Source organism: Lissotriton helveticus, chromosome 7, assembly GCF_964261635.1.
Source record: "Lissotriton helveticus chromosome 7, aLisHel1.1, whole genome shotgun sequence".
NCBI classification, from domain to species: Eukaryota; Metazoa; Chordata; class Amphibia; order Caudata; family Salamandridae; genus Lissotriton; species Lissotriton helveticus.
In genome coordinates, this window is record NC_136068.1 from 1445185550 (window position 1) to 1445257638 (window position 72089).

The following is a 72089-nucleotide window of genomic DNA, read 5'->3' on the forward strand; positions in this document are numbered from 1 at the left end:
TAGATGCAATTTCAAAAGTGATGGCCTCAAGCACATACATGCACCTTCAGTATAGAAGGCATACAAGCATACCTTCTATACCGAAGGTGACAGCGGCTTCCCAGTGGACAACATTCTTCAAACTCTGTGTACGTTGAATCCTGACCTCGAGGCACCAAAGACAAGAAGATTTGTACCCACCGTGGAGACAGGGTCTTTCAAGGCGCTAATAAGAGCATAAAATAATTGCTCTGGACAGGACTTCTTGAAATTGGAGAGAAGAGCCGGTCATTTATCTATCCTTTTATTTCTGTAGTCACTTAATCTGACTTCTCCCCACAAACCTCAGTGCAAACGTTCTCACTTCATAATATTTAAGGTTATCTGACTGTGGTAACCTCTCAATTTAATACATTTGATGAATTCATTCACTAATCCAATTTAAAATGTATAGATTTATTGTATAACTAAGGGCAAGTACATGGGCAATCAGTCCATTTGTAGAAACTCCAAAACAATATTAGTGGTCACTCCTTGTCTAAATGACAAAACAAATGTTTACTCTAAAACTAAGATAAACAATGAGGACTGGCCCACTGTGTTGGATTGGTGGAATCTAGTTAGTATTCCATGTCACCTGTGAACGTAGCTGTGTCAGCTGGGCACATGCAGTTTTTGTTTTAAAACCCCTCACACACCAACCTGGTTGGTGTCATGCTTCATCATCGGGGTCCAACCAGGCAGCCGAGTGCCGCCTGGTTGTGCTTCAACGCCTGACTACAGCGGAGCGGGTGTCGTGCGATAGTGTGAAGTAGATGAAGGTGAATGTTAAAATGCACCTCTGGGAATCCTTGCCTAGTAATTTATTCGTGGCGGCCCAGGGTGTAAAGATAAAACTATGTGTTGCAACTAGTAGTAAAAAAATTATGATTACTAAGTTGACTAGATGATGGTCTACATGTTTCAGTCCCTGTAGAGTCTAGGCGGGACTTTCTTCAGGACCAGGGTGAGTGAGTGGCAAAAGGAAAAGCCACGTGTTAAGGTCCTACACACGCGCTAAGGTGTGTGGAAAAAACGGTGGAAAGTGCGGATGCGGGTTGCAGGCACTTTCAAGCAGGCGAAAAAATCATCGCTACTTGGGAAGGTCCAGAGAATCGGGGCACAGGGGGGAGTCACTCCAGTCACTATTTGTGATGGTAGAATGCTCCGCTGGCAACCTATAGGATAGTCCTCCGTGGCCCGGCTGGTACTCTAAAACTAAATCATCTACTATACAACCTTTTTTTTAACAAAAAAGTAAATATTTTCTGCTTTTATCATTATAAAACCCATGCAATAAATTCATCAGAGATTTGTTTTAGACAGCCAAGTTTCCTCCCTAAAGAAAAACTATGTTAAAAAATGGAGACTACCACAATAGGAAAATACATTTACTAGAATCCAGTAGTTACTCCAAACGCTTAGGTGTGCACCCTTCTAATTAAAGTGAGTTTAACAAATTCTGCAAACATATAATTAAGCTACGTAGATGTGGCACTCAGCAATGCGTTAATCGTGGCCATGGTCTGGACACACTCCCTTGAAATATCAGGTTCAATGGTGCATTTTCTCGGATGCTCAATTGTCATGCAACTACATAGGAATTCATCTAGGTTTGCATGCATTCCATTGAGCAGCAGTATTAGAATCCAAACAATATTGCTGTTTTCTGATGTTGGGTTGTATGTATTAACAAAAACAACTTCCAGATATTGCTCAAATGGAAGATGGGAGTATGGCAATGGGACGTTCTAGGATGTGGCTATTGATATTGGACAGGATCGTTGGGAGACATGTCAGATGAGAAGGAGCACTAGTCTGACTTGTTGTCTGAGGTTGCTCAAGAAGGAAGTAAACAGGGATACAATGGTTCCTTTGCCACCTGTGTGACCTGGTCTTCCTCTTCCCTATGACTTCAGCCATTTTGCAATCTGATGTTACTGTAAAATTTGTATTCAGTATTCTGACACAACTTTAATTGTAAAATGCTTCTTTATTGATTCTCAAATATCCCTGATTTTCATTTCAATATGTTTCGTATTTGCTTAAAATGTCTGGAATTTTTATAATACTACTGCTAGTAAAACAATCGGTGCTATTTTCCTGAGCTGCTGCCTCACCTGCTTCCCTTTGATAAACAATTTTTTGATTTAAAAAAAGAATGTACTTGTTGATTTGCTACGCTGCTCTATGCCTGGAATTCCCAACAGTGTGAGTGTATTGGTGGAGTGCTTGTGGTTTGGGGTAAGAAATAGACTCTCCAACGACTTTTTGATTTCTTGGCAACATATTGCGAAACAAATGCTCTGAAGATTAATATCTCTAAAACCAAGGTGATGATAGCCTCGAGATGTCGAGCGAGACAGGGCCCCTATTACATCGCTGGGAAACCTATAGAGGTAGTTACCACATATAAATATCTTGAAGTCTGGATAGACCACAGAGGGAGCCCGGATCCGCAAATCACTGGAAAGCAAGCTGTGGATCACAGCCTGAAGGGGGCCTTCTTAAGAACCAAGAAAGTTCTCCAGACTTCACCCCGTTAGTCAGAGTGATAGATGCCAAATTATTATCCACTAAAGCCTTTGGCGCCACTACTTTTAAAGATAAAATGTTCACCTGGTTGGATAGAATGCAATCAGCCTGTTTTCGGAGGGTATTTCACCTACCCAACTCGACCTCTCACGCCCAAATTCATATGGAGTTCTGCTTGTTTTCCCAACATTGGATCATGAAAGCAAGATTCATTGCCTACTGTGCAAAAACCAAAATGGCACATGACTCCACACTAAAGAGTTGCATCTGGTCACTGTTAAACAACCCCAGCACTTCCTGGAATACATTTTTAACATTCTGCTTGGACGCACTAGAAGCTAATGATCTATGGGCGAGCCCGCTGCCCATAGGGGTGGCTGCCAAAGCTCTGACCAAACAAGCAAAGATCCTTTCAGTGGAATACAATGCATTATCCATGCAAAATCTATCCCATGGCAGCTGGGCATTAAAACTTTATGATCCATCGATGAAACACCAGTTAATGAGACTACGCTTTGGACTAATTCCCCTGATGGTGGACAAATATGGACGGAGGTACGAGGCAGATACACCCTCTCAGTGTCGTTTTTGCAACAACGGGGAGAAAACTTAATGCACGTTTTGTGCATCAGTAGAATTTTACTCTCCTTTCGAACTTTTTGGCTTTGGCCCATCTGGAGAATTCTCAATGTGCGGACATACCAAGAAGCATTAGAGGAGTGTATAAAGGGGGACTCAGCTCAGATGGCTGATTTGTAAAATTCATGATTAAGATTAACTCAGTTTTACCAGCAGATACCACCCTGATACCACCCATGAACCTCTGCTGTGTCAGCCATGAACCTCCTCTCCTTTTCCTTTAAAAAAAAAATGATTATCAAACGAGAGCGGAAAGTGCTTTTTATGTTCTTTTTGTTTGAATTGCAATGATTTTAATTAACTGTGCAAATAAATATATCTATCTCTAATGTAATGGACAGAGGCCCTGATTACGAGTGGCCCGGTAATTCTCCCAGTAACTCACCCACTGGAGTTACTGATACTGGAGGTACTGGATGGAGTCACTGGGGGATACAAGTGGAATACCGCAATGCCCTGTCGAAGTGAAACAGGTACATGCCTCAATGTAGGCGTTTGAAATTCATTAATTGGGATTATTAAGGAATCGCAATTAAGGAATTGCAAAAGCCTATGGATGTAGGAATCACTATAAAATTAGCGATTCTGAAACATTCCTTAATTGCAACACAATTAAGGAATGCCTTCCCATTCATTCCTATGGGCCTACAGTGTGTGCAATAGGTACTCTCAAATTGAGCATGCAATTTCAAGGATGTCAGAAGGACACCCTGTTGCACCCCTGAAAACTGCTCTGAGCACACATGTTTCGCACACACATGATTTATGCATGTGCCTGATAGTGCGCTTTAAAATTCCATGTTGTTCATTCAGTCAACAGGATGCCGTTGGAAATATGGAATTACCATGGAACCATTAATTTTGGATGCATATTCCTATTACCCGCCAACATCCCCCCCACCCCCCGAACGTTCTGTTGATCTGTTGATTTCAGCATTGGGAGTCCCTGGAGGATTATTTCTGGTTCACTCTTTTACAGCAATCCTGAGGAGACTGTTACGTTTTGTACCTAGGATTACGGACTGGTACAAAGGTGTGTCCTTTGCAGGGTATTCAAGGTAGATTTTAATCTTTCCCTTGATGGTCAGATCTGAGGCCGAAGGCGCCAGTGCTTGTTCAGATTCTGAGGCATTGTGAAGAGCTTCATGAGTTGGAGGGCTTCGGCATTTCTGCTTCAAAGAGGATGAACTTGGCACTTTCTTGGGGATTTTCACTGTGGCACAGAGGTTCACTAAAATGTATTTAATAGTTTGATATTGGTTTCAATAAACCATATAAGCAAAAAGTCAAATGCAGTGCAGAAAATAAGTAGACTGCTAAAGATTTGTCATTTAATTTTACAGCATTACATGGTATTGAAAGTACTGATTACCCATATATATATATATATATAATAAAATGGAATTTTTTATTAAAATAAATCTAAAAAACATATATCATCTTGATCCATGCCACGCCGTCCTCTTTCATGCGAGCGCCTGGTACAACACAGTCATGGAGAGAAAGTTCGAGGCTAGGACCTGATCAAATAACCGAGCATCTCTTGGAGAATTCATGTGGCACTCCTGCGGGAAACAAACTGGAGTTCATGTGTGTGGTTATACGTGTTGGTAGCAGTGCAGTGTGTACCTAGAAGTGGAACAACTACAAGATTGCTTTTAGAGTGTGACTTGGACATTCTGGTACATTTAGTAGAGAGATATCTCATGTTGTGTAATTCAATCCATAATCATTTAGCTATTTCCTTTTGAATGAATGAATAGTGTAATTGAAAAGTACGATTTTCGCCCCCAAAGGAGCATCTTGGCGCTTCGAGGGTAAGACCAGCGTTGGTGACACTCAGCAGGAAAGGGGGAATGCTTCATTTTACCGGATGAATGCATGGCACAATGAGTCATTTTGTATAATGGACTAGGGAGGTTGAAATCAAGTTGCAATGCTGGACCGAAGAAGGCTTTATTGGTAGAAGTTCCCTTCTTCGTCCTCCCACTCGCGCGAGCCGTACTTTTGGAGCCTGACGTTGTAGTCGGGGGTCAGGATCACAGACCGGTCGGAGGGGATGAAGAAGTTGTAGCAGATCATGTCCCCGTCATCTCCCCCGTCATCGTCGAAGAACACAGAGATGTACATGTCGCCGTCTCGCGGGATCTTGGCCAGATCACCTGCTGGCAGGGAGAAGCATTGCACCTGCGGGTTCCTGCGCAGACTGAACTTGGAGGTTCTTGCAGCACAGACGTAATCCTCCGTCTCCAGGGCGGACCCTCCATACCCCGTGTCCACGTCCGTGACCACCTCTTCGGTGACCATCTTATCGGTGCAGTAGAAGACACAGACGGTCCTCCCGGTGGAGTTAGCCACATGGGTACCAGCTCCGTTGCCCATACTGAGCGCTCTGATGCAGTCTCCCGCTTCCTTCAGATGTCCGACTGCTGCAGGAGAGAGATTACAGGCGTTAGTTGGGATGCACAGCACTGTTTACTCACCACATACGTTGTTTTCATTAGTCACCCTTAAGGGAAAAGGAGGCACGCGCATTTTAGTTCTATTTCACTGATATAAACAAATACCACAACATAAATACCCAACACACATAGTATACTAAAGGCCCCCAAAAATGTCAGTTGTAAAAAAAAAAATGTTGAAGCAACTGATATAACTTGCACTGGGTACACTACTGACAGTGGTTAATTTGAAAATATTAAGTGCTATGGCCCACAATATTTCTCAGGCGCCCACTGCAGTTTGCACCACCTGTGGTCCTTTCAGTCCTACAATGTGACAATTGTGACTACACTAGGTGACCCAAACCTGTAAGAAAGGCATGAACAGTCTGGTTACTACATGTGTATGTGTACATTGAACGGTTGAACACTTTGCTCAAGTGCTTACATTAAAATGGACTGACAGCGCTCCATGTGGTGTACTGTCATAAATGTGGGTCAACATTAAACAAGCATTGGAAATGCAATCGGTCTCACATTTGCTTGAATTAGAGCTTTGGAGTTTTAAAAGACAATCCGCTATATGTATCAACAAACCATTTTGCATTTCCTAAATAGCGAATTTTAAGGAATCGCTATTTAGGAAATGCAAAACGGTATGTATGTACAAAATCGCTTTCCAATAGCGATTCCTTAGCATTCCTAATTTGAGATTAGCAAATTGTCATTCGCAAATTACCCCTTCATTTCCATGGGCCAGGAGGCCCATAGGAATGAAAGTGCAATTTGCAATTAGCAATTTGCTGATCGCAAATTAGGGATTTTTCCAAGGGTGCAGGGGTGTCACAAGAACACCCTGCTGCACCCCTGAAAAAGACATTTGGGGGCATATGGCGCACATACATGCCCTAAGGGCATGTATGGGCGTCATATGGCACCTTTGGTTTTTTTCAAAAAAGCTTTTTGATAAGAATTCGCAAATTACCACCAACTAGAAGTTGGTGGTAATTTGCTAATCCTTAATGGCGTTTTTTCCATAATATTTGTTTGATACATTGCATTTAAGGAATCGCAAAATTTGCAATTCCTTAAGTGCAATCGCATAATAAGGATTAGCAAATTTTGCTAATCCTTATTTTGCATCAAACTTGTTTGATACATTCCATTTGTCTATTTAGCATTCGCAAAGGCCGAAATTCGCAGAATTTCGGCCTTTGCGAATGCTAAATAGCTTGATACATATAGCGGAATGTCTTTTCCCCATGTGTTATGTAGTGTATGTATGTGGTGTGTAGTGGAATGATGTGGGTTGGATTGGAATTGTTAGTTGTGGGATTGTGTGGTGTGAAGTGGATTCTTGAAAGTGGGATTGTGTGGCATGGTGTGAACTGGAATAATATGTATAGTATTTATGTGGTATTGAGACTCTATTTTGGCCATAATTTCTCAGGCCTGGATCATTGGTTTTATTTGATTTAAAGTGAATTAGACGTGTCACTGCTGTTTGTTCCACACAGACCAGAAAACAAGGACAATTTAATAGAAAAAAAACATGCTTCTTATACCTCCCATTACATTGCTGTTCCTGTTTGCCTGCACAGTGGAACTTTAGTTTGTAAAGCATTTTAAAGATATTGAAACGCATTTCCGTAAAATAAGTTACAGAATGCAAAGCGAATAAAAACGACAGGCTGAAATAAATTAGAAGAGGGCTAATGAGGAATATGTAAATTCATCTTGGTTTAGTAGGGCAACTACTCACTGTAAGGTGTTGTAACCTGCATATCAACATTTCAAATGCTAGCTCCGAGAACTCAGCTTTTCGTTTTTTTAGGTAAAAAAATGAGTACCATTAAATTGGGCAATAGCATCACTTTAAATTAACACATTACTTTTGGCATATTGGCATTTGCTAACCTTAACTTTTCATAAAAAAATCGACATACTTGTAGTGGATGAAATTCCACTGGAATTAATCAAATGTACACCGTTCGCATTACAAATGTAAATTAGAGAAATAAGAATATTTGACAGAATTTAAGAATTCTTGTAAACTGGCCCCTTCTGTTGAGATTATGCAGCAACACAGAATTCCAGCTGGACAGGGCCTACGGGTAGCAAACGAGTTAACAGGTGTTATTCCAAGGTGGAAAAATCGAAGAGTCTATTTATTCAATTCTCATCTTTGAGCAAATGAACGCATGCCATGGTGGATTATGTCAAGTAGTTAAATGTGCAAGTGAAACCTTTGCCTTTACAGCCGAATGCTGGCGCTATAATCTATGGAGAAAATTTGGGTATGAATATATTCCAGATTAGGTGGCCTGTGCAAGAGTTTACCACATATCCTTGGAACGCAGCCACTGACTTTGCCATATAAGGTACCATCGCAGAGACTAATTTCAGATGCAGTTTAGAAGTTAAGAAGAGCATTTGTATAAGGCTGAAATGTAAAGATCATGTTTAATATGCAGGCAGGCAAGCTGTCAATCTCTAGCTGTTATGCCACGTCATAAATTAATGGCATCTGGGAACGACTTCAGGTCAGTCGTCTGCCAGGCACACATTAAAACCAGCTCCCTGCTTTGGGATTGCACCCTCCAGCCTCTGGCTGCAATGACCGCTTCCAGTGGGGGCGAGGAGGTTGCACTGAGGAGACTCCTGCAACCATAAAAGGTTCAATGGCTAGGATATGAGCCATGTTGGGGTGAGTGGCAGGGTGTATACTCATTCACACCGGAGGGAGTTGGTAGGCATGGAGGATGGTAGTGCTGGGCACTGCTGGACAGGCAACCAGTAGGGCTACACCACTGAGGGTATGGTAGTCAGCATGTGTCATCTGCTGGGAGGAGGTGGGAGGACACCCAAGCAGCGCAGATGCGGATGTACGCAGGTTTTTTTTATTAATATTTTTTTATTATTTATGCGTTTTTATATAGCGCGGACTTTACCCGAAGGTGTCAGAGCGCTGCACAATAGGAACAGAACTGATACATGAGAACATTATAAGTGAGCAAAATACAAAAGCAAATGTTACATTAAATGACACAAAAATGACAATCGTGAGCCAACAAAATACAAGAGGTAGCAAACAGTGCATTACAAAAGTGACAATCGTGAGCCAACAAAATAAAAGAGGTAGCAAACGGTGCATTACAGGAGGAAAAAGTGACGTGTGCAGGTTACAAAAGCGTACAAAATAAACATAGAGGTATAATACTGTAATATATGGAGGACACTAAAGCATAAGAACAAACATTACGTAGGCACTGGTGGCACTTGAGCAGGTATCGAAAACAAACAAATTTAAGAGGTAGAAGACTGTGTGTTACAAGAGAAAGTGACGGGTGCATGTTAAACATGAGTCCCAAACACAGGTAGAAGGATAATACTGCAATAAATGGCAGACTCTCAAACCACAAGAACACACTGGGAAGACACTTCCATAGTCATGCAAAGTAGATTTTTCAATTATTAAAGGGCTTCCTTCAGATAATAGAGAGGGCATGGATTACATTTGGAAGTGTCTTTGAAGGAGGAGAACTTTGAGGTCAGTTTTGAAGGCCTGGGAGGAGGTGGTGGTCCTGAGCTGAGGCGGAAGTGAGTTCCAGATTCTCACTGCGCTGCCTGAAAAGGATTGGGCCATCGATCTTTCCTTCTTGAAAATGGGAGGTTCCAGCAGTAGATTTTCCGCATTTCGTGATGGTCTAGAGCCTCCAGAATGTTTCAGTTTATTCGCCAGGTAGCGCGGAGAGGAGGAGTGCAAGGCTTTGTGGGTGATGCAGGCAGTCTTGTAGATAGCTCTAGCCTCGATGGGAAGCCAGCGGAGGGTGGATAACAGGGGAGGGATGTGGTCTCTTCTTTTAGCCCCATAAATGAAACGAGCTGCTGAATGGAGAACAGACTTAAGGGGGGATGTACGTGGCTCCACAGGGGTGACCTGTGAAGGGGACACTCTTGTGGCTGGCTGGAGTGTAGCATTTTTTGACGAGGGCCTCGTGTGGTTGGTTGGGGCATAGCATGCTTGAAAGAAGGAGCCGGGCTGTGGGAAGGACACCCCGCTGAGGAGGAGGCACACCAGCCAGTGGGGTTCAGTGTGCACACCGCAGCCGTAGGGTAGGTGTATCAGTGGGTGAGTCCACCTCTGTGCAGCAAGCAATCCGCAGGCTGTCAGTATCTGAGAGGGCTGCCTAGACACCAACACACACAACAGCAAAGAGCTCTTTAACATCGTGAAGGAGCTCTCCAACCCCAGCTCCAACACCAGCGTCATCCCGCCTGCGCAAGACCTGTGCGACTCCCTCGCCACCTTCTTCCATCGTAAGATCGCAGACATCCACAACAGCTTCAACACCACGACAATCACCACGACCTCCGACCTCACAGCCACCATCCCCATTGATCCCCTGCTCACCTGGACCAACATAAACGACGACAACACCATCAAAATCATGAACACCATCCACTCCGGCTCTCTGTCAGACCCATGCCCACACAACATCTTCAACAAAGCCAGCTCCACCATCGCACTCCATCTCCGCAAGGCCATCAACATCTCCTTCAAGGCCGCGACCTTCCCGGAAAGCTGGAAGCATGCCGAGATCAATGTTGCTCCCATTCCCAGAGAAGGTCATTGAGAATACCGTCAACAGACAACTGACCCGCTACCTCGAGAAGAACAGCATCCTGGATCCGTCCCAGTCCGGGTTCTGCAGCAACCACAGCACCGAAACTGTCCTCATCGCTGCCACTGATGACATCAGGATCCTACTGGACAACGGCGAAACCGCGGCCCTCAACCTCGTGGACCTCTTAGCCGCCTTCGACACGGTCTGCCACCGCACCCTACGCACATGCCTCCACAACGCCGGGATCTGAGACAAAGCACTGGACTGGACCACCTCCTTTCTCTCCGGCAGAACCCAGAGCGTCTGCCTCCCACTTTCCGATCCGAAGCCATGGAGATCATCTGCGGCATACCCCAAGGATCATCCCTCAGACCGACATTGTTGTAATGTAATGTAATGTAATGTAATGTATGTATACTTGTAAAGCGCACTGTTACCTCGTTACGTGGCGTCCTGGCGCTGTATACCGCTGGGGAACCCGTCCTGGCTTTCCCTGTGAGAGGGCACTTCAAGGTGAAGCCAGGCATCCTTGGCATTGCTGGGGCCGTTGTGGAGATTAAGCAAGCTATTGCCCAGAGTTGCAGAGTGGGACCCATGGTTAGCGTAGGCACCTAAGCGAGAATTATCGAGTCCGCGGTATATTGACCCAAGACCCTGCCGCGTCGGGAATTGAACCCTGGTCCCGGGCCGACCTCTGCTTCAGGGTTTGCCGCTTCTAACCGGTGAGCCACACTTCTCCAACTTGTTCAACATGTACGTGGCTCCACTCGCTCACATCGCCCGACTGCACAACCTCAACATCATCTCTGATGCTGACGACACCCAGCTGATCCTCTCCCTCACCTAGGACCCCCTCACTGCCAAAACCAACCTCCACTAAGGAATGAAAGCCGTCGCCGAGTGGATTAAGATCAGCTGCCTGAAGCTGAACTCAGACAAGACGGAAGTCCTCATCCTCGGCTCCACTCCCTCGGCGTGGGCCGACTCCTGGTGGCCGACCTCATTGGGAGCTGCACCGACATACAGCGACCATGCACGCCACCTAGGGTTCATCCTCGACTCAACACTCTCCATGATCAAACAAGTCAACTTCGTCTCATCTTCCTGCTTCAACACCCTCCGCATGCTCCGCAAGAACTAGAGGTGGATCCCCACTGAAACAAGAAAAACAGTCACACAGGCCCTCGTCAGCAGCAGGCTAGACTACGGTAACGCCCTCTACGCAGGAGCCTCGGCCAAACTCCTGAAACGACTACAACACATACAGAACGCCTCCGCATGTCTGATCCTCAACATCCCTCGCCACAGAGGTGAGGGACAGAGTCTCTGAATTAAGCAGAATACTCTCACCCAGTCAAGAGATCAGGGCTAGATCCAACACCGTTTTTTAGCTCATTGCACCATCCCAGTTTCAGAACCTGGCTGTATGCAAATTAGTCTGTTCCTGTCCCAGTGCATGATGGGAACAGGGCAAACCAAACTACAAAAGCCAATTCTTACACTGGGAAGGAAACAAGCTTCCGGGGACCGGTTTCTGGCATTTCAGCCGTCTTCGGCCCGGCTTGCTTGAATCCTGATGGTGCAATGAGCAAGGGACTCACATCTGAGTATACCCTTCCACGCTTAGGGTGGACAAAATTATTAACAACAAGGGGTGGTGAGGGACAGAGTCTCTGAATTAAGCAGAATACTCTCACCCAGTCAAGAGATCAGGGCTAGATCCAACACCGTTTTTTAGCTCATTGCACCATCCCAGTTTCAGAACCTGGCTGTATGCAAATTAGTCTGTTCCTGTCCCAGTGCATGATGGGAACAGGGCAAACCAAACTACAAAAGCCAATTCTTACTCTGGGAAGGAAACAAGCTTCCGGGGACCGGTTTCTGGCATTACAGCCGTCTTCGGCCCGGCTTGCTTGAATCCTGATGGTGCAATGAGCAAGGGACTCACATCTGAGTATACCCTTTCACGCTTAGGGTGGACAAAATTATTAACAACAAGGGGTAAATAATTTTGTCCACCCTAAGCCTAAAGTATAAATTGTTATTGTAATTGGTTATCTATGATTGGCATATTTCTTTTACCAGTAGATCCCTAGTAAATTGCACTGAGTGTGCCAGGGCTGGTGATTCAAATGCTACTAGTGGGCCTGCAGCACTGGTTGTGCCACCCACATTAGCCCTAAAATGGTGTCTCAGGCCTGCCACCGCAGTGCCTGTGTGCAGTTGCTAACTGCCATACTGACCTGACCGATGTCCCCACTGGCCAGGCCTAAGCCTTGGAAGGCCCAAGGTACCCCAGAGAAAAAAGAGACAATAGGTATAAAAAGGGCTACCCAGATTTCAGACAATTAGATCATCTTGGAATCAAGAAGGAACCTCTGCCAAGGAGAAAAGCTGGAAGACTGAAGAGGAAGGACTGTCCTGCTGTGTGTTTGTGGGCTGACCTGCAGTTGCTATTCTGCATAGGAGAGGGGAAGGACTTTGCTGTTGCTGTGTCCCCTTGCTTGAAGAGATCTCCAAGGGCCTGAGAAGAGCTGGCCTCCTGTTAAGAAGTCCCAGGAACTAAAGGACTTCACCCCCAGTTTCCCCCCTGAACTCTGCTTTGTGAGTTCTGACCTGCCTAGAGTGCTTGATCCATTTGCGGGGCCTCTGGAGGTTGTTTCCTGATGTTTGGGGAGCTGAACAAGAAGAAAAGAAGAAGATCTACAATTTGCACTCATTGCTCGCTTGCGGAGCGTATCGTCGACAGTGCGAGAAATTTCCCGTCACTGCGAAGATCGTCGCAGTGCCTGTTGCCGCTGCAAGAACCGACACATCATTCGCTTGCGGAGCACATCCCCCCCGGTGCGGGAAGATTCCTGTTGCTGCAGTATCATTGCAGAGCCTGTCATCGCTGTGAGAAACCCAACACACCGTTTGCTTACGGCCCGCATCCCATCGCTGTGAACATCATCCAGAGTCAACACATCGAGGGGCTGCAACAGAAGAAGGTCAACTCTGTGGCGCGTATCGTTGCTGTACCAAAGATCGCCGCCGCCCCAAAGATCGTCGCATCGTGCCTGTACGAGATGCTTCTACCGGAGAAACCTGCACCCCGGAATCCATACAAGGTATCGTCTTGCTCCCCATACAGACCGGATTTGTCGCAACACGCCTGCTGCATGCAGCGGGGTTGTCGCATTGCCTCCCCAGGCTCTCAGGAGTGACGCATCGCTTGTTTTTCGATGCTGCAGTTGCCGCTAGGAACTTTTGTCGCATCTACAGGTACTTTGGGCTAAAAGTGATGCAACTGTGGATTATTTTGACGCAAACCCTAGAACTTTTTTAAAACCATATTCCTGAACTGTGGATGTTGGATTTTTGTCATTTTGGTCTTGTGTAGTTTAGATAAAGATACTTTATTTTTCTAAACTGGAGTGGAGTCCATTTGTGGTGTTTTCACTGTGTTACTGTGAGTGTTGGTACAAATACTTTACACATTGCCTTTGATAAGCCTGTCTGCTCGTGCCAAGCTACCAAGGGTGTGGGCAGGGGTTATCTAAAGAGTGTATCCCTCTTACCCGGACTAGAAGCGAGGGTCCCTATTTGGACATTGGTACCTACCTCTGCCAACTAGAGACCCCCAGATCTAACAGACAGAAACATCAGGAGTGGCCCTGGGCTTTCAATACTGGCCTCGAAGGACTGTAGCCCACCTGAATAATGTCCTGTAGAATAATAGGCGTGTCCGGCCCTGATGAACATGTCAGGGAAAAGTTCGCGAATGAGTGGAAAAACATACAGAAACTGGTGCATGAACAGCGGTTTCCATGGTTAATCATCATGCGGATACGGAACATTTCAGTTCTAAATACTATGGAAATTGAGACCTACAGGAAATAACAAACACCACAATATTGTTATTTTCTCACTGGGAAATTGACAGCTAGTCAGCCATCAGTGAGGGATCCGACCACATTATACAGAGAGGTAGTGTCCCACTTGCTGGGGACAAACCCTGCTGGTGTGCCAGAACCGGGGAACAACCTTTACAACGAAGGTTTTACAACGCGGTACTGTTACCACGCAACTTTTACAACGCACGTCGTTACAACGACTTGCGCTGGGGGGCGCTCCAGGATAGTAAATAGTTTAATTTACTATCAAACTCCTTCCCTACTATCCACGGGGACTGGAGTTGCAATAGTAAATTAAAATATTTACTATCCAGCGCCCCCCAACGCAAGTTGTTGTAACAACTTGCATTGTAAAAGTTGCGTAGTAACGGCACGCGTTGTAAAAGTATGCGTTGTAATGTTGTACATCCGCCAGAACCAGCCACGCTCCAGGAGCAGCATTACTCCTGGAGGTGCGTAACGGGTCAATGCATGGGGAAGATGGGCAGGTACCACAAAAGAAGGGGAGACCGCAGGCCATTTGTAAATATGGTCATAGTCACGCATTACTCTTCCCCTCCCTCACCTGGTATTAATTACTGGTGTATACAGTATTAGGGCTTTCTCTATAAATGTCCTATTTGTTTACAACTTGAGGCTCTGTGGCAAAACCTTTCTCTTTTTCCTTTTTCAACCACTGAGCACTATTCTGCTTAGCCCAGAGTAAGGGGGCTACCACTCTATACAACAAGGTGAAGGTGGTGGTTTGCAACTTATAGAGAGTAGGTAACTTACCTACCTTTTGCTTTACTTTTCTCCTGAGGGACCAGCGGGGAAGACTCCTGATTCCAGACCTGTAAAGAAAAGAGAGAAAGCGATTAGTCTTATGGACCTTACTTTCTACAAAGCCGTACCTCAAGTAGATCACAAGTTGCGCACCCGTTTCTACCACTCGTGGTAGTGGCATTTCTTTAGATCTAATGCTAGAGCATGCAGTGAGTGTTATCAGTACCGAGATTGAACTCACCGAAAGGAGGCTATCACAAGGTGTCGGCAAAGTTGTGGTCAAACTACTGCCTGCTGCATGTCCCTATGTGGCAGTGCTCATTTGGGTCCTGCCCCTTTGAAAGGAGCAGAATGAATCATTTAAGAACATTTTCAACAAAACCTTTGATTGGTTAGTACGGAATTGAGGATTCTCAATCTTTTATGTGAACGATATTTTAATGGTGGGAACATCGCAGTGTGGGAAGGCGAAGTTGTGTTGACTCATTGGCGGATCATAATATCTTAGGAGCTTTATTGCAGTGACCAGTAAGCAGGCTTCAACCCACTGATGATGTTATTCCCACCCATCACTCTACTGACAGTCTTAGGCTTATTTGGTGCCCATGACAAATTTACTGTTTTTAAATTTGACTTAACATCAGGAGCTATTTATAAAATGCCTAACAGAAGCATGGGGAACATCTTATCAGCCCATTACGATGCACTAACCCAGACTATCAAACAACACCTCCTTAGATCTGTGAAGGCAGATAAGAGGGGCTTAGGCTGGTTTGACAAGCATTGTTTGGTAGCAAACTAACGATTAAGTCTACATCCCCACGAGATCTGGCTGAAGTCCGGTTTGCATGTCAAGATTAAAAGCATGCCCTGAAAGTCAGGAGGGAGATTTTGCATAAGATCTATTGGGAAATCTTAAAACATGTTGCATTGAGTAACAGCAAATGTTTTTGGGATATAGTCAAAAGATTGAAATCCAGAAGCTCTCCTGAAAGCCCTGCATTGCAATGTAAAATCTTGGGCACTGATTGGGCAGCACATTCCTCCTCCATTCATCAACTTGAGGAAAATATTGAGTTGACCAACTCTCTATCTCTTAGGTTGCTCAACTCATCCCCAGTAGTAGTGAACCTAGCTGAAGTAAAACAGGCCATTTGACAGTGTGTTGGAGGCAAGACACCTGGCCCTGATGGGAACCCAATTGATCTCATTAGAGGCAATGTTACGCTTTGCGGTCCCTTGATCACTAAACGTTTTTAACCGTTCCTTAAATACGCACAATCCACATTCAAGGAAACTTTCAACCATTGTTCCCATCTTTAAAAAAGGCGACCGTCTGTCACCAAAGTGTTATAGGCCTATTTCCTTGTTAGATAGTTTAGTAAAGATCATTGGCAGAGTAACATACAATTGCCAAGTTGAGTGGGCGCAAGAGCGAGATATATTATCTCCCTTCCAGTTTCAATACTGCCAAGGGCTGGGTAACGTAGGCAGGGCCGGACTGGCTACCAGGCGTTTTGGCATGCTGCCGAGCAGGGTGCTGATGTCACTGCGGTGAGGGTTAATTTCATTGATGGAGACCTGCAGGTGCTTGGAAATAAACAAAGCAAAACGAGTTTCATTCAGCACACGCAGGTCCCCATCAACGAAATCAGCCCTCAGGTCGGCAGCATGCCAAAACGCCCGGTAGCCAGTCTGGCCCTGACGGTAGAGCAGTGCCTCAATTTGAGTCTCATCATCAACAAATACATCAATGCCAGATGCTACCTTCTGTACCTAGCCTTTATGGACATCTCTATTGCTTTTGATTCCATCTACAGGACCAAGCTGTGGCCCAGGCTGCTGGACATGGGGGTCGACATATTCCGGGTGAATTTCTTGCATAATTTTCACTCTGACTCAACAGCCAAGGTGCAGATGAGTTTGAATGGAGAAATGTCTTCAGAAGTCTGTATGAAGCGCAGAATGCACCAAGGCTACGTGTTGGCCCACTGCTTTTTATACTATATATCAATGACCTCTGCCCACACTTGGCACTAACCCCAGTAGACATGCATAGAGTTGCTGGTATCAAGGTTCTCGAATTGCTCTACGTGGATGATGCTGTTCTGCTGACACAGACACCGAATTCCCTGTGGGCATAGGTGGACCGTTTTGTCCATTTCATGAATAGTTTTGATTTTGCAGGCATGTTACCAAGGGCCAGTGACTGCATGACGTAAATAACTTTAGCTACCTGGAAGTTACTTTTAATACTTCGGGGTCCTGGCAGCCCCAACTGAACAGTTCATGTCTTAAGCTGAGTAGGTCAGCTGGGCCAATTTTCAACCTGCCATAAACAAGGGAAAAGAGAACCATCTGCCCACTGAGGAAATATACAGCACACAGTATGTCCCAGGTGCCACGTATGGGGCGGGGTTTTGTGGAGGCCTCAAAAGTGCCCTTCTCCAGCAAGAGGAAAATGGATGTATGATGTTACAACATGATCATTTTGATCGTGGTACATCACATCACTGTTTTTGCAACGCAAGTCGTTAAAACGACTTGCGCTGTAGGGAGCTGGACTTAGGAATAGTATGATTTACTATTCCAACTCCAGCCTACGTAGAGTAGGGAATGTGTTGGAATAGTAAATCACACTATACTTGTGATGTAAAAGCATCGATGTAAATATAATGCAGTGTTTTGACCGCGTTGTTAAAGTCGTTCCCCGAGGAAAATTGTATATGCCGGAGGATTTTAAACTTGCCACCCACAGCCTCCTGTCATATCATGCATCTGGAGCTAAACCAGCCGACAGGGTTCAGTTAGCCCCACTATTATTGTGGGTCAGCGTGGGGGCTAAGCCGCATGCTCAGTTCAGTAGAGACATCATCTTGGACTGTCTCAGTTTGGATAAATGGAGCACCATTCCCTGGTTAAATTACATCTTGCGCACATTTAAGGAGCTGGGTTGGCTTCTCTTTTTTTGCCTCGGAAGAGTATTTAAAAAGATGATAAATCATTGGTCAAGAGCCAGTTTTGGGATTTTTGTGAAACTAGAAGGCTGCAAAGTGGGTTAATGAATGACACAGTGTTGTTTTTTTACAGACACTTCTCTAGTGCAGAGCCTGTTTTTGATTTGACACTTTGCCTCACTCTATGGTAGAGGTCGCTCCTTCTCCGTTTTAGGGCTGGTACGGTTTGGAGACTCATGAGCGCAGGTAACCCAAATAATATGTTAGAGTGACATAATTTAACTTGTTCCTGCGATGGGGGTTTCGGAATAATCGCTATTACACTATATGTTTTTCTGCAACTCTTTTAGATACTATTGAAGACTTGTACTTAAACATCTTTTAAAACCATTGGGCCTTTGCAAATGTAGAGAGGCTTAGTTCAATTTGCTACTATTGAATACACCTGCTATTTGCTTCAGGATATACTCATATACCCGCCTGCTCCTCCTTAGCTGCTGCCTGAGCCTCGCACTGCACGTCGCCCCAGCCGCCGCAGGGCCGCCGCTGAGCCGCCCCAGCGCCGCCCCAGCCACCGCAGGGCCGCCGCCGAGCCCCCAGGCTTTTCCCGCCGGTTTCCCACGAGACCCCGCCCCCCCGCCCGCCGATTGGTTCCCGCGCTCCCCGCCTCCCCGCAGACCCTCCCTCCCGGCTCCCCTCTTAAGGGGACCCACAGCGCTGCCCAGGAGCGACCACTGCGCCCTTGGCCTGGTCGCCCCCACACCCCCGCCTGCTCCTCCTTAGCTGCTGCCTGAGCCTCGCACTGCACGTCGCCCCAGCCGCCGCAGGGCCGCCAAAGGTAAGCCCGTCTGCGCCCGTCCGCGCCTGGACCGCGCCCAGCGCCAGACCCCCTGGCCCCCGCAGACCCCAGCCCACCCGCCGGACGTACGACGCCGCCACCCTCAACGCACTCAACACCGGCCGAACCCCTGGATGCTACCGAGCCACCCCGAGACGCTCCCACGGACCCTTCACCTGCCAGTCCTGCAAGTTCACCTGCATCCGGACCTGCACTGCACCAGCGCCCACTAAACCGAACACCAGCAGCAACCACCTCAAGTGCATCCTGCTCAACACCCGCTCCGTCCACAGACACGCCGTCCAACTCTGGAACCTCCTCGATACCACAGCTCCTGACGTCGCCTTCCTCACGGAAACCTGGATGAACGAATCATCAGCGCCCGACATCGCCATCGCCATCCCAGAGGGCTACAAGATCATCCGGAGAGACCGCGACAAACAGACTGGAGGAGGGATCGCCATCATCCACAGGAACAGCATCCGCATCTCGACCAACACCGATGACACCCTGACAACCGCCGAACACCTGCACTTCCAGATCCACACCGACCCCAAGACCACCCTCAGGGGCACCCTGATCTACCGACCCCCGGGACCACGCACTCAATTCAGCGAAGACATCGCCGACTTCATCAGCCCGCACGCCCTCCCCTCCGCCGACTACATCCTCCTCGGGGACATCAACTTCCACCTGGAGAACAACAACGACCGCAACACCACCACCCTGCTTGACAACCTCGCCACCCTCGGACTCAAGCAGCTGGTGACCACCCCCACCCACCTCGCCGGACACACACTCGACGCCGTCTTCTCGTCCAGCAAAGACATCACCTTCAGCCACGCCACTGGACTCCACTGGACGGACCACAGCTGCATCCACTTCACCTTCAGAAAAACCACGGTCCACCACCACCAGCAACAGGCTGCACGAAGAAGCTGGAACAAGATCACAGCCGACCAACTCGCCGCATCCCTGAGCCAGCACCCTCCCGCCAGCTCAGCGAACCCCAGCCAAGCCGCCGACAACCTCACGAAATGGATCTGCACCTGCGTGGACGAACTCGCCCCTCTGAGGACCCCGCCCAGCAGACCCGGAAGCAAGAAGGCCCCGTGGTTCACCGACGAACTCAAGAGCTCCAAGAAGAACTGCCGTGCCCTCGAGAAAGCCTGGAGAAGAGACCCAACACCGGACAACATGACCACCCTCAAGCTCGCCACCCGAAAGCACCATCAATTGATCCACGCCACCAAGAAAACAGCATTCAAGGACCGGCTGGACAACAACGCACACAACAGCAAGGAACTCTTCAACATCGTGAGAGAGCTCTCCAACCCCAACGCCGGAATCAACGACATCACCCCGTCGCAAGACCTCTGCAACTCCCTCGCCTCCTACTTCCACAACAAGATCGCTGACATACACAACAGCTTCAGCACACAAACAACGCTCCCCACGACCACACAACGCCCCCCACCACCACCCTCAACGCCTGGACACCGATCAACCTCGAAGACACCATCCGCACGATGAACTCCATCCACTCCGGATCTCCAACCGACCCCTGCCCTCACCACGTCTTCAACAAGGCCGACGCTGTCATCGCACCCCACCTGCGGGACATCATCAACACCTCCTTCGACACCGCCACCTTCCCTGAGAGCTGGAAGCACGCCGAACTCAGCGCTCTACTAAAGAAACCAACGGCAGACCCCACCGAACTCAAGAACTACCGCCCCATCTCGCTCCTCCCGTTTCCAGCCAAAGTCATCGAGAAGACAGTCAACAAGCAACTGGCAGCCTTCCTCGAGACGACTGGATCCCTCGACCCATCTCAGTCAGGCTTCTGGGCCAACCACAGCACCGAGACTGCCCTCATCGCTGCCACCGACGACATCCAAACCCTGCTGGACAATGGAGAAACAGCGGCCCTCATCCTCCTGGACCTCTCCGCGGCATTCGACACTGTCTGCCACCGCACCCTAGTGCAGCGCCTCAGCAACGTCGGAATCGAGGAGAAAGCACTGGAATGGATCACCTCCTTCCTCGCCGGAAGGACACAGAGAGTCCGCCTGCCCCCATTCAGATCAGAAGCCACGGAAGTCATCTGCGGCGTTCCCCAAGGCTCCTCGCTCAGCCCCACCCTCTTCAACGTCTACATGAGCCCCCTTGCAGCCATCGCACGCCAACACAACCTGAACATCATCTCCTACGCCGATAACACCCAGCTGATCCTCTCCCTGACCAACGACCCAGCCACCGCGAGAACCAACCTACACGAAGGGATGAAAGACGTGGCCGAGTGGATGACGACCAGCCGCCTGAAACTGAACACAGACAAGACGGAAGTCCTCATCCTGGGCTCCTCACCCTCCGCCTGGGACGACTCCTGGTGGCCCCCTGCCCTGGGCAACTCACCCAAACCGACAGACCACGCACGCAACCTGGGCTTCATCCTGGACTCCTCCCTCTCCATGACCAGACAAGTCAACGCCACCTCCTCGTCCTGTTTCAACATCCTGCGCATGCTACGTAAGATCTTCCGGTGGATCCCCACCGAGACCAGGAAGACGGTCACCCAGGCCCTAGTCACCAGCCGACTGGACTACGGCAACGCCCTCTACGCCGGAACCACCGCCAAGCTCCAGAAGAGACTCCAGCGGATCCAGAACGCCTCGGCGAGACTCATCCTCGACGTCCCCAGACGAAGCCACATCTCCAGACACCTGAGAGACCTGCACTGGCTCCCGATCAACAAAAGAATCACCTTCCGGCTCCTCACCCACGCACACAAAGCCCTACACAACCAAGGCCCGACCTACCTCAACAGCCGCCTCAACTTCTACGCTCCCAAACGCCATCTCCGCTCGACCAATCATGCCCTCGCCGCCGTCCCCCGCATCCGCAGAGTGACAACAGGAGGAAGGTCCTTCTCCCACCTGGCCGCCAAGACTTGAAACTCCCTCCCGACCGACCTACGCCTGACCCAAGACCACCTCTCCTTCAGGAAGAAGCTCAAGACCTGGCTGTTCGAGCAGTAGCGGACCCCCCCCCCAAAGCGCCTTGAGACCCTCCGGGTGAGTAGTGCGCGGTATAAATGCCTATGATTGATTGATTGATTTTTAAAAGCTACAGTTAGAACTAGGAATGCCATGGAGAACCCGATCTTTTGAAATAATATTTATCTATATGTCGCTTTAATTCAACATTTTATGCCTTTTATCACATGGTTTTAACACGTTTTACCTATTTTATTTGGCACCTTGCACTTTATACAAATGTTATCTAATGTCAGATTGATTTGTGTCTTTTATGGCTGAATAAAGATTAATTGAATTGAATTGAATTGATAGCTCGTTTTATCAGTGAACTGTAATGAGGGTGTAAATCAGATGCATCAACTTAGTCTCAAATCTGAGCAACTTTTGAGTGTGCTGTTGAGTTTTTTTGTACCAGATTTGGCTGCTAACCTTTTTTGTAGTTTTATTTTGAGCAAACTTCACCTGAAGGTCCTGAAGCGCTTTACATGAGCACCAGTTACATTATACAGGAATACATTCATATTTTTGTGGCACAGGAAGATTGGGGCCAGATGTAGGTAGCCCAATACCGGTCGGTAACGGCCGAAATTACCAAATTTCGGCCGTTACCGACCGGTATTTAGGGTTTGAGATGTAGGAGGCAGTTTTAAGGATTCAGTAATTTACCGAACGGTAATTTAAATACCGATTCGGTAAATTACAGAATCCTTAACGTAGGGAGCACTCAAGTGAGTGCATTTTTCATTTAAGGATTCGTTATTTACCACCAACTACAAGTTGGTGGTAAATATCAAAAACCTTTAAAAAAGCAATTTTGTGTTTTTTTAAAAGTGCCATGTGGCAGACATACATGCCCTTAGGGGTGCAACAGGGTGTCTATTCAGGGGTGCAACAGGTTGTCAATGTGACACCCTGCCACCCTTGTAAGTCTTCCCCCTATTACCGTTTCGGTATTTACCGAATTGGTAATTCCCATTCATTCCTATGGGCCTCCAGGCCCTTAGGAATGAATGGGAAATACCGAATATTACCGATTCGGTAACATTTACCGAATCATAACCTACATCACATGTACCGATTCCTAAATACCGAATCGGTAAAATTTGGTATTTAGGAATCCGTAATATATGATTACCTACATCTGGCCCTAAGTGATTTGCTCAGAATCACAGGGTGTTGAGCCGCCTCCGAGACTGGAACCTGGTTCTCCAGTTCCAAAGTCAGTATCTCTGGCTGTTACACCACATCCTCTCCCCCATGCCGCCTTAAACGAGGTCCATTTTAAAAGGCTCCCTGCATCACTCAAATATTTCTTGTGTGAATATGTTACTTCGCCGAAGTGCACATTTTACACTTTTCTGGAGGACTGTTTCTGTATATCTTGTCATATGGTCCCTAACGCATATAGGTGCATGTTTAGAATGAAAAAAAAATGACTAAATAATTAAGACCGGGCATACCATGCTTTATGTGCTTGCGCTTGGACTTGTACCCTAGTAATTGGTGTGTCTGAATGTTGGCTGAAGAACGAGGCACATTGTGCTGAAAATTAGCAATGCTGAGATAATCAACCCTGGACTGTTATTAATTGCAAATGTAAGTATTACATGTATAGTAGCAAAAGGCAACGGCCCCGGTACTGGATTTATTGCTGGAAAATTCAGTTTTCCACAAGCGTTTACGTACAGAAATACTTTAAAAAAAAATTGCATTAGTATACAAATGCACAGTAGCAGAAAGTGACCCTTGTCAACTGTAAATTGATCATGTATCCCAGCTATCATCACTTTAAGGGTTCTCGAGATCCTGAAAGAATGATCTTCTGCCTACCAGAAGACAAAGCAAACTATTCGAAAGAATCAGCACCATCCATTAGTCATAGCGGCCATTTTCAGTTATTTTAATCCATTTCAATCGTTCACTATGAAGTGCCAAAGTAAGTAAGCAAACACATTTTATTGTTCGGTTAATAAAAACCATTGCAATCTCACCTACTGGTGAAAGCTCCTAGGATTTTAATAGTTAGAAATTATATTTTAGAATCAAAACCTGATCAAGAAGACGTATTTAATATAGCAAAATGTGGTAGGTGAATGCTAGCAAAAGCTTCAGCAAGTAGCAGCATTCCAGTCGATTGTTTGCCCACTGTGCCACTCTGACCTGTGAGCACCCACATGCAAGTCCGTCTTCGGCCTGCCCCAACAGAAAATTCACTGCACTTCCAGGACATGTCTTCTCTGAATGACATCACAAGGAGCTCCAGACTGGTTTCCACCTAGATGGCCCTAATCAGCAAGCTGCAGTTGGATATTGTGGCATAGAGAGCACAGGGCCTAGGGATGGACTTATCTGTCAAACGTAAGTGCATCTCATAATTTTACGTCTTATCATAAAAGATGATGCTTAGAATTCTTGCAAAGGTGCCAGCCACTAGCAGTCGCTCTGGCCATTTTATAGTGCATTGTTTTTGATCACTGGACCACTCCAGACAGAGAGCTACCATTCACAAATCAGTGCTGGTCCTACACCTAGAGAAACTGGTCCAGCTCAGAATGTAGGCCACATTCACTCTGAACAACAAGAACAGCAATGCTCAGGAACTTGTTTTAGCATAGTTTGTATGTAATTAGGGCATTACATGAAAACAAGAGAATGTGACTGGTGCAAAGCTTACAGAAGTTTCGTTTCAGGCAGCTCTATTCCAGTCCCAACCTTTTTTTCTTACTGATCCATTGCAGACAAGGAGAAACCATATGCAATTCAGTTTTGGTCCTGCTGCTTTAGAAAAAGTGGAGACTAAACAGCCAAGCAACACCTCTCTGTAGAGGATCACAATCAGCTGCAGTTAATTTGTAACCTACTCAGGACTTATCAGTGGGGTATAGGCTGATTTCAGTTGCACAGTGAGGATGGGACCCATGCCTGGCTTGTTCCACTTTAGCATGAGGACTTGACCTCCACAACCTCCTGACTACCTCTGTACCACTGGGTCACAGGGAATCCTCTGGAGCTCACATCAAAAGCTTCATAGTTAAACGTTGACTCACCTGGGAAGCTGACAAGGAAGTTCTTTCATGTCAGTCCCGATGACTTCCTTTTCAGGATTAATGACATTAGCGAATTAGCATAATCAATGGAGAACTTGGAAGCTCGCTGAGGCGTTCTGCTTAGGGCCACATTACGATGTCAGTCACCGTCTCGTCTCGTTGTGTGAACCGCCTGACCATAGGTCAGCGGTCGCACACCAAATTAGGATGCAACCACACATTGTGCAATCGCAAACTTCCATTTCTCTATGGGAGCTTGTGCGGGGGGCAGAAATCACCCACTACACAAGCTCCCATTGAGAAATGGGAGCTTGTATAAATCCCCACACTGTGTGGCAGGCACCTTGTGGTGCCTGCCACACAGTGCAGGGATTTTCAGGGCCCGTTAGAGCCACAACCATAGGCTTCGAACAGCTTTTCCATGTCAGAAATGCCGACATGGAAAGGCTGTCGGAAACTAACAAAATAATCCTGATGGCAGAAACGCCATACTCAATGGATTATGAGCAATTTCCGACTGGCCGATGAGCTTCTTGATCCCGTCGAAACCAACTCAGATTTCCTGGCCAGGTTGGAGTCTGACCGCCTTCATTGAAATACAGCGGTCGGTGTTCAAACCACCAACATCAAAATAAAGCCCTTAGTTTCTTGAGGAAACCTTGAGTGATTTAAATGATCAATTGCTTAATTCGGAATTTTGTGTGGTTTTCAGAAATGGAAAGCTTTCTGGATTTGCTGATGAGTTTCAAATCTTTTTCCCTTACAATCGGTAGAAACTACAAAACAGACAAATGTTGAACACCGCTAACAAAATTGCAAAAACAGTGATGAAAAATAATTTTTCACCTTCTTTTTCTTTGTAAAAGCTAGGAAAACAGTGATCTTAGCACAGTAAACCTTTTCTTGATTCCACGTTTTAAAAAAAAAACACTTCCCTACACATGATTTTTATCCCAATTATTGGAAAAAGAATCCAAATATTTTGACTATTTTATTAGCATTCTGCAAGGTAAATGACAAACTTGAGTTACCTTTAAAAATCTACATGTGAAGGGAGAAGCACTATTATGTTTTGGATATCATTTGTAAAATATAGTTGTGTCTGATGCACAAACTCAACCAGTTATCAAAGAAAAGAGCTTAGCACTTGAAGGGGACAACACTGAAGACTTAAGGGGTAAGCCTGGTAATGAATGCTAATAGCAGTTTCGGAACTTCATGCACCATAAGGGATCATAGGGCATGTTTATAGTTGAGAAGGCTGATAATTTCAGAAGATTAAAAGATCGGGAACCCTTCTATGGAATCATTTTGAGAGTAAATTAGAAACATGTATGTACCATTCATGAATGTTTGTTTGTGGTCAGAGAGAGTAGGCCATACTGTGAACTGTTGACTTCGATCCTACAGAGGGGCCTATTACCACAGGTGGGAGGCTTTCCGACTCACATCGTAGGATTCAAATCCGACTGCCTTATTATGATAAAGACCGTCTGATTTAAAACTGGCTGGTCGGACCGACTGGCTTCTGATGGGCTCAAGGAGCCCATCGGCCAGTTGGAGGCCACTCATAATCCCCTATGTAGGGCATGCATGCTGTGGGGATTATGAGGTCGGTTTCCAAGAGGCTTTTCATTTCAGGCTGTCTGACATGAAAAGTCTGTCGGAAAGTGACTTTGGGAGCCCTTAGCAGGGCTACTATGTCTCCAAAGGCTCTGATTGGGGACTGGGGGACACCTACGGTGCCCCCTGTAAATCCCTGCACCGTGTGGGAGAAACTGTGAGGTGCCTGCCACATGGTGCAGGGATTTACACAGCCTACCATTTCTCCATGGGAGGTTGTGCTACGGCCAGTTTATGTCCACATCACAAGCTCCCGTATTGTAATTACGGTGTTGGGATGCCGATCATAGGTCGGTTAGTCCCGAGGCCACGGCAATGTCCGGCGAACGTGAGTCAGTCCGACATCGTAATCAGCCACTTAGTCTTAGCTGCTATCTCCACTCTACTCTAATACTCCACTCTAATAAATCTGTGCTCAATAGATTGCAGCGGGTCCAGAACGCAGCAGGACGCGCTATCTTTGCTCTCCCTAAATTCAGCCATGCCTCTAATCTCCTCTGTCGCCTACACTACCTGCCCCTTGAACAGCTTGTTTGCTTTAAGACGCTCTGCATCACGCATAAGATACTGTCAGGAAGTGCCCCAGACATTCTAGGCGATCTATGCACTCTGTACACTGCGTTCGGCGCACCAGTGTCTTGCACGTAACCCTCGCATACGCAGAAGTAGATCTTTAGACATCTGGCCCCCGCTCTTTGGAATTCTCTCCCCCTACACATTCACAGTAACCCTGACCACCAGGCCTTCAGAAGTCTTGTGAAGACCTGGCTCTTCTCTCAGGTCTAACCCCTTGGTCTTGTCCCCTGCTCAGTCTTGCTCCAGCGCTGGGAGGCCTCTTTGCAGAGGTAACAATGTGCTTTACAAGTATTTTAATCTAATCTAATCTAACTGTCCCATGTTGTTGCTCGGTACCTGCATCGCTGTACACAGAGTAAGAAATATCAGTAAGGATGTGGAAGGGAAGGAAAAATATGTTTATTTCTGGAACCAGGATTGGTTTGGAAGTGCAGCACGAGAAAGTAAGTAGGCATGTATAAAATCTCACAAAATCTGTGAATAATGCACCTATGCCCGCCACAGATTGGTTTAAGCATAAAACGTCTTACAGGACCAAAAACGCTGTTGCCAAGCGACATCTGTTTGAAGCAGTCCCCACCATTTTCTTGCTGTAGCTTTTGAGCACAAAGTATTCCCTCAAGTTCAAAATTCTGTATACGTTTAAAAAAAAATCTCAAATGTCTGTCAACATTTCTTTCGCTATTTCAAACCACCCTTAGTGTGAGGTGGACGTTGTGTGAATAAAGCAGAGGAAATAAATAATAAATTGTAAATGTCCTTGTGCAACAATATTCACAAGAGGGGAAGTTACTGCTAGAGGCCAGAATTGCTATAAATCCAATGTTTAATAACAGGAGTTAACTACTGCCTGAAATATAAAGCAGTGCTAAGTCATTTGTGGTACAAGCAAACATTTATGCAAACATTATCTATCATACCCCACAAAGAATAACAGTAATCTATGTTAAATCACTGTCACTTCATATTTAATCCCAAATGCTGAAACAGCTTGAGATACATAGGGTGCTGTCCAAAAAACGGTGGTATCACTCGCCAATTTTCATAAGAAAGGGGAATTGTTTACTTTTACTTGGGTGTGATAGGGATTCGTGTGAGGTGGTCCCTCGATGGTATTTTTGAACCAGTATTGAGCCCATTACAGGGTCCAGTGATGCATCTCTCAAGCCCTAGTATGAATCCCAGTTGACAAGGTACAATTAGTCTCCCCTGGATTCACTGTGGCAAATCATCTTTTGGACATCAAAGTGTAAAGCAGAAACAGCACGAAGCTCAAATAACAAGGAACTTTCCACAGTGGTCAGTAAGGAGAATTGCTAGGCCCAAGGTGCCACTGGACTTGACTCCACATAAGTTGACTAGTGGGTCAAAATCCATTTGCCATACGCCATTGGCATAATCCATTTGTGACTGGCCAATGACGTCTCCACCAGAGAGAAGGAACATGGTGAATGTGACTCTGCCAACACCTGTAGGTTCCACTCCCCCCTTAATTGCATTTCCCTCAACTAATAACTTTTAAGCGCCTTCTTCAAACTAAGGTGCACACACAATCGTGCTCTACAGCACAGCCAACAAAAGGCACCAAGTGGGCACTGAATATAGTGTTTCATGGTCACTTTTCATTCTTTTTTAATAATGAACAAGCCAGTTACCTGCATTGCTGGGGATGTTAAGCTGCACCACTATCTGCGCATGCTCACGAGAGTGAAGCGGAAAAGAGCACCTACGATCCCAGAGAGGGACTACTACAAAATCTAAATACGAAACGGAAACAACCCCAACATGCCGTGGGCTACCCAGCGTAAGACGAGCACTTTAAACAGAAACAGTGGCTGAAGGGACGGATGCTGACCCAACCAAGCAAATGGTAAAGAGGGAAGGTTGAAAACCCACTTTCTGTGTATTTGTTCTTAATACAAGGTAGAGTTTCATGTAAACATGTACTTTCCCCATGAATGCATACTTCACATTGCATGTAGAATACACACACATGGGGGTGAAAATCTACTGAGAATAAATCGCCATTCGTGAATTATGCCACTGGAAGTGTGAAACGCTTGAGAATAAGGCACAGATGCAAGCATCCAGGTGCATAGATTAGGCCTCGCATATGCTTCACCTTAGGTTGAATGCGACCCTAAGGTTTCTCTGGCACAGTAGCTTTCCATTTGCTCGTAAGTTAATATATATATGGTCTCAAACTCAACCTCGCTTGAGGTTTTTACGATAAAGAATATCTCTATCTCTCTCTGTCTCTCCTTCTCTCGCCCTCTCTCTCTTTCTCCCGCTCTCTCTGTCTCTCCCACCCTCCCACACCTCCTCACCTGGATCTGGTTGCCAGTAGCTGTACTCCTCTGTGTCTCTGGCACTTTCTCTGCTTGCTCTGGTTTTTGTAGGCTGTGTCCCTGACTGGTGCAAGAAGGTATCTAGTAAGCTTCCGCCAGGCAGGGCTTTTGTTGGCGGAGGTCCACCGTCACTGATTGGAAACCTAGTTAAGACCCTGTGTACAAATGGCGCTGCCCAATGGCCTCCTTAGAATTTGTGTTTGCCCAGCTGCAAATGACTGTGATATTGTAGCATACTAATTCACGCCACTCCCTGTTTGCGCTGCAAAATGATAAGATTATTTCTAAAAAAGTACATTCATGGTGATTTTTTTCTCACGTTTGCTTAGTGAGCTATGTTAGGCGGGAACAGAAAATCCTGCGAGGAACCACTAAACCAGGTGCAGAATCAACCTTCAGAATTTCTGCCACCATGATATCCCCCTATATGCATGTATGTAAGTATGTATGTGGTATTCCTATAGCGTACACCAAGCCAAAAGGCAGTTGAGCACAGTACAGGGTCAAAGACAAGCATAAATTCAATGAGTGATAGAAGGGATAGCTATTTTGTAATTGTTAATGCATTGTGATGCAATGTTCTTTAAAGAGTTGCATCTTCAGTAATTCCCTAAATTGGAGCAGCATTGGGGTGTTCCTGATGGACTCGAGATGAAGTTTCATATGCTGGTTGAATGAATGAGATTTCTCACCAGATCATTTTCCATTATCAAATCAAAACCAGGCCAGCAGGATTTCCTCCATTATAGGGGTGGTATGGTAGAACTTTTGTCAGTAGGTTTTCATCTGTTAAAAAAAATATTATGTTATATTATATTATAATATATTGTTTTATATTATAATATATAATATTATATTATATTATACATGTATGTATAATTATTACACACATATATATATATATGCTTGTGTATACTTATAAAACGTTATGTTTTAACTGACATTTTTGCCTAAATATAACATCACTTTAACCATTTTTTAGGGAATATATACATATGTATATATATATTTCCACCTATTTCCACTCAAACCTGCAGAACACCATAGAACAGGTGCCTCCGTCTTGTGAGAGAGCCTTCACGTCAGTTAATTTACCAGCAACATTCCGAAAGGAACACGGAGCGCTCAGCGTCTTGCTAAATGTACCATTTAATCATCGATGTCATTAGTAGACGCATTACAGCACACTGCCTTTCTCAATACTGGTTTCCATGTAAGATCACATGATCATTTTTAAAAACATCAGCACTTGCTCCCATTGGATCACAAAACATTTGCTATGGAGACCCGTTGTACTGTCTTTATTTTCCCATTACAACCAACGTTACAACCAGCGTGTGACCATCTTTAAATATGTTGTTAAACTCAAAAAGAATGTCAACACCAATGCCCTTAGGCACATTACAGCTTGAATAGCTCTTATTTCCAAATGGTACTCCGCCGCACAGCACATTCATGCTGGCTGTGTGTTGTTCTTCATTAAAATAGCAAATAGGATCAGACTTTGTTTAGAGTTTGATGTATAGTACCTGCTCCCCTTGTTGCCGCAAATGTATCTGTATCTATATACATATATATGTCTATTACCTACTGGCGGTCGCTAGTAGGTAGTTATAGTTAGGACCAAGTTTCCATAGGAAGAGCACTTTTTGTTTTGCTTATAACTTTGGCGTCGTTTGATGAATCTTCATGACATTTTCAAAACTAATTCTTTGTTCATATCAGTTCCTATGGTAAACGTTTGGGGGTGATTCGTTAGGGGGGGGCCGAGATAAAAGGGGGGTCCCAAAACATGTTTTCTCCATGCTAATTTCCATAGGAAACTTTAGACAAGGCGACAGGTCGAACGGGTGAACGGAATTATCCCAAAATTGTCAGGGAGAAAGGTCTTGGTCTAGAAAGCACGCTTTTGTTTATTTGGTGTAACTCCGTTCAGTAGTTTTGGAGAAATATCAAAATTCTCAGATATTGATTTTTGGGAATTCTGCCATCTGATTGGCTAAGGCGTTACGAGCACGAGCTTGCTGCTTATTAGTTGTGAGCGCTGCGTGCGGTTGCAACTAGGAAGTGTTGGCCGCCATTTTGTGATTCCGTTGAAGCGAGTAAGGAGAAAAAAGGCCGAAAAAAGTAGGAAAGGAGGGTAGGAGCACTGTCACCTCTGTGGGGGAGTGCAAAGCGAAGTAGTCACTCTTACTGGTCTGAAAGTGCGGTACTGCTCAAAGAGACATGGTGCTGAGATGATATGCTGCTACACTCTGGTATGAGACCGAGAGCCTAAATCGTGAGCTCATTGCTGTAAAGTGATGTGTTCTGGTCTTTGTAGCATACGTGCGCAGGTAGTGTTAGTAGGCGTTTATACCATACAGGGAGTGGGAAGCGAACTACTGACCGCTATTGTGATTTATACTATACCGTATGCGAAGTACTCGCGCCTACTGGTGTGAAGACTTGGGGATCAAACCAAGGTGATTGCTGTAAAGGGATGGGCTCTGGGTGCTGTAGGATCCTAGCCGCTGTAGCATAACTGTGTAAGTAGTGTTAGTATGGGTTTATAGAATATAGGGAGTGGGTAGCGAACTACTTTCTCTACTGGTCTGAAGACTTGGGGATTAAACCGTGAGCCTAAATTGTGAGCTCATTGCTGTAAAGTGATGTGCTCTGGGTGCTGTAGTATAACTGTGGAAGTAGTGTTAGTTTGCGTTTATACCATACAGGGAGTGGGAAGCGAACTACTATACCCGTACTGGTCTTAAGGCTTTTGGATGAAAGAATGAGCTCATTGCTGTAAAGTCATGTGCTCTGTGTAGTATACCAATGTTTTTCAAAGTAGAATGTTAGTATGTAATTCTACTGGAATGTAAGTATGTAATGTTAGAATGTAGGGCTGTCATGAGGGGAACTTGGGGGACTTTGTACACGGTGCTGGAGAAGACGGTTGCCTTGCTGTCTGCTCCTGTTAGTGGCTGTTTAAGGTGTCTTGTTTTCCTGCAATGAATCTATTTATGGGATCCACTGCTGTCTGCCTCTTCAGTACATAAATTTGGCAAAGAGCGGGAGAAGGTAAAAAGAAGGCAGCACTCACCAATATTTCAAAGTGGCTTGCGTTGTGCTGAAGTCCCGTTTTCTTCGTGTAGCTGTTTCTATTCATCCCAAGGTCATCGGCTCATTGCACTATGTCATCTGACCTCTGGTAGGATTTATATTTTTAGATTTTGCGCTTCCTCTGCCTCTTCACTACACTCTGGTAGCTGTACTACATGTGTGTAAGTAGTGTTAGTATGCGTTTATACTGACCAATGCATCATGGTCCTAGGGAGCACGACCACCCAAGCGCAGCTCATACAATTTTCCTGGGGTGTGCATCCGTGGGACATCTATGTTTGCTATTAGAAGGCGGGTGCATGGCTTCCACCCTGTAATAGCAAATCCTTGTTTGACTAGTTGAAGCGGGGGGAGGAAAACCTCGTATCGCTTTAATAGAGCGGATTCGAGTGGTAAAAATGAAAATTAAAAAAGAGTAGCAGGGTCTCACCCGTTCATTTAAATGAGGCCCCTGGTGGGCAATATTTCGTGGCCAATCCTGTTATTATATTGCGGGGTCTCTGTAGGACTGGGGATCTTAATGTCACATGTAATTTAGGCACAGGAGGTCACAGAGACGTTTCACAGCCCAGTGGATCGCCACCTTCCCGGGTATTGTTTACTAATTGTTCGGAGGGCTTCGAGGCCAACTGAAGTCCATGGATCGCCACTCTCCGGGGCTTTACTTAAATATGCAGGGTGGGCCTCGGCAGTCCCTGAAGCCTCAGTGTTCCTAGGCAGTGTCTTATTGGTTCTGCAATCACACAGGCAGTACTCATGCTGTTATAAAGTGATACACGCATAGAACTCTTACAGTTGTAGAATTACGCAGGCTTCATTTATGTAATAGTCTGTTGGTCTATATTTGGTAGGTGCACCAAAAAATTACAAATGTTTTCCATCATAACCTTCTATGAACAGACGATTTTCACAATAAACTACAGACAAGTGTTGTCAGAAAAAGAAGACCTATACACTCACTTATTTATTTAAAAAAAAATATATTATTAAAACAACACAAATAAATGGAAATGTAAATTTATTAGAACAAACAACAGTATAACATGAAATGCGTGGGTGGGTCTCGTCCGGAAGCAGCTTACAAAGCCTGCAAGACAAAAATGAAACATAAGTATGTGTGCCATGTGGAAGAGGAAAAGAAAGGTAGTCCGAATGAAAGGAAGATAGTGAGAATGGGAGGGAGAGAGAGTGGGTGGAAGAGAGAAGGGGAGGGTGAGTCAAAATAACAGAGGGAGGAGGAGACAGAGTGTCAGCCTACTGCACCCAGCCCTCAGTGTTTACCTCCCATCACCCGTTTGTCTAGGACGCTGGGGTCCGCGAGAAAGAGTGTGGTCCAGCAAATCCTTAAAATGAAACATATGAATGAGGTCAGAGATTACATTATTAGCTACGGGAACATCGTTTGCCTGCACCTGTGCACCCAGGGTGCTGCACCCCAGCACCTTCCCCCACACTGTGCTCAATTTTATGTCCTGCGCACCCAGGCTACACTGCTCACCTGCCACCATCGGTGTGTCCAACAACGTGTTGGGGCAAGCTCCGAATCCGGGGTACCTTTGTAGGGTGGGAGATCAGGTCTCCGGTTGGGGACGGTGTCTTGATATCCCGATGGAAGGCATCAGAATGCTGAGGCATCATGACGGGGTGAGCACCCGCTCCGCCCATTTTGGCTCAATCAATTCAGTGTCTGAAAAGGGAGAAATAATTTAATGGTGAAAACGTCTGGAGGTAAATGAAGGTTTATTTCAAGCTTAATAGAAAACACCAGTTGAGTGCATCCTTCATTTTTGAAGTACGATCTACCAACTGTTAGTGGTAATCATGGTTCAGAAGAGGAGTTGGAGTGACAAGAATACAGAAGGTTAAATAATATTATGTTATGCCGCAGTTTACATACAAAGGAACAGAGCGCATGCTAGAAGCATAATGTTCGCGAGTAATGCAGTGGCGGAAGCCTGTGTGCATGTACACTTAGTAATGAGCTCACTGCAGTGCCCTTAAAAGCCAATGCCATGCGTCTGTAGGGCAGCGCTGCCCGCTGGCTCTGGCCTACAGTACAGTCCAGCCGGTCCTTAAAATGAGACAGAGATGAGATTGAATCAGGTCAGAGAGCACATCATTACGCATGGCAACATCACTTGTTCGCACCTGCGCACCCTGGCTGATGCACCCCACACCTCCCGCAGTACCGCGCTCTACACGTGTCTGTAGGGTAGCTCTGCCTGCTGGCTCAGGTCTACAGCATGTTCCAGCAGGTCTTTGAAATGAGACAGAGATGTGACTGAATGAGATCAGAGATCACATCATTACGTACGGCCACAACGCTTGTTCGTACCTGCACACCAAGGCTGATGCACCTAACTCCTCCCGCAGTACGGCCAGAGATTAGAATATTAGCTATGGGAACATTGCTTGCCTGCACCTTTGCACCCAGGCTGCTGTACCCCAGCACCTTCCCCGCACTGTGCTCAATTGTAGGTCCTGCGCATCGAGGCTTCACTACTCACCTGCCACCATTGGTGTGTCCAACGACATGCCGGTGCAAGCTCCGAGTCCGGGGTACTTTTGTAGGGTGGGAGAGCAGGTCTCCGGTCGGGGACGTTGTCTTGATACCACGATGGAACGTGTCAGAATGCCCAGGACATCATTACGGGGTGAGCACTCGCTCCGCCCATTTTGGGTGAATTAATTTAGTGTCTGAAAAGGGAGAAATAATTTAATGGTGGAAACGTGTGGAGGTAAATGAAGGTTTAGAAAATGCCAGTTGAGTGCATCCTTTGTTTTTGAATTAAGGTCTACCAACTGTTAGAGGTAATCGTGGTTCAAAGAGGAGCTGGAGTGCACAGGAATACACAAGGTTAAATAATAATATGTTATACCAACGTTCACAGACAAAGGAACGGAGTGCATGCTAGAAGCATAATGTGCGTGTGTAATGCAGTGGTGGAAGCCTATGTGCATGTACACATAGTAATGAGCTCACTACAGTGCCCTAAAAGCCAACACCACATGTCTGTAGGGCAGCGCTACCCGCTGGCTGAGGCCTACAGTTCGGTCCAGCAAGTCCTTGAAATGAGAGAGACATGTGACTGAATGAAGTCAGAGATCACATCATTACGCAGGGCAACTTCGCTTGTTCGCACCTGCGCACTCAGGCTCATGCACCCACCACTACCGCAGCACTGCACTCAACACGTGTCTGTAGGGCTGCGCAGCCCACTGGCTCAGCACACCCCTCCAGCAGCACCGCGCTCAATTGGAGCTGCTGTGCACCCAGGCCCCACTGCTCACCTGCTGTCATTGTTGTGTGTGCAAACACTACGGGTAGCAGTGTTCACAATTCAGTTGCCGTGTTGATTGCAGGATGGTGTACACCTTATGGATCCCTTTCAAAACACGACTGGCAGTAGGATTCACAATTTAGAGCCAGTGTTGATTGCCAGGATGGTGTACACCTCATGGATCCCTTGTTTTGTGCATTGTGATATGAGAGGTAGATGCAGCCATATCACCTGAGGCTGTGTGGAAGAACTGGGACATGTGGCATCGTCGTTATCCTATTTATACGTACGCAAAGTGGGCTGGGCTTTTGTACTCCAGGCCAGCGTAGGGGTGTGATTAATTATTCCGGGGACCTGGACGTTGTTCAGTTCCTGCCTGGCCAGGAAGTGTACTTGTGTGTGTTTCTTTTGCAGTTTTGACATCGCAGAATGCGCAATTTACATTAATGTAGCATGTACCGGGAGGACTGCAACTATCGCTAATGAGATGCTGTTCGAAAACATTAAATGGCCAACATCACATGTCGTTGTCAAGCTTGTGGATATGTCAGATACGCATGACAATGGTGTGCGGTATTATTGAAAGTGTTGCTATCGCGAAGCGCATACATGTGAATGTGCTCAGATAGAGGGAGGATCAGCAGTGAGGCTATGTCATACACAGTGATAATGCTCATTACAGTCAAGCAATGTATGTCAAACGTGAATCTGAAAGCCTCACATATAGCACTCTACTATATTGGTAAAGCCTGACAACAGAGCGTACAGCAATGCAAATCTACACATTACTGTTTACTGTTTGTCACATGTGATCTGGGATGTGCACTCTGCCTGTGGCTGTTGATACTTCTTAGAGCCACCAATACCTAGGCCGAAAGGCAGCACAATAATGTGCACACACACACACACACACCAGGGGCATCGTGTAACTCAAATTATTTTTGGATGTATCGTTTGAGATGCATGGCCATCACACGTGGAAGGCTAATATACAGACCATGAATATTGATCAAGATGATCGTTGCATGTTGTGTGTAGTATAAGATATGTGTATGCAGCAAAACACTTTTCAAAAAAGCTCTCTAAGCAGAAGGGGTATGTCTCATCAAACGCTGTAGAGAGAATGACTAAAATGGGTGGGGTCGTCCAACTGTTACAATGGGAAATGTTATGTAGCAATCAAATGCTTATTTCAAGGTCAAATGGCAATCACGCACCAAGAGTATAAGGAGGCCGCAACCAATGTGATTTTGAGAAAATATATTTATCATAATATAAGTTTATTAGTTAGAAATATGTAAATGTTTAAAATATTTTAGATTATCGCTTGCTCTCATATACTGTTTAAAGGTATTTAGATATACTTTTGAGACAAAGAAAAAAAGGAGGGAATAGCGTACCTGGCGTGACACCATACGTCTATGATGTAACACAGGGCCTGGCGGCGTGCACTCGTCGCATAGGCAACGCGCAACGGGGGCGACCCCATATGTACATGACGTAACGCGTGGCTTGGTACTGCGTACCCGTCGGATACTAAAGTAGCAGCTGGGGTGACTTCATGCGTATATGATATTACGCTGGACACGGTGCGACGAACCCGTCGGATACAAAATCCGCATCATTTATGAGTTTTGCAATATGGTGGATGGGATTCGCGTGGTGATGGAGCTTGGTACGCTACCGGTATGGGAGTGCAGTTTTCTCAACAAAAAAAAAGAAGAGATACATATTTTTGGGGGAAGATATAAAACATTACTTAATTTTTAAAGTTAACAATAAGAAGTATAATAGAGTTTCAAAATATTTAAAAATAAAATAGAAAAAATATAGGTTTTATAAATATTAAAATATAAAAATTAACATTTAAAAAACCTTTGAAATTCACTGAAAAAACCATAGGTTTTACAGACATTATAGTTAGGAATTAGCATTTAAAAAACCTTAGGAATTCACTAAAAAAAACATAGGTTTCGGGGACGTTATAGTGAGATGAACATTTGACTCATATAAAACCAGAGAAATTCGCCTGTTATAGTTAGTTGAGCTAACTATAACTTGCGTGCCCACAATGCACTGGTGATGACGTCACATATTACATCACTCATGACATGTCATGAAGGCACAAGTCATAGTTACCATACATAAAGCCAACCCTCAACCGTGCATGGCCTGTGGCCAGGTCCTGTATCCAACACCTCCACCAGCAGCCCTCTCCCCCACAGCGTTGGTTGGTCTCATAGGGCCTAGCTCCACTCAGGTACACTTACTAGCTTTTACAAAGAGTTAAAACAACAAAACATATAAAGTGATTCAGCTATCATCTTTCTCCAAAACTAACCATATTTTTAATCTAGTGTCTATTTCAGTAATTCACAGAATGCGAGGTTTATTATTAGAGCTTATTAAAAAAAATGGCTAATAAACTTTTCATAAAACAAAATTTCTGTGAGTCTTTCTTTTAACTGTAGTTTTTATTATTGCATTTTGTTTGCTCAGTGACATATTATCTTTAAAAAAACAAAAACAAATTAAAAGCAACATGTCTCTGAGTTATTTTTTAAACATTTTTTAGTCCACAAAATTAAATTATAAAAATATCCTCAAGTGGGCCTGGCTCTCCTGCTGAAGATTACAGACCTTCAGCTAGGAGTTCTTTAAAAAATATCGTAACCTCTCCTGGGGTCATGGTTATAATGGCCCAGGAGACCTACTGGATTTTATTTCCATTTAAAGCCAAAACAAAATGAAATAGCCATTGCAGGGCGTTATGAGGCACTCCTTCACGAAGCCATAAATAATAAATGAATAGATCCTTCAGCTAATTTATTATTCTTTAAAAAAATACTTTTGTGATTGTCCCAGTGCCCACCAGGGCACTCACATGGATTATTTTACATGAGGGCAGCGGGGGAGCCCTGGGCCACAGTGGCCCTAGATGGCTTTTCAGCCAGCACACATTATGTGTGCTGGTGGAAGTGGCTTTATTTTAATTCAATATTCAGTGGGTGCCCTCCCCGACTGGATAGGCTTTTGGAGATGAGGAGGGCCTCTATTAAAGACCAGTGAGTCAGCGACATGATCCAGCCCCAAGGTTGACACCGGACAGATTATCATGTCCCAAAGAGAGCAATACTGACCTAGAGTGCCATACCCCGAGTGGAGTCTCCCACTACTCCCTAGTACCAGTCTTTACCTCGGATCTCAGGGTTACTCTCTACAGAAAGAATCCTCATAATTAGGGCAAGGGGTTTTCCTTCCCTATGTACAGCCGTCCAACCACTTACTTTCTCCCAACCTTCCTTCCCCCAAATCCCCACCCTTCTCTTACTTCCCTTTTAATAGAATGACAGAACTACAAAATGGACAAAGAACAAAATGCCGAAATATTTTTTTCACATAAACGTTTCTATGGGAAAGGCAATTGTCTTCAAAATAAAAGGTTGTGGAAGTCCATCTTTTGTTTCTACTACGTACCTGGAAAAGTCTGCGATATGAAGGTAAAAGCGGGTGGGAAGAGAGGATGGAGGAATAATAGATGGGTTATAATAAGGTATAGGAACCAAACCTGGGTGAGTATTGTGGGAGGGGTAGCTCTGGGGAGAGGTGCAGAAGCAGTATTAAGGGTACTAAGAGACAAGAGAATAGTAAAAGGATCACTAGAGAGCACCCCTCCTTAAAAAAGGGTAAGGCAATCTCCTTTGAATAGTCAAAAAAAGAAAATACCTGCAAAAAGAATGTTTCTTCAAGAATGTGGCTGCCTGTGGTACATGCAGTGGGCCCTGTAAGAGGGTGGCCCCCTTGGTGCCGCATTAGGCACATCCCAGCAGACCAGCTGCTAGGACAAATTTCCACAGGAGTCTGGCACCTCTGCGGAGTCTCTTCCGATGCGCAGTGGGCTGGGTACAGATATTTATACCTGCTCCTACCCATTGGCTATCCTCTTTGTTCCCCACTGGACACGCTATCCTCCTCAGCAACCGTTTGCTCTGCCTGCTGGTGGGCAAAGCACTTGAACGTATTATTGTATGAATTTGTGTTGCAGGCAGAGTTACAAGGCGATCTGGGGGCTGATTGGTACAAAGGGGTCCCCTTTCAGGAGCACAGAGGGGTGCCTTATGCTAAAACCCAGGAGTCTTGATGGCAGGACCCTGGATGAAAACGTCGGTGCTCCGCTAGTTCTTCGGGCGGTTGTGAGCCTGAGCAACCGCCCCTAGCTCTGCCCCTAAAAAGTTGTGAGTAAAGTTATGGACTGGTGGTCAATGGTATTTAAGGTCCATAATCCCCACATAAATGGTAGCACATATTGGGTTGGCCGGCCACGGTGCCTTTTGGCTCATCAGGTTGGCAGGGCAGATTAGGTTAGTCACCGCTGCCTGCCCTTGGAGCACCCGTAGGTTAACCCACCACGTTGGCATACTTCTCGTATGAAATAAACCTGCAGCAAACTGTCTTCCAACAACATTTGTGTGGACTAATTATTTTGTGCAGTGTTTCCAATTACTGCTAAGTGGTGTGGTTGTCGATATCGGCACTATGGCTTTTAACCAGGTTGGTTTCATAAACCAGGTGAAAATCCTTCTTAAGAAATATTTATCAATAATGTTTTGATGAAAAAAATCAACAGAACCCTTTTTTTCAGATTCGAATTTCTTTAAAAACACATATGACTGTACACAGAACTCATTGTGCATGCCTTGGCATTGCACTGTGTGCACTGACAGGCCCATACTACTGTAATCAGCTGTTCACAGTTTCCACTGTGAGCAAGAGTCTCTGCGTGAAATGTCTGCACCAAGCTCCATGCACAAACCCCTCCTTACTGATCGTTTAGCTGTGCATAATTGGGTTTGGGCATAGGACATGGTCTTTGCAACCCCATGCCAACATTTTTATTTTGGTTAAAAATTACGATTTCAAGAAGGCTGATGTTACACAGTTTTAACCTTGCCCCACTTGATGGATCAACACGAAACCTGACACAACAACTCCAATTTCGGTAGGCAGACTGTCTGTTAGATTCCATATAGATGCATGTAACAGATGTAACAGAGCCAAAGTTATTATCAAATCACAATTCTATCCCCCTTTAACTATGTTCCCCCTTGACAAACCTGCACGCAACTTGAGATAATGAAACAAGCTGAATATGCTATCTGCCATTTGTATGCACTATTCCTCACAACGTGTCAAAGTTATTAGCACATCAAGCCACACCTTTTCAATGAAACCTGCAGCTTAACCTCTAAACCCAGTTGCCTACAACCAACTCCTGACTCTACCTGACTCCTGCCTTTACCAGACCCATTCCAGTTGCCTCTGAATATAGATAGGTGCACATTTTCCAGGTGACAGAAGAAAGAGGGCAGACAGACTCCGTTGCTGACGCCTTGTCTCCCACTATGGCTGGGGCTGATATAAAAAATCCTCGATACCATATACCTATATAAAGAGAGAAGGACTTCAAGAAAACCTCAGTGCAATGCATCTGTGAGAATTTTTCATCTGGATTTTCAGCCTGTAGCCTTCATTTCTGCCCTTTCTTTCATAAGGTACGAATTCTGACCTCTGGAGAGGAAGAACATATCTAAAAACATCTTTCCAACCCCTACATAGCTCTTTTCATGGCCATTTAGTGCCCTTTCTGATTCAACCTTCAGTCATTCTCAACTAGTGCCAAGAGGTCTTTAGCCCTTGTGAGTTTTACCTTCTTGTCACCCTTTCATGCCGGCAACTGCTCGGTCCATGCTTGAAATATTTCATGTGAAGAGGAAAATATGTTGTTAAAAGGAGTTGCCATAAACTCGGGCAGGCTAAATCACGATCAGTGGAGCATCCGTTACCTCCAGCACTCGACACCACTGCTAAATACAATGAATATATAAATGAACTTCTTGACACGTTAGCACCCTATAAAATGAAGGCAAAAATGTAAATCCTCTGCTTCTTGGTTTTCTCCCAAAAAATGCTTTGAAGAAAGAAAATCTCTAAGAATGACCATTACTCTTCTTCTCTAACCCACACAACTTTAAGGCAGCAACGAGAATTTATAAGAGGCACATCTTTAATGCAAAAGCCACACATGCCACGTCTTTTTGTCACATTGCTATTAATCATCCTAAACACATATTTGAATGTGTAATGTTGACCAGTGATCCCCAATAAACGTGTACAGGTGAAGATCCTGGTTTCAAAGGCAAAGAATGTGCTCAGTTATTTGATAAGTCAGATCTATTGAACTCCTGATGCCTTGGCTTCCTTAGCCTTGAATCACAACATGAATTCAATATTAATTGGTTGCATTAAAAGAAATTTCAGATAGTATTTACTGAAAATTATTGCTAAGGCGAAACTTTCAGATCCCTTTACATAGCCAAATTGGAAAATATTGCCAATTACTGACACATCAGCTACTACCTTTTTGGACCAACCTAGTGAGTTCAACTCTTGTGCAAGATACTCGCCAGGACTGTCTTACAATTGCCCAAATCTTTCCGCTTGTGAAAAAACCTTCAGCTAATGCTGGCAATCTGATTGACTTCCAGTCTGTTTCAGGACCACTGTTCCTCAAAAGAATATTGAAAGCTTTGTAGCTACACAACTCAAGCAGCAAACCTATGATAATTAACTGAGTTTGAGACTGGGTTGTATTAATGAGACCTCCTTTCTTCAGGCTGTTGATGACCCTTGAAACTCATGCTACTTGTTCTCCTTGATTTATTGTCTACTTTGGACACAGTCACTATTCTCAGCGGCATAATGGGCAATAATGCCTATTACTCTCTGCACACATGCATATGTGGTTTAGGCCACTCAGTTTGATCATGTGCATTAGTTCTTAACACAGGTCATTAAACAGGATCAGAACCCAGTCACGTTTCATGAGCCCATAGTATGAGGTGGTGAAAGTGCAGATTATAGTCCAGATCCATCACTCCTTTACTGCGGTAATAACGTGGGACTTGACATTTGCACTGCAGTGATAAATGTGAGTCTATTAGTATCAGTAGATGTGCTCCGAATAAGACATGTTAATAGGTTGCTTGTAGTTTCATAGACATGGCATAAATCGTATATATACAGGCAGAATGTAAAATGCTGTTTATTCCAGCATTGGTTATGGCTCTCAAGAGGTGACGTCTTGAATGAGCCATAGTGCCCCTCCCCTCCCTCGTCAATGCTAATAAATAAAAAATTGTCTCTCTGGGTCTGCAGGTATACTTCATGCCATGTCCTTTTGTCATGTGGAGTAGTTAATAACAAAGGTATTTAACAGAACCAGGATATCAGTGGTTAAGTCCTGCATTGAAATAGAAGCACGCACAATAGGCCTTGTGGTTATAAGAAAAGTTGTTTTCCTCTGTCAAGACATTGTATAATGCATTATGTGAGGCACTGAGCAGATTCTTCACTATAACACTTCCTCAAGTAGAGCATACTGCCCCTCCCCTGCTTACTGATGTGCTTTGTAAATAACAGTTTGGACATCTTTTTTATTTCGGAAGCTTGGCTTTGCAACTCATCTGGCCCATGCATAGCCATGGCAACCCCTCAGGACTATAACAGTCTCTTGGTGATTAAATGGCCATTACCTTCACAGCCTTCTTGGCAGCTTTCTTGAACCCTTCTACTCCAGCTCCATTGTTTTAGTTTTAGGATAGTTGCTTAACCCACTATCTCTGATATCAGCCTCCTCAAACATTGTCCTCCTGGCTTAGCTGGCAACTTTGGATGGATGACGTCTGAACATAAATTTCTTGATAGCAGAACATAAGCCAATTTCACTGTATTAAAAGACCGAAATGTGTTAGTTTATGATCCCAATGGCCAAGACAACATTTGACTGATAACATCTTTTACTTGCCCTGCTAGTCAACCCTTGCCCCATCCATCAGGCAGGGCATTTCCTGGTTCCTGTATTCATGTATTCTTTTGTTCTTACTGTTTCACCCTTATCTTCTTTCAGCCACATGCACCGTAGAGATCTCCAAACGCACAGAAGCCACAATTTTGCCGGAACCCCGTTTCTTCATTAATTTTAACTACAACCTAATTAACATAAGATTTTCTTCCATGAGAAAGACTTGGCCTGTTGGCCCCTGGGCGAAACACGTGTAGGCTGTTCTTTGCTTTTGCACATGCTTTCGAATAAAAAAGGACTACATATACCACGTTCAATACGAAACTTTTACCCTGCAAATTCATAAGATCAAGAGGGCACAAACCAATCACACATGTGAATACTACCCATATCTTCTTTTCAAGAATAACTATCTTGCTGTTTCCATCTCTTATAGGTGTTATAGTGCAAAAACACATAGATGATGCACCAAAATCACTTCAACCAACCGTTGGTCCAATACTTCTTCTGACATTCGAGTAAATGCACTTCTCTCCCACAGTCCACCTGTTTTCACCAACGATAGCAATCCTAATGTTGACATTTATCATAAATGACATGAGAATGTTTTAATCAGGATTTGTTTTACCAAACCCAATAAACTTATTTATTTACTTTCATTTTAAGGCATACCTCAAAACAGCCCCTTAATTTACATGATTAACTGAAAAGTTCATCAAGGCCAAATACCATTAACAAGTTCTAGATTGCAATTTGTGCTGGAATTATTGTATCTCTTCAAACGTTTCCTATCATTAACAATGCAAAATAATAATAAAAAATCTCAACATCTCTTAGGATTAGGTTTTGCACCTGCTAAATTGAAGAAGCAAGTAAAACTCCTCCAGGTACTTGGACTATCACTCTCTCTATCGCCACATTATTGAATATTTGCAACTCTCTATCATGATGTCCAAACTGCTCCTTTCCGGGTCATTTTGGGATTACTGACTTGTGCTTTAGCTGCTGGACACTTTCCACTAGCTGTCAGTAGCCAAACATTCCTTCATTGAAGCCCTCTATATATGTCACTGTTCAGTCTATAAAACTGGCACTCATTCTTGCTGGACTCTCCTCTCTTTTTATCAAAGAGCACACACACTACTGCCCAGGACCAGCATGTTTGCCCATATTTTGCTAAGTGATTCTATCTTCTTTTCCTCCGCTCAGCACCAGGGTCCTGGGGGTACCTGAGCACTATTAAAACCACAATATTTCATTCATTTTTTCATGCTGTTCTTTTATGTGTATGAGATATCAACTTAGGTATTTAAGAAGACCCAGACCCAGTATTAAGGCCCATATTGTAGTCAGTGAAGATCCAAGACTTTGGGAATGTGATGAAATTTGACTTTTGCCTGAATATGCCTCTAAAGTTAAAGAGTCTCCTCGAATAACTCCAAAACAGCTAAATGGATGGTAAGTACATTTTTATGACAAAACGTTTTATCGATCAGTCGGTGTTTTTTCTTGACTTGGTGAAAATGTAAGGTCTAGTGCTCTTGACACATTACGTACATTTTTCATTAAGTTTGTAAATCCCAATCGCGCATGCACAGGCCTGTTCACATTCATGTTGGAAAATATAGTGCCATAAGTTTGCAAACTCAAATAAAAACAAAACAGTGAAAACACATTAAAATATAGTTTGTGTGCACAGGGTCTGTGTGGGCAAACCAACGAACCATAAGTGATGAAAGGGTTATATAGAGTTGTATTTTACAACAAAGTACTTAGCACAATTGGAAATGTTTGCAAACACTAGTGAAAGCAAAAGTAAAGGGTAGATAACACCCAAAGCTAAATCAGCATGGGCAAAATCAGCACATTGTGGATCATGAATACACACACCAGTGTGGGATATATGCAGCTTTAGTCTAAATACAAATCCTCTCACATACAGAATAGGAGAGTTGAACATATGAAAGTAAATTGGCACATATCAGCCTTGCATCAATTTTTGTGTTTGAGACCATTTTAAAAGAAAATATACACACAGACTCACAAAATAGGGAGAACACACACCACACCATCAAAATAAATCGCACTTTGTGTTTGCAAAAAAATTAATGGAAAGATATACAAAACACATACAATATACTATCGTATCAACACATATCCCGTCACACAAACACCACAACAGTGAAACATATGGGGCTAATTCGCAAAAGTTTAACTCTCCATTTGAATAAGTACAAAGAGGGCACAGTACTTTCTATTTCACCTAACTGCATCTGAATATGACACAAATATTCCAATTTTTGTTCCAGTTTTGATTCACAAATGCATGTAACAACATGTAAAAATGTACTATAGAAGTACTCGTTTATGTACTCTTACATTCCTTTGCGGATCTGTCCTTTGGGACATAAATCTGCACAGAACAGCTTTACAGCATTCCTTGTGTTTGCAAATTATTAATAGAAAAGACACACACAGAAGTGCTATGTGTGGTACATATGTGCTGAGTGTAGTTGTGCCTGTGAATGGTACAACACATGAAGGATGTATTTCTGTGCGGTGTGTGTATGCTTTATGCATGTGCTGGGTGTATGTGTGCCTGTAAATGGTACAATACATGGAAGACTATGGGTTGCATTTTGGGAGACCCAGGACTGACTGAAGGAACATGAGGAGAGGAGGTAGAGAAATTCCCCCCGGACAGTTTGTGGATTGCTGCATTCCTGTAAGCTGGGTAGGACACATATTCTTCAAATGGTGCTATTTGCTTCGGAGAGAGGTCAATAGGAAGGGGTGTGGGCATATCTCATGAAGGAGATGGGAATGATAAGAGAATTATAAAGAGTAGGGCTGGGGCCCTGGGGTAACCTTTTGATACACATATGACGGTGGCTGACTTCCAGGTGTAAACCTCTAGTCACTACCATGGCCTGTGTTGTGGGGTGATCAGATTTGGAGTAGCACACGCAGTGACAGACTTCTTTCTGGAGGATGTTCAGGGCACAGGTATGGGCAATTCAACAGGATGCAGACCCCCAACATAAACTACAAAGACACAGACTCATTCACACTTGGTGTCTGGAAATGGACTATAAGAAGAAGAGGCCCCCAAAATAATCAACTGTTAAGCAGCCAGTCAGGCTGGGTGAAAAGGAGAAGCTCTGAATGACCTCTGACTGTGACCAGGACTAGGGCACAAGGTCTGCTAGTCTCCCAGCTGGGTGAGGGGACAACATCCAGGGAATCCAAGACCAGCTGCCCTTGGCGCCTGGAGCACCAGTGCCTGCCTATTTGCAAGACCAGTGTGCCCTGTGAGGAAGAGGAGAGCATTGGCGGTAGAAGGGTCCAGTGGAGAGATCCTGGTGATTGGATCTCCATAGAGAGGTGTTAAGTGTAGGGGTGGCCGGAATTCATGGAGTATTACTCTGCGGAATTCTCCGTAGTTACGTAAAAACTCTGCAATATTCCACAGAGTACCACAATGGGTGGAATTCCGGTCCCGCTTCTGCATTTACTGTATACAATACCCAGAATTAGAGGCAGCAATGGTAAGGACGGCAGCAAGAAGACAGAACAGCAGCAGTTGGTGTCCTGGGAGACATAGAGAACCCTCAGGAGCGCAGCAGCGCTGCCACCCGATGACAGCCTCCCTCAGTTGTCAAATAACAGCTCCAGAATGACTCAGTCCCCCTGCTCTGGTGGCTTTCTCATAGTATAGCTAAAATGAGCAGATCTTCCCAGGTTCTGTAGCATGCTCTCTCTGCCTGCTTGCTTTCTGCCAACTATAGCGGATGGCAGCAGCAGAAGTTCCCTGCTTGCCGCGGCCAGGCGGAGCTGCGGCAAACAGGGAACTTACTGCAACTCTGGGGTTGAACTTGGCAGCCGCAGAGCTGAGAACAAACTGCAGGCCTGAAATCAGTCTGGTTGGTCAAATTGTATAGTGGGAATGGAACATTAACTGCTAGTGTTCATGTGAGTCTGCAGCATTTTAGGAGGGCACCATAACTCATTTTGAGATGCTCAACCTAGTGTTCAACCTTGTGTAACCAGGCCCATTCTGTCCCCTCCCATATTAAAAAAAAAATAGCAGAGTGTAGACTTGAAAAAAGAATTAGACATTCAGCTTTCCAAGTGGAGATTAACGCCCCTTGCTTGCAACAGATGCGGCTTTATTCATCCCTCATCATTGCCCTTAGAGAAGGCCCAAAAGCCCTCCTATTTAGCCAATAGATTATCATTTGCAATATTCAACAAGACATATAAAACAGTGACTAGAACGTTGGCCCATACCGACTTGATCCACTTAAGGTCACAGAGAGCAGGATACAGATATCTGAATATATATATATTCACTGAAAAAACCATAGGTTATAGACCATATATAGTTAGGAAATAGCATTTAGAAAACCTTATTTTACTCACACAAAACCATTGAAATTCCATATATAGTTAGTTGCACTAACTATATATCGCGCACCTGCAATCCACTGCTGATGATGTCACATATTACATCATTCATGACATGGTCAGTGACATCACTGATGACATCACTGATGACATCTCAAATGACATCACTGATGACATCACTGATGACATCTCATTTGACATTACTGATCACATCACTGATGACATCATTCATGTGATGATACAATGAACCTCTTCAGACTCTAATATAACCTTAGATACACTCAGTGTAAACAGACACTCACAGACTGTCACTCATCCATGGAGTTACTCACACACCTAGTCAGTCTTGCAAAGAATCAATCACACCTCGATTTCCTCAACTATATAGTTATACACACCTTACTTATTGGAACATATAATAACACATATTTACTCTGTTATACAATCCCTGATACAAGTTCACAATAATCCATACAGCCACTCACACATTCACTGGCTCTTATGCACAGTTATTTATATATGTCAACTATCACATGTACTGTGTTTTACATATGTACTTACTTTGACATGTAGCACTGAGATATCCATTCACTCACCAATACACTCATGCACACAGTCAACCGCCCATACAGATGTTTCCACATGCACTTTTGAACCCATACATCTAGTGAATCAACTGCTCACACATCTATGCACAGAGTCATACACCTCCCAGACACCCACACACACACTCAGTCTCCCATACAAATACTTGGGCAACTAATCAATAACCCATATAGTTAGTCATATAGCTAATGATCAACACATGCATCAGATTACAAAACAACAGACACAATGATGCACAATTTAAAACAGTTTAGTCACTAACCCATGCACTCAGTGAGACACATTTAATCACTCACTTATACAGTCAGTCATGCACCTACTAAATCCTTCATCCAGACACTTATACATCCACTCATTCTTCAATATGTAAGACATATTTTAACTTTACAGAAGCATACAGTCACTGGATGTTGTCATCAGTGATGTCATCAGTGATGTCATTTGAGATGTCATCAGTGATGTCATCAGTGATGTCACTGACCATGTCATGAATGATGTAATATGTGACATCATCAGCAGTGGATTGCAGGTGCGCGATATATAGTTAGTGCAACTAACTATATATGGAATTTCAATGGTTTTGTGTGAGTAAAATAAGGTTTTCTAAATGCTATTTCCTAACTATATATGGTCTATAACCTATGGTTTTTTCAGTGAATTTTCAAGGTTTTGTAAATGCTAATTCCTAACTATATATGGTCCATAACCTATGGTTTTTTCTGTGAATTTCATTGGTTTTTTAACAGCTAATATCTGTAGCTGTAAAATGTATTCTTCTTTAAATCCAAAAATATATTTTATATGTTTATGAATAATTTTTTTTAAAAATATTTTTTTTTCTTCGTTCCCGCTTCGCGAATCGGGAAGCTTCCCGTTAGCTGACCTTGATGCCGCGAAATAGACCGCGAGCCGGTAAACGTTTCTTTACCGCAAGTGCCGCGTTAGAAAACAACATCGTGACGCCTCCCGTCCGCATGACGTTCCACGTTGTCGCTTGATACGTCATATGACGTGCTACGTTAGCAAACTGGTACGCGAAGCGAGTGCCAAAGCGCAGGTTTCTGGAAGCAAACCGGGAGGCCCTGCAAAGCGCTTAACGTAAACACAGCAAGTCATGTGACTTGGTAATAACACTTTTCATTGGTTCATTTCACTTTTGGTTTCCTAATGATGTAAGACTAGGTCATATAATCTAAAATGAACACTTTTGATTGGTTGAGAACTCTTGTTTTTCCCAAATGATGAAAATCCCTCCTTCTTTCCTCACTCTGACTTTCATCATTGTGAGAGAAAGACCCTTTGTGATCACTGAGCAATGGCTTCTTTAGTAGCTTCAGCTGGTGCTTCCCCACCACCTCCACCACATCCAAGGAAGAGTGGACCACCTGCTCAAGTTGTAATTCAACAAGAAGAAGAAGAAGAGGAACAGGAGGACGAGCACGAAGAGAGGCAGTTTTTGCCTGAGCAGCCCAAGACGTCTCACCGGAAAGAAAACTTCATTTGGCAATTTTTTAAAATTCCCAAAGGTCAGAAAAAAGTAAATGCAAGATACGTAACTTGCCTTATATGTCAAGATAGACTGTCCAGAGGGACCGACAAAAAATACAGTTTCGGAAACTACACAATGCATCGCCATATGACTAGGTGGCATCCTAACAACTACAGTGCTGCACAGTTTCGGAACGACCTAGATAATCTCCCTATTATGGCCAGAAGATCTGTTGTACCGGAAGTAACGGGACCAGAGGGCAGGGAGATGGTGCCAAATATACAAATGAGATTTGGTGAAGTAAAACACACCTGCGTATTTTGCGATGGATTCATTTCCTACGGAGAAAGAAGCATCACTCTGATCAACAGAGCTATTGACTATCATATGCAAGTTTGTCCGAAACGCCCAAAATAATAAATACTTCTTTTTTTTGTTTTGTTGCTCCTGTTGAGCCCTTTACAATGAATCGTTTTCATTGCCCCCTCCAAGAAAAACCCAAAAAAATATAAAACTGTTCCGAAAAATTCAAAAACAGTAAAAAAATGTTCAGAAAAATAAAAAAAAAAGTTCTTTTCAGAACTACCTCCCCGTTATTAAAAAATTGGTACAATATTTGGAACTGTGCCAACCTCTATTTCTCTTAGTTCGCTTCCTAGTTCGCTCGCTGGTACGCGAACTGGAAGCGAACCAAAAACAGTAAGTATAAGGGAAGGAAACACACACTTATGTTAAAAGAAAGACAGCTATAGGGGAGTAAACTAGAGATACTATTACCCATAATCCACTACTGATGATGTCACATATTACATCATTCATGACATGCTCAGTGACATCATCAGCAGAGGATTGCGGGTTTTTTGGCAACATGCCTTATCCACGGTTTAATAACGCTGCCTTTTGCTTTATATAAGTTTTCAAATTGTATGAAATATATACCAATAGGTCTTTATGAACCTTTAGGTAGTGCTTTTGTTCATGAGGTCTGGTCGCTTCCATACACATACAGATGTTTCAAAGATGATCAAGAAGTTTATCTGAATGGAGAGGAATGCACTGAGACGCCAGATCATTCACTAATGTGTAGGCACATACAGTTACACGATTCATGCAACAAACACCGACCAAATATGGCTTGCGTGTTGCAAGGCACGCCAGTTCCTGCTATCATCCCCACGTTCAAGTTGTTGGAAAATGGTAGTTATTTGATGCTCAATAATGAAGATTGTTCTGAGTTAATTAAAAAGTATTCCTTTTATCGTAACAGTAAGTGAACGGGTTATTTGCTGCAGAAATGTTCTATTTCCTCCCACACATGAACATAGGGAGTTTTCAATCTGGCCACAAATACCAACCTTGGGACACGTTTCAACGGCATGACAAGAATAAGAGCTCTTTTGTCTCAGAGAGAGGTGGCCTTGAGTTCGGCCCGTGAAACTTTCGTACTTCACATAGCGAACACCCGTACACAGGTTTGCCTTTCAATTTCAGCAACATGTTTCCGACTATCTTTAACGCATCCTCCACAAAATCCCTGGCACACTTTTTTAAAGTTGTTACCAGTGGTCTCGTGACTTCATTTGAGAAAATCTTTGGAGTCATCCCTGCTCCCTTTCATTCCATTTTCTCCACTCTGGTTCGTGGATTGCATTTTTACTTGCATTACCAGCGGACGCTCTTGTGCTTTTTTACATTTTTAAATATGGATGTCCCTCCTATGCAACCTCCGACCCTGCAGCTGCTGACACTGTTCCGCAATCGCATGCTAGAATATTATGGCACAATGCCGTTGGCGATATTAAGCACGGCATATGGATTATCTTTTCGGTTCTCCTACTTCACCTGTGTCCAGCCTGTATTTCACTGCCTGACCTGTGATTTCGATTGGGCCATTGATTTGTGTCTCTGCGGACCGGTTTCTCCTGACGTCGACTTTAATCAGCTGATGACTCCTATCATTACTCACGAGTTGATTTGTCCTGGCGAAAGGATTATGGCTGTGGCATTGATGCATGGACTACTTGGTCCCTGGAATTTACTGGCGGCAGCACAGTCTTTCTTGGAACACAGCTTTCTTGAAAACCCACCGAGCTGTCCTCTGATGGTGATAGAGGATCCGGTGCTGGGAGAGCACGTATGTTCTTTTCCGCTTTTAAATTGGATGGCTGAACTGTTTTCGGATGAAGACGGTGACTTCCTATTGGAGGCTGTTGCAGCTTATTTTGCATACACAGTTATGTCATAGACCTTTTTCATGTTTGATATGCTGAGTACTAGCATTTCATTGACAATTCATTGACTTATTTGTCAAGTTTTTATTATTTACCTTGCCTATTGGCTTAAGACTCGATAAAGTACTTGGCTGTTTTATTTTTCTTTAGCATTGAATTTTCCTAGTTTTTAATGCTTTACCTTGCGGACCGTCCACATATAAACTTGCAATCTGCTCTCATGAGATGGCACTTCTATTATCTTATTCAGTTCGTTTCCGGATCATGAGGAGGTGTCATCTTGGTCCTGGATATCTTTACACCGTGTTAAGTTAGCATGGGCTCATTACCGGTTTAAACGCCATTTTTCCTTTTTTGCAACTTCTGCACACGACACTTAGTTGTTGCTTTAGCTTTCCACCTAGTAGTTCATCGTGGTTTACATGAGAATAATATGTTATTGGTCTACTATCTGCTTTACTTGTTAAACTATATCTGTACAGCGAGTGCTAAAGTTTCAAGAACAACACGATACAGAATTGTTATGAGGTCTGATCTCCACGACTTCATACTCATAACATAAGTGCAACTTCTGCCAATTCTGGGCATGAGGCGGGTTTTATATTGCTTTGCCGAACACACATACACAACAGTTGATGCGGTTCACATGAAGAGAGAGCTGGTGTATGCTGATGTGATTCCTTCAAATCTAAGACACTAAAGTATGGACACGCCCTAAACCAACACAAAGAGACCTTCTTAGCAAATAATATAATATGTGTATTAGGGAGGGTGAGATATAAGCAGCCGCGGGCCGTGGAGGGAGTTACGATGGGGCAGGGAGGCGGGGAGGGGGAGAAGCAGGGTGGAGCCCTCTCTACCTTGCCCCTCCCCCTCCCCGCCTCCCTGCCCCACCGTAACTCCCTCCACGGCCCGCGGCTGCTTATAAGTGTTGCTAACTCTTATTCATTTACAGCATGTTAACATACTGTCACCATTCGCTTTTTATGTACTAGTAACTATGCTGGTAATTTTGCTACTGATAATATGTGTACTTGTATTCTCCACCCTGCTTCTCCCCCTCCCCGCCTCCCTGCCTCACCGTAACTCCCTCCACGGCCCGCGGCTGCTTATAAGTGTTGCTAACTCTTATTCATTTACAGCATGTTAACATACTATCACCATTCACTTTTTATGTACTAGTAACTATGCTGGTAATTTTGCTACTGATAATATGTGTACTTTTATTATCTAAGGTACTACGCCTGAGAAGACGGCATTAGTAAATAAACATTTCAAATACACATGTGTTCTTCTTAACTCCATGTTCTGGTTTCTAAGAAATATATAACGACCGACTGTTCATGAGTTCCACGTATCCTGAGGTACTATAAGTTCATATTCTGGATTGTCTAAACATTGAGAGTTTGTTATATCCAATGTGACACTGTACCTAGCTTGCTAAATAGTTTTTGATTACTAACGTGAGTTTTGGGACACCCTAATTCGCCGAGGTTCCAATCCTCTGTCCACAGTTCTGTGTGAGAACAGAAACCCTGCGACAGGGGCACCCCCGACCCTTGCTGGAGCTTCATCACACTTGCGATACAACTCCAGCAATGCGCCACCTTTACGGCACAGATACATCACGCATCTGTGCTGTTTTTGCCCCATGATGCGCCGCATTGTAAATGCAGCACACCATAGGTGACGGAACAGCGGCACAGAATGACTAACACATCCCTGGTGATGCGCCAGTCATCATAAATCTATCCCTATGCTTCTTATCTTGTTAGAGATGAACCGCCATATGTATCATAAAAGTTATTTGCATTTCCTAAATAGCGAACTTTAAGGAATAAATAGCGATTCTTTACCATTCCTAGTTTGCGATGAGCTATTTGCTAATTAGCCGAATGTAGCCCAATGAAGCCCAATGTAGCCCAATGTAGCCCAAAGATGGCCGCCAGACACACAAAAAAACAAATGTAGCCCAAATATCAGCCAGATGTAGCCCAACTATAGCCCAGTGACAGAATGACCAATCAGCTTCGCAAACCTCCGTTACGCGAAGCGGAGCGCTGTTACAGATATATATCTTTTTTTGAACGTTAATTTCTCAAAATCCACTGGAGCACATATATTGAGACCTAGCAAAGGCACATCGGGCTACCAGTCCCTAATATTTTGCCAAGTTTCGTGCAAATCCATTCAGCCGTTCAATTATTATTTTTATTATTTTTTTTTGCCCCGCGGGGCCCTTTTAAAACCTCCACATCAAACCTAGGGGGTCAGCGAGGATCTACTATGCCCCCTTATAGTTATTTCCCCCTTTGTTTTGACCTCCTCTTGTCTCTCGATCCTACCGAGAGACAAGATGGCGGCCGCTACGGACTGTTTGGAATGTTGACAGACGCCGGAGAACCAATCAGCTTCGCTTCACAAAGCTCCGTTGCGCGAAAAGTCCGCGAACCAGAGCGCTAACCGGTCCGCTGTTACAGATATATATCTTTTTTTAAACGTTAATTTCTCAAAATCCACTGGAGCACATATATTGAGACCTACAAAAGGCACATCGGGCTACCAGTCCCTACAATTTTGCCAAGTTTCGTGCAAATCCATTCAGCCGTTCGGGCTAAAAGTGAGGCCAACCGCCCTATGGAAAACTCAATGTTAAAAACACGTTTTGGGACCCCCCTTTTTTCTCGGCCCCCACTGGACGAACCCCCCCCAAATTTTCAAGGGCTGCTCAGAAACAAAATGTGCCATTTTCCTGAAAATTTCAGCCGATTCCGTCCACAAACGCCAAAGTTATTAGACATAGAATTTTCAAAAAACCCATAGAGAAAAAATCCTAACTATATATACCTACTGGCGACCGCCAGTAGGTAATATATATATATATATATATATATATATATATATATATATATATATATATATATATATATATATATATATATATATATATATTCACTGAAAAAACCATAGGTTATAGACCATATATAGTTAGGAATTAGCATTTACAACACCTTGAAAATTCACTGAAAAAACCATAGGTTATAGACCATATATAGTTAGGAATTAGCATTTAAAAAACCTTATTTTACTCACACAAAACCATTGAAATTCCATATATAGTTAGTTTCACTAACTATATATCGCGCACCCGCAATCCACTGCTGATCATGTCACATATTACATCATTCATGACATGGTCAGTGACATCACTGATGACATCACTGATGACATCTCAAATGACATCACTGATGACATCACTGATGACAACATCCAGTGACTGTATGTTTCTGTAAAGTTAAAATATGTCTTACATATTGAAGAATGAGTGGATGTATAAGTGTCTGGATGAAGGATTTAGTAGGTGCGTGACTGACTGTATGAGTGAGTGATTAAATGTGTCTCACTGAATGCATGGATTAGTGACTAAACTGTCTTAATTTGTGCATCATTATGTCTGTTGTTCTGTAAACTGCTGCATGTGTTGATCATTAGCTATACGAGAGGCTATATGTGTTATTAATTGGTTGCCCAAGTATTTCTATGGGAGATTGAGTTTGTGTGGGGGTGGCTGGAAGGTGTGTGACTCTATGCATAGATGTGTGAGCAGTTTATTCACTAGGTGTATGAGTTCAAGAGTGCATGTGGAAACAGCTACATGGGCAGTTGACTGTGTGCATGAGTGTATTGATGAGTGAATGGATATCTCAATGCTACATGTCATAGTAAGTACATATGTAAAACACAGTACATGTGAGAGTTGGCATATATAAATAACTGTGCATGAGAGCCACTGAATGAGTGAGTGGTTGTATCGATCATTGTGAACTTGTATCAGGGATTGTATAAGAGAGTAAATATGTGTTAGTATATGTTTCAATAAGTAAGGTGTGTTTAACTGTATAGTTGAAGAAATGGAGGTGAGATTGTTTCTTTGCATGACTGACTGGGTGTGTGAGTAACTCCATGAATGAGTGGCAGTGTGTGAGTGTCTGTATACACTGAGTGTATCTAAGGTTATATTAGAGTCTGAAGAGGTTTATCGTATTAGCACATGAATGATGTCAAATGAGATGTCATCAGTGATGTCATCAGTGATGTCATTTGAGATGTCATCAGTGATGTCATCAGTGATGTCACTGACCATGTCATGAATGATGTAATATGTGACATGATCAGCAGTGGATTGCGGGTGCGCGATATATAGTTAGTGCAACTAACTATATATGGAATTTCAATGGTTTTGTGTGAGTAAAATAAGGTTTTTTAAATGCTAATTCCTAACTATATATGGTCTATAACCTATGGTTTTTTCAGTGAATTTTCAAGGTTTTGTAAATGCTAATTCCTAACTATATATGGTCTATAACCTATGGTTTTTTCAGTGAATTTCAATGGTTTTTTAATAGCAAATATCATAAGCTGTCGAATGTCAAGTACGTGGTAAGTGAAAACATTTTCGTGTTTATGCACACTGATCTGCTTTGAATGGTGCCCCCCCCCCCTCATTTCTATTAGGAGTACTCTCTCTTTGCAGATAGTGAAAGGTAGTTAACGCAGGCGTTTGCCCCCGTTGTAATCCGTCGTGCCTGCTTCTCTCTCCATTTGATTGATTGTTATCCAAGTATTTACTGTTTTAGAATTAGTTCTCTTTGGTTCATTCTCTATTTACAAACAAACACAGAGTCGCAATACTCTGTTTAGTCTTTCCAGATAACGAAAAATCGTGTAAAAAAAAAGAAAAGGAATCGAGCAAAATCAGTAGGCCACTAATGGGATCTCTTTTTGACCTCGCTAAAATAGAAACATTAGGAACAACCCCTCATGACAAATACAAAACTAGTGAGATGAACTGAACTCCACACAATGATGGCTGCAAAACAGCTCGGCTCCGCCACCCACCCCGCCCAAAATAACGATAAAGAACGGCTGCCATGATTGGTTGCGGAATGACCACGACGGAGCTACGAAATGGTGCTGCTCTCATGCTAACCCCAGCTTCAGTCTGAAACATCCAGAAACACTGTAGACTACCAATTCGATCAGTTCCGGTAGCGCCCCAATGTAACCCGGTAGAGAAGAACTAGCCCTCCCCTCTTTGACTGATGGTTCTTGTTGCCTGTCCCTTCTGTTGCCATTTAACAGAACTATTTAGCCTGCTGAAAGGGGTTGTGTTCCGACCGCTGGTTGGTGGAGACATTTTGACTATATTCTGTACCTGCGTTGTCGCGTAATGCGTCATATGACGCGCCGCGTTAGCGCATCCGGAAGTCATCCGGGGCGCGCAGCGCGTAACGTAAGCATAACAAGTCATGTGACTTGTTAATAAAACTTTTCATTGGTTCATTTTACTTTTCTTATTGTAATGATGAAAGGCTTGGTCATATGACCTAAAAATTACGCTTTTCATTACTTCCGAACATTATTTTTTCTTAAATATATGTTATAATGTTCCAGGCTAATGTACTTTCCCGGAAATTTTACAACTGTCCTGCAAGTAAAATATATTCTTTTTTCGAGAAAAAGAGCGTTTCTTCGTCCCATGACGGAGCCGTTGAGCAAAAGAGGGTCGACCTGCTGTCTTAGTCGCCGATACGCCTGAATATGAGATTCTTATCGATCACTTTATGTTGCAGGAATAGAAAACACAACAGCCCTTGACCATTTATCTTTACTGCGTTCCTTCGTATTATACCTTTTACCCTTCATGTAATTGGTCTGCTTTATTTCACTTGCCTTTTAATGATTCTAAAACAGTCACTATTATTAAAAACTTTACCAATGTATATACTACTACCATGTTTTCTTTTAAAAACCTTTATTGTGAAAATGTCATTATACAAATACGAGCCTATAACCACGTGGGCCTGCCACAGAGCAAACTGTAATCGTATATGATGAATAGACATTTACACTGTAGAGGAACGTAACGGGCGGGCCATTAGGTTGCAAGAACTAAGGTGTCTAACAGTTACGGAATCGGTGGACGTACATTTTATAATTAAAATACGACAGGGCCAGTTACAATAAAATTATCTAGATATACATTTGCCGGCAAGTACCATGGGTGACGTTAATTCGAACTTTCAACAGTACAGTAATCAATAACACATCAGAACTTAATATCAATAGGGATGTCGAAATAGTCAATCAATTCTCGTCCCCGCCCGCCATGTGCTTCAAAACTGCATACGTATCTCGTGATTTCAAGGTTCTGCAACCAGTACACAACAAGGAGTTACGAGTCCCATTTATTCCGGCGCCATTTTGGGCGAGGACGGGCAGGTCCAGGATATAGTCAAAATGTCTCTACCAACCATCGACTATGATGATGTTCATATGCTGTATTTATTAGAGTAACACTCATCTGTCCACATGAAATTAATTTGCCACAATCTAAACATGTCATTTTAATCTTTCCAAAGTTCTTCTAAATATTTGGGACCGTTTCCCTTGCCTCTGAAGCTCTCAGTGCCACTTCTTTGATGAATGTACTAGCAGGTCAGGGGTTCTCCTCCAAATCTCTCTTTTATGCAGCACTATAATTAATTGGTGCCACCTCTCCATATGACGATGCATGGTATAGTTACCACAACTATATTTTTTTTCGGTTCCTCTGGAGAGTTCATCGTGGCAGATGAAGCGTGTAACGTACCGGGCATTTACCTTTTTTTGCATGTACAGGAAAGGAAAAAAAAATCGAGCGTCCGAGTTCTAAGGTGTCCCAGGGCCATTTTAGTGGACCAGGCCCAAATCCAAAGAACAGGCCGCCATTTTGAGAGTCCTCTTGCAGCCGCCTGTCGCTGTAGCATCAAGAGCAGCCGAAACTCAGCTGAATGGCAACTGAAACGGTAAAGGGGCGCCCCACTACAGCAGACGAGCCTCCACCTAGGAAGGCCCATTCACGCCGGCTCCCCCCCCCTTCGGGCACCCCACGCCGTTATTCGGAGCAGTATTGTAGGATGGCCACACCAGTGCAGCAACTTGCTAGACATCACCTCGGTGGTAACCGAATCTCAACGCCTTGTGGTGTCTTCTATTCAAACAACATTGTTATGCTGCCTTCGACCTATTCGCCGCAAGTGCGCACACAACTCAACTGCATAGCTTGCTAGACACCACCTCGGTGCCATCCGGATCTTGGACTGTCAGCACCTTTTGGTGTCTTCTCTTCAGAAAATATTGTTGCGCTGCCTTTGGCCCCATTCGCACATCAGTCCGCTACTGACGCCATCTCACAGGCTAATGGGGTGCCCCACGCCGACTTTCAGCATTGTAGAATGACCACACCAGTACAGCAACTTGCTAGACATCACCTCGGTGCCATCCGGATCTCGGCGCCCCACTGCAGATGAAGTGCCTCTCAACTATGAAACCACCACGGTGACATCCGGATCTTGGCGCGTTGTGCTGCCTTCGGCCTATTCGCACATCGGTCCGCTACTGACGCCATCTCACAGGCTAATGGGGCGACCCACGCCGAGTTTCAGCATTGTAGGATGACCACACCAGTACAGCAACTTGCTAGACATCACCTCGGTGCCATCCGAATCTTGGCATCTCAACGCCTAGTGGTATCTTCCATATAAAAAATATTGTTACGCTGCCTTTGGCCCCATTCGCACATCAGTCCGCAACTTAGACATCACCTCGGTGCCATCCGGATCTTGGCATCTCAGCGCCTTGTGGTGTCAGTCAGAAAATATTGTTGCGCTGCCTTTGGCCCCATTCGCACATCGGTCCGCTACTGACGCCATCTCACAGGCCAACGGGGCGCCCCACGCCGACTTTCAACATTGTAGGATGGCCACAGAAGTGCGACAACTTACTAGACACCACCTCGGTGCCATCCGGATCTTGGCGCGTTGTGCTGCCTTCGGCCTATTCGCACATCGGTCCGCTACTGACGCCATCTCACAGGCCAACGGGGCGCCCCACGCCGACTTTCAGCATTGTTGGATGGCCACACCAGTGCGGCAACTTACTAGACACCACCTCGGTGCCATCCGGATCTTGGCGCGTTGTGCTGCCTTCGGCCTATTCGCACATCGGTCCGCTACTGACGCAAACTCACAGGCCAACGGGGCGCCCCACGCCGACTTTCAGCATTGTAGGATGGCCACACCAGTGCTGCAACTTGCTGGACACCACCTCGGTGCCATCCGGATCTTGGCGCGTTGTATTGCCTTCGGCCTATTCGCACATCGGTCCGCTACTGACGCCGCCTCACGTGCCAACGTATTTTCTACGCATTTTATACCCTATGCCGCATAACAGGTCATGTGACTTGTTTATAAAACTTTTCATTGGTTCATTTTACTTTTGGTTTCCTAATGATGGAAGGCTTGATCATATGACCTAAAAACAACACTTTTCATTGGATGAAAACTTTTTTTTTTTCCCAAACGATGAAAGCCCCACCTTGTTTCTGGATGTTTCAGACTAAACTGGCGTCAGCATGAGAGCACCACCATCTCGTAGCTCCGTCGTGGTCATTCCGCGAGCAATCATGGCAGCCGCTCCCCACCAGAAGCCTGCAGGAGTCGGGGCCCCCAAAACTTTTGATGAATTCTCAAGGCGGAGGGGACGCTTTCGAGAATGGGGTCCAAGACCTAGCAGACAAGCGTCCGATTTCCAAGGTGTCCCAGGGCCATTTCAGTGGACCAGGCCCAAAAAGGAAAGAGCCTGCCGCCATTTTGAGAGTCCTGTGACAGCCGCCTATCGCTGCACCGCAAGAGTGGGCGCAACTCAGCTGAATTGCGGCTTTTGACACAGTGGACCAAAAACGGACGGAATGGCAACCGTTATTCGGAGCAGCATTGTAGGATACCAAAACCAGTGCGGCAACTTACTGGACATCACCTTGGTGCCATCGTTCTGCTGCCTTGGAACTATTCGCACAACAGTTTGCTACTGATGACCCACCCCCCGCGACGCCCCACGCCGTTATTTGCTGGGTGGCAACTTACTAGACATCACTTTCGTGTCATCTAGATTTCGGCGCGTTCTGCTGCCTTGGAACTATTCGCACAACAGTTTGCTACTGATGACCCACCCCCCGCGACGCCCCACGCCGGAAATCTGGACGTTGTGCTGCGTTGGGACTATTCGCACAGCCGACCGCTACTTCGTTGTTTTTCCCTAAAAATGTTTATATGTTATTACTATTTTTGTTTTCTTGTATATATTTATAAATTATTAAAGTTTTATAATCTTACTACTTTGTCGGAGTGCTATATATTTTTAATGTGACACATAATTGTAAAAACTTTGATGTACAAAGAGTCATCCCTGGAATCTTCCGCTTCACGCTCGGTCCCCTCCCCAATCACAATACAGGATGGTTTTCAGATAATAGCAACGCTTCTGCTGTGACAGATCTCATCGAGTGTGGGCCTTGATCTACTATAACTCCTTTGAAGAGGGGTGATTCTTTACAGCTGTGGCCATAAACTACATCTGCAGGGCTAGCTGATAGCCTAGGACCGGCCTGGACAATCGGACACAGAGGAAAAGAAGTGTCAGAGGGTGCGGTAGTGAATAGGGCGAAAGGGAGGTGTCGGGCGGGCACAGGGTGTGATTCTCAGGGAAGAGCAGCGCAGATGGGGGGAGGTTTATTACCCATGCATAAGACAGAGAGCGGGGGTGACCACTGCCTGGGTGAGATGCTTGCGAGGGTGGGGAGCCATGCTAAGGATCGACAGCGTGCACAGAGTGGGTCTGGTCAAGGCATCTAAAATGGCTGCCGTGCACGACAAAAGTGTGGCATTTGAAAAAAGACAAGATGGCGCAGACAATGTTTTTCAACACTTCCTGATTTCCTTCGAATCGAACGTTAACAGACGTTGGGGCATATTACCAAAGTTAAGCGATATTTATCCCTAACGATGCATTGCAAAGATTTTTTTACCGTCAGAAATTATCGCAGATAAACCTTGCTATTATCAAGGTTTATCGCAAATACGATAAAAAACGACCGCAATGCATTAATATCGCTGAAAACTCAGCGATATTCATGCATTACCGAGCTAATGCTCTTAGCCATGTTATCCACCTCCCATTGGATAACATGGCTAAGAACTGCTCAGGGCAGCTGTTACTTTTTGGAGATATTCGCGCTTATCTCGAATATTTCCAAAAGTTGATAATAGGAGATAGCGATGTTAGCGACTGTTTCCAGTCGCTAACATCTTGGCATGCCCACTTTGCATGTCATTAGTGATAAATATCACTCACATGCAAAGTGGGGCCCAAGATGGTCGCTATCTCCTACTAGCCGTCGCTAACTGGTGTTAGCAACAGCTAGGTAATACAGATATAATTTTATCTCCGCGAAGCGGAGTGCTGTTACAGATATATATCTTGTTTTTGAACGTTAATTTCTCAAAATGCACTGAAGCACATATATTGAGACCTAGCAAAGGCACATCGGGCTACCAGTCCCTAATATTTTACCAAGTTTCGTGCAAATCCATTCAGCCGTTCGATTATTATTATTATTTTTTTTTTTTGCCCCGCGGGGCCCTTTTAAAACCTCCACATCAAACCTAGGGGGTCAGCGAGGATCTACTATGCCCCCTTATGGTCATTTGCCCCTTCGCTTTGGCCTCCTCTTGTCTCTCGATCCTACCGAGAGACAAGATGGCGGCCGCTACGTACTGTTTGGAATGTTTACAGACACCGGAGAGCCAATCAGCTTCGCTTCGCAAAGCTCCGTAACGCGAAAAGTACGCGAAGCGGTGCGCTGTTACAGATATATATCTTTTTTTGAACGTTAATTTCTCAAAATCCACTGAAGCACATATATTGAGACCTAGCAAAGGCACATCGGGCTACCAGTCCCTACAATTTTGCCAAGTTTCGTGCAAATCCATTCAGCCGTTCGATTATTATTATTATTTTTTTTTTTTTGCCCCGCGGGGCCCTTTTAAAACCTCCACATCAAACCTAGGGGGTCAGCGAGGATCTACTATTCCCCCTTATGGTCATTTGCCCCTTCGCTTTGGCCTCCTCTTGTCTCTCGATCCTACCGAGAGACAAGATGGCGGCCGCTACGGACTGTTTGGAATGTTGACAGACGCCGGAGAACCAATCAGCTTCGCTTCACAAAGCTCCGTTGCGCGAAAAGTACGCGTCCTGGAGCGCTGCCCGGTCCGCTGTTACAGATATATATCTTTTTTTAAACGTTAATTTCTCAAAATCCACTGTAGCACATATATTGAGACCTACAAAAGGCACATCGGGCTACCAGTCCCTACAATTTTGCCAAGTTTCGTGCAAATCCATTCAGCCGTTCGGGCTAAAAGTGAGGCCAACCGCCCTATGAAAAACTCAATGTTAAAAACACGTTTTGGGACCCCCCTTTTTTCTCGACCCCCCCTGGACGAACCCCCCCCAATTTTCAGGGGCTGCTCAGAAACAAAATGTGCCATTTTCCTGACATTTTCAGCCAATTCCGTCCACAAACGCCAAAGTTATTAGACATAGAATTTTCAAAAAACCCATAGAGAAAAAATCCTAACTATATATACCTACTGGCGACCGCCAGTAGGTAATATATATATATATATATATATATATATATATATTACCTACTGGCGGTCGCCAGTAGGTATATATAGTTAGGATCGATTTCCATAGGGAAATCGCAACATTCTATTTAGAATAACTTTGACGCCGGTTGAGCAATCAGGCTGAATTTTTCAGCAACTTTGCCTCGCGGCTCTCCGCTCCTTCCCTAAAAAGTTTTGGGGGGATTCGTCAAGCGGGGGCTGAGATAAAAGGGGGGTCCCAAAACGTGTTTTCCTTATGTTAATTTTCATAGGGCGGTCGGTCGCAGTTTTAGCTCGAACGGCTGAATGGATTTGCACCAAACTTGGCAAAATTGTAGGGACTGGTAGCCCGATGTGCCTTTGCTATGTCTCAAGATATGTGCTCCAGTGGATTTTGAGTAATTTAGGTTTAAAAAAAATTATATATCTGTAAGCGCGCCCCGGTACGCGTACCGGGGAGCGCTCCGGGCGCGCCACGCGACTTGCGCACGGCAAGCTGATTGGTTCTCGGGTGTCTGTAAACATTCGAAAGAGTCAGCAGCGGCCGCCATCTTGGGTCTCGGTAGGATTGAGATACAAGAGGTGGCAAAAATCAAAGGGGGAAATGAGCAAAAGGGGGCAGGGTACACCCCCCCTGACCCCCTAGGTTAGGGTCCCGTGGGACAAAATATTTTTTTTTCCCGATTTTCGCGGGGGGAGCGCCCGGTACGCGCACCGGGGAGCGTACCAGGGAGCGTACTTAAGTGAAAAATAGTGAAAATAATAGTGTAAAATAATAATTTTGAGTGATTACAGGTAGGGTAGCTCTGAAAAGAGCTTTTGGTTTCTGTGGCTGTTTTAGGTACCTACAAGTGTGTCCCACACACACCCACATGCACACAACCCCACACCCACACACCCACACACTCCCCACACACACTTCACACATGCACACTTCCACCCACAGTCAAACACCCCACACCCCCACATCGACACCTTACACATCCACACCCACACCCACATCCCACACACCCACACTCAAACACACACCTCACCCCCCTTCCACCACACACACACACACACATGCACATACACACAAATATCTCACAGACACACCCCACACATCCAACACACACATCTCCCCCCCACACACACAGAGACAACTCACAGACACATCTACACATCTCACACATGCATACACATCCTACACATATACCTCCCACACCCACACACACCCCACACACACCCACACTCCCACCTACACTCAAACACCCCACACAGTCACACCCACACACACACCTTACATACCCATATCCCCACCCACATCCATATACCCCACACACCTATACACCTCATCCCCCTAGATACACACACACACACATACACACCTCACAGACCCCCCCCCCGCACATCCCCCACACACACCTCCCCCACGTCTACACATGGGGAAAACTAAGTGAAACACTAAAATAATAATTTAAAGTGCTTAGAGGTAGGGTATCTCTGAATAGAGTTGTTGTGTTGTTTGGGTGTTTTAAGTACCAACATGTAGGTACCAATGCTGAGTCTTAAAGTCAATGTACACCGTCTCCTCTGTAGATAATTTGCATGTTTTTACAGACGTTATTGTGGTATATGGAATCTATACCATAGTCTGTCAGGGAAGCAGAAACAACATGGAGGCAGGAGATGAAAAAGAGATGTCAAATACACATTGGAGATAATATAGTGGGAGAAAGGAAGTAACTATGAGCAAAATTATTATGTAACAGAAATACGTTGCACAGTATACTATAAGTCTGAGTTTATATTATAATCAATTTGGTACTAGTTTATGAATTACATATAATAATGAATAATGTCTCGAACAATTTTTGATTATTAAATATAAATTTATTTTTCTGATTCTTTTTCAAAATTTAATAGAACGTCTAACATTTGACTGTCCGAAATGTCTTCTTTTTGACTCAACATAACTTCCAACATTTGACTGTCAGAAACGTCCTCATATTGAATTAACAAATCCACAGATTCTACACATTGTAGAAGTTCATGGTCCCGTGATTCATCCATGAATTCCAAGTCAATGGGTTCAATGATTTCCTCATTGTTCATCTCTAGGACAATTTCAAAGGAAATGTTCTGTTCTCCTTCCATTTTTGTGCTGAAATTTGCATTAAAAAAAAATCACTAGAAATATGGCACTGTTGGGTTTAAGTTCAGACAGGTAGTTTTGATTTTTTAATAGTGAAGTTAACTTTGGGCAATGTATGGTAACAGGCAGGAAGTAGAAATATTAAAAAGTGCCTGTGAAGAAGCGTAAGTAAATTCATAATTATAGCAGAGAAGCCTAAGTCAATTTATAAATATAACAGAGGAGCCTATCTCTATCTATAACTATAGCAGAGGGACAGTAAATAACTATCAGAAAACATTTTTAAAAAATAACTTAAAGTGCCCCTTACAAATTATCAACTTACTTTACAGAGAGGAGAAGAAGACAAAATGCGAAAATCCTTTCAAGATGTACCCCAGGTAGTTGTAGTCAAAATGGCCGTGTTTCCCTCTCATTTTTCATTTATATTCATGTACATAACCAATCAAATGTCAGGAAAAAAAATAGAAAGTGAAAGTAAAATTTTAATTGGTTGTCAATTCTAACACTTCAGATGTGTTTTTGTTATGTAATTTACCTCAGGATATTTAGACAGGGCTACAGGTCAAATGGCTCAATGGAATTCCACTTTATTTGGAAAAATGGTAGGGACTGGTATGTAGTATGAGCTATTCTATATTTGGTGAAAGTGTCTCCACTGGTTTTTATGTAAATTAACTTTTAAAATTTTTAGGGAGCACTTCCCGGTGCGCGCCCCGGTACGCGTACCGGCAGCGCTACGGGAGTCCTCCATTTTGTGTTTCGGTAGATTTAAGACAGAAAATGGTGGACAAACAACGTTGGGAATGGGTGTAAGGGGGCATCGTAGGCACTCCTTGACCCTCTAGGTTTTCTGAGGGGGTCTTAGGAGGCCCAAATAGGCAAACAAAAAAAAATGTTTTTATTTTTCGCGGGGGGAGCACCCGGTACACGCACCGGGAAGCGTACCGGGGACCGTACTATGGTGAAAAATAGTGAAAAAAGTTAGAAAAAGATAATCATTTGGAGTGATCAGAGATAGGGTAGCCCTGAAAGGGCTTTTGGGTTCTGTGGCTGATTTAGGTGCCTACAAGTAGGTACCAATGCACAGTCTTAAATTCAGGAAGAATATTCTATTCCCTTCATCTGAGAAGTGCACACCATCTTCTCTGTAAATATCTTGCATGTTGTAACGCAAGTTGTTGTTGTATATTGAACCCATTCCATAGTCTCTCATGTAAGCAGAAACAGATTTATTCACATGTTTCTGTGCTTTTTCAAATTGTGGACAAAATTGGTTGGACCACTTCCATTTCTGCCTTTGGCATATATTGGAATATACCAAGGCAGTTTGTGGAAAAAGTGCCATCAATTGCTCAAAGGTGTCCTTTAAAAGCATTTCCAGACCTACCCCAGTCAAAGTGCCCAAGTCATTTCCTCCACAGTGCACAATTAACAGGTCAGGGTGTGGCAAATGCAAAAAGGTTTTCACCAATGGAATCAATTGGTGACATTTTAATCCTCTGTGGCCAATCCATTTTATGTTCATGTTTGATAAATCAAGGTTGTGTAAATTTCTGGTACTAGCATACCTTTGAGCCCAGTGGATATAGCTATGTCGGATGTATGACGTTACAACGCATACTTTTACAACGCCTACCATTACCACGCAATTTTTACAACGCAGGATCCATTACAACGAAGTTTAATTGTGGGTTTATATAGCGCTAGGAATCGACTCCCGGAGGAGTATCTCCACGCTTCGACCGCTGGGGAACCCGTCCTGGCTCACCCTGAGAGATGGTCCCAGATGGGTATCTCTAAGGTGCGACCAAGCATCCCCGGCGATCTGGGGGGGCCGTTGTGAAGATGAGGCAAGCAGATGCCCAGAGTTGCCGCGTGTGGTCTCTGACTAGAGTAGGCACCGAGGCGAGAATTATCGAGTCCGCTGACCCTGATCCACGACCCTGCCGCGTCGGGAATCGAACCCTGGTCCCGGGGCGTTCTCTGCTTACGGGTCTGCCGTCTCTAACCAGTGAGCCACACTTCTCAAGTACCATTACAACGCATGTATTTACAACGCAGGTACCTTTACAACGCATACCATTACAACGTAAGTATTGGTAAATTTATAATATTTTTTTTAATGTAAATTTAATTAAAATTAATATTATTTAATTTAATTTAATTTAATTTAATACATTTTATTTAATGTAATTAAAATAATTTAATTTAATTTAATTTAATTTAATTTAATTTAATCAATTTAATTTAATGTAATTTAAATTTAATTATATTTAATTTTTACCCTTTATCCCTTTACGCAAAAACCCAATACTGACCCTGAACACAAAAAATACCCCTTTATCCAAAAACTCAAAACTCAAAACTGACCCTGAACCCTAAAAATACCCATTTACCCAAAAACCCAAAACTGACCCTGAACCCTAAAAATACCCCTTTACCAAAAAACCCAAAACTGACCCTGAACCCTAAAAATACCCCTTTACCCAAAAATCCAAAACTGACCCTGAACCCTAAAAATACCCCTTTACCCAAAAACCAAAAACTGACCCTGAACCCTAAAAATACCCCTGTACCCAAAAACCCAAAACTGACCCTGATCCCTAAAAATACCCCTTTACCCAAAAACCAAAAACTGACCCTGAACACTAAAAATACCCCTTTACCCAAAAACCCAAAACTGACCCTGAACCCTAAAAATACCCCTTTACCCAAAAACCCAAAACTGACCCTGAACCCTAAAAATACCCCTTTACCCAAAAACCCAAAACTGACCCTGAACCCTAAAAATACCCCTTTACCCAAAAACCCAAAACTGACCCTGAACCCTAAAAATACCCCTTTACCCAAAAACCCAAAACTGACCCTGAACCCTAAAAATACCCCTTTACCCAAGAACCCAAAACTGACCCTGAACCCTAAAAATACCCCTTTACCCAAAAACCCAAACTTATAATATTTTTAATAAAATTATATACTTACCAATACTTACGTTGTAATGGTATGCGTTGTAAAAGTACTTGCGTTGTAAATACATGCGTTGTAATGGTACTTCGTTGTAATGGATCCTGCGTTGTAAAAATTGCGTGGTAATGGTAGGTCGTTGTAAAAGTTGCGTTGTAAAGGTTGTATACCAGCTATGTCCAATAATCCAGACAGAATACTTGGTCAGAGGAGATTCTGGTGCAGTTAGATGAAGTGTGGAAAAGAAATGGCAGTTGGAATAATAGGAGTTTGCAAAAAAAAACCTGTGGAGTTTCAGTGCTCTTGAATCACAAGCAATGATTGGTAGAATGAGATAGGGGAAAACTGAAAGTTAGGGTGCATGGTTGTGTTCTGTGTAAGAAGTAATTTGAATGGTTAAAAAAAAGTTATTTAAAGAAACCTTACACCAGATAAGCTGGTGTATTTGCAGGTCAAACATCCTTGCAGAGGTGATTTGCAACATTGTAGAATAAACTTTTAACCCTGGGAGCTCAGTGAGGAGGGAGTTGCTATGGTAACAGGTAGAAAGGGCTGAGGGGGGAAGGGTGTTGGTTTGAAAATAGAGAGGGAAGAGTTTTAATTGGTTAAGAAAAAGGGATATCTGTGTATAATTTGAGGTTTTCTGTGCCTTTATGGTTTGCAGTGCCTGGAGAACATAGCTTTTGCTCTGCTAAAGAAATATTGGTGTGTGTATCTGACACTGTTGTGAATCTCCTAAAGAATTTGTAAAGGTGAGTTATGATTAATTTAGTATACATAGAGACTTGTATACTCTATGGAGAAGATTTGGAAGGAAATTGTGGTCTTTACATGTTGCTTTGTGTCATGCTTTTTGATAATGCTTGGTAAAAAGTTTTTACTGCATAGAGTAATTGTATTTTGTAAAATTGTGAATTTTTAGTCGTGACATGGAATGCTTCTACGTAGGACCTGTGCTGTGTTTTGTAAATGTGATGTAAAAAACGATTTTGGGGGGAAAAAATAGTTTTTACATTTTTTAAAAGGAATAAAGAATGTGTGCATGTTTAATAGAAATACATTTGACTCTTTACAATGATGTTACCTGTGTTAACTCAGTGTAGGAAGCATATTGAGTTTGTTTGCATAGAGGAATTGTATTTTGTAAAATTGTGAAGCTTCATGTGCAAGATTTTGCCTCAGTATTATCCCTGCTGTGAGGCAGATGGTTGTAAATATGATCTGTGCCGTCTTTCCTAAATGTGATGTCAAAAACGATTTTGGGGAAAATAAATGGATTCTACATATTTGAGTATAATGTGGTGCAAAGGTTTAAAAAATGACGCATACATGCGTCACTTTTTAAATATGGGGAAAAAAGGTACATGTTTGGGCTTTCCTGGGGAGCCTAGGTGGTGAGGATTGTATCTAAGTGTGCAGTGGACTAGGCTTCATGAAGCATAAAAATAGTTTTTACATTTTTTAAAAGGAATAAAGAATGTGTGCATGTTTAATAGAAATACATTTGACTCTTTACAATGATGTTAGCTGTGTTAACTCAGTGTAGGAATCATATTGAGTTTGTTTGAATAGAGGAATTGTATTTTGTAAAATTGTGAAGCTTCATGTGCAAGATTTTGCCTCAGTATTATCCCTGCTGTGAGGCAGATGGTTGTAAATATGATCTGTGCCGTCTTTCCTAAATGTGATGTCAAAAACGATTTTGGGGAAAATAAATGGATTCTACATATTTGAGTATAATGTGGTGCAAAGGTTTAAAAAATGACGCATACATGCGTCACTTTTTAAATATGGGGAAAAAGGTACATGTTTGGGCTTTCCTGGGGAGCCTAGGTGGTGAGGATTGTATCTAAGTGTGCAGTGGACTAGGCTTCATGAAGCATAAAAATAGTTTTTACATTTTTTAAAAGGAATAAAGAATGTGTGCATGTTCAATAGAAATACATTTGACTCTTTACAATGATGTTAGCTGTGTTAACTCAGTGTTGGAAGCATATTGAGTTTGTTTGAATAGAGTAATTGTATTTTGTAAAATTGTGAAGCTTCATGTGCAAGATTTTGCCTCAGTCTTATCCCTGCTGTGAGGCAGATGGTTGTAAATATGATCTGTGCTGTGTTTCCTAAATGTGATGTCAAAAAACGATTTTGGGGAAAATAAATGGATTTTACATTTTTGAGTATAATGTGGCGCAAAGGTTTAAAAAATGACGCATACATGCGTCACTTTTTAAATATGGGGAAAAAAGGTACATGTTTGGGCTTTCCTGGGGAGCCTAGGTGGTGAGGATTGTATATAAGTGTGCAGTGGACTAGGCTTCATGAAGCATAAACATAGTTTTTACATTTTTTAAAAGGAATAAAGAATGTGTGCATGTTTAATAGAAATACATTTGACTCTTTACAATGATGTTACCTGTGTTAACTCAGTGTAGGAAGCATATTGAGTTTGTTTGCATAGAGGAATTGTATTTTGTAAAATTGTGAAGCTTCATGTGCAAGATTTTGCCTCAGTCTTATCCCTGCTGTGAGGCAGATGGTTGTAAATATGATCTGTGCTGTGTTTCCTAAATGTGATGTCAGAAACGATTTTGGGGAAAATAAATGGATTTTACATTTTTGAGTATAATGTGGCGCAAAGGTTTAAAAAATGACGCATACATGCGTCACTTTTTAAATATGGGGAAAAAAGGTACATGTTTGGGCTTTCCTGGGGAGCCTAGGTGGTGAGGATTGTATATAAGTGTGCAGTGGACTAGGCTTCATGAAGCATAAACATAGTTTTTACATTTTTTAAAAGGAATAAAGAATGTGTGCATGTTTAATAGAAATACATTTGACTCTTTACAATGATGTTACCTGTGTTAACTCAGTGTAGGAAGCATATTGAGTTTGTTTGCATAGAGGAATTGTATTTTGTAAAATTGTGAAGCTTCATGTTTGCAAGATTTTGCCTCAGTCTTATCCCTGATGTGAGGCAGATGGTTGTAAATATGATCTGTGCTGTGTTTCCTAAATGTGATGTCAAAAACGATTTTGGGGAAAATAAATGGATTTTACATTTTTGAGTATAATGTGGCACAAAGGTTTAAAAAATTACGCATACATGCGTC

General features: G+C 43.9%; 1 protein-coding gene across 1 annotated transcript; it reads right to left on the reverse strand.

Moving 5' to 3' along the window:
• Window positions 1-1991: 1991 nt before the first annotated feature.
• Window positions 1992-29478, reverse strand: LOC144770347 (uncharacterized). Its single transcript, XM_078654806.1, has 3 exons — window positions 29332-29478; window positions 14932-14990; window positions 1992-5621 (listed from the first exon to the last, which is right to left on the reverse strand). The coding sequence occupies exon 3, from the start codon at window positions 5572-5574 to the stop codon at window positions 5149-5151; it is 426 nt and encodes a 141-aa protein (XP_078510932.1). The 5' UTR covers window positions 5575-5621; window positions 14932-14990; window positions 29332-29478; the 3' UTR covers window positions 1992-5148.
• Window positions 29479-72089: the final 42611 nt, after the last annotated feature.

Excerpts from the sequence above, each read along its gene's own strand:
- LOC144770347 (XM_078654806.1), bottom strand. The coding sequence starts at position 5,574 with ATGGGCAACGGAGCTGGTACCCATGTGGCTAACTCCACCGGGAGGACC.